Source organism: Impatiens glandulifera, chromosome 1, assembly GCF_907164915.1.
Source record: "Impatiens glandulifera chromosome 1, dImpGla2.1, whole genome shotgun sequence".
Taxonomy (NCBI): Eukaryota; Viridiplantae; Streptophyta; class Magnoliopsida; order Ericales; family Balsaminaceae; genus Impatiens; species Impatiens glandulifera.
In genome coordinates, this window is record NC_061862.1 from 48996479 (window position 1) to 49058219 (window position 61741).

Consider the following 61741-nt stretch of genomic DNA (forward strand, 5'->3'; position numbering starts at 1 on the left):
CTCCTAGGTTACTAATTACTGAAGTCACGTCAAATGCTCATCCGCTCTCGACTCTCACTTAGTTCCGGTAAAAATTGAGGTACGATAGATTAAGTTAAATAAAGATAAATGGAAAACTAATTAAAAAAGAAATAATTAATTAAGTGAAAATAAGAAAAGTGTTTTAATTGATTAAAATGAACTTAGGTGGAAAAAAATAAGTTTAATCAATACGACATAGTTTTAATGATGAATTTATAAGTGAATAAAACTAAGTTGTGCAAATGTTTAATGCGCATGTACAACTCAAAAAACGCGAGCAGACGCATTGCTTCAACAGCAATCTTAAGAAACGCGAGTAGACGTCTTGCTTCAGCAGTAGTCTGAAGAAGCGCGAGCAGACGCATTGCTTCAACAACCGTGTGAAGAAGTGCGTGTAGACGCCTTGCTTCAGCAAGAGTCTGAAGAAGCGTCTGCATAGCTCATCAGCATAGTGAACAACACTGTTCATTATCAGCAGTTTGCCAAGTCAACTTAATATGACAAATATTCAACTGCCACATACGCTTTTTTTCACTAGCCCGTGCTGTACGTTCTAGTACACCACGTTCCAATAAATATTCTACGCACTACCTTCCATTACACCACATTACAACGAATATTCTGCGCACTACCAATCCAGTACGCCACGATCTAATGAATATATTTTTATGTACGATCCCGTACATTTGGCGTTCATCTAACAGAAAGTTGACACGTATTTATTAGAAAGATTCAACTGTTGCTACGATTCAAGATAAAAAGGCATCTGAGTACAACGACGAACCTCTCCGATTCTCTGATCTTTTGAACGCTTACTCTCTCTCTAGCTCATCTTTCTCAAGTGTATTATTTAATTCACTAAGTTAAGCTAAGAGATAATTTATTGTATTACCTGAGTTTATTTTCAGTATTATAAGTTGAACAGAACGTTGTCTGTTTAACAGAGTGATAGTTAGTAGTATAGAACAGGCAACTGTTAAGTCATGGGTTCTGATTGGGTTTGTGTAATCGCTATACAAATCAAAGTTCTCTAGTGAAATATTTTAGAAACAGAAGAATGGGTGACGTAGGAGTTTTATCTTTGAACATCCATAAAACTCTTGTGTTATTTACTTTTTACATCTTTCCGTCTTACATCTGGCGCTTCAAATCTAGCAAGCATTTCCGCACTTGAAATCATTCGAGAGCTTGCGACGATTTGTGAAGAATAGAAATATATTTTTATCTTTAACAGGATTAAAATTGAATTAAAAGTGATTATTAGCACAACAATATTCAACCCCCTTCTATTGTTGTCATCGATCCTAACAAGTGGTATCAGAGCAATGTTTTCTATTCTTAAGCAATGTAGATATCTGAATCATGTCTCTTCTAAACAAAATCCTAATGTTCTCAAAAGAAGATTATGATGATTGGAAGATCAGAATGCAAACTCATTTGACCGCTCAAATGATGATATTTGGTATGTCATCATTGATGGTCCGATAAAGATTCTGAAGGTCAGCACAACCACAGCTTCAACTGATGGTTCTTCTAAGATGAAGGAGAAACCAACATTTGAGTGGTCTATTGAAAATAAGAGGAAGGTCAACCTCGACAATGTGGCCAAAGACATCGTCTACAAGACTATTGACAAGAACATGTTTTGAAAGATCAAGTCATTTTCCACTGTCAAAGAGATCTGGAAGAAGCCGACTCAGCTTTGTGAGGGAAACGACCAAACCAAAGAAAACAAGTTGATGGTTGTAACACAAAAGTTTGACAACATCAAGAAGCGTCCTTGAGAGACAATGACTAAATTCGATGAAAGATTCAACAATATTGTCATTGAACTCTCCACTCCGGGAAAGACATATAACAACATAGAGGTTGTCTTTAAATTCATGAGAGCTCTACCTAGAGAATGGGACATCAAAATGATGGCGAAGAGTGAATCCAAAGATCTCAACAAGCTTGAGCTACATGACATGTTCGCCGATATGAAAGCCTATGAGTTTGAAATAAACTCAAGGAATAAAGAATAGACATCCACATCCGTCTCAACAAGGCGCTGGTGACTGCTAAAGAGCCACCTACCGCGACCGTTGCAAAGTCTACCGAGTAGATTAGCAGCGATGCAATGTCACTCTTCGTCAAGAAGTTTGGCAAATTCATGAAGAAGACTCATTATAAATCTAACTCTAATAATAATAATTATAAGAATGAATCCAAGGCTAACTTGAAATGCTTTAACTGTGACAAACTAGGTCACTTCAAGGCGGATTGTAGAAAGCCCATGAGGGATGATAAGAAGCCTCATGATAAGAAGAATAAGAAGGATCAAAAAGCTCTCATGGCTGAGGAAAGCAAGATCAAGTGGGCTGATAGAGACTCAGATGACAGCTCAACAAACGAAAGTGAGGATGAAGGCATTTAATACTTCATGATAGACGACAATGAGGTATGTGACTTCTCTTCTGATGAGTTCACAAGAGATGACTTAACCACTGCACTCAATGACATGGTCATTGGTCATTGAGTGCAAGAAGCTATCAGATTCTTTTAATGAAATAAATTTGAAAAAAAAGTGACAGAACTTCTTCATTTCAAAACACTAAACAAGAAGTTTTGAAAATAATTGAGCTCTCATCTGAAAATGATAAGCTCAAGGAAACAATTCGAAATCTTTCTTCTGAAAATCAAAAGTTAAACTACGTGGTCAGTTCCTGGACAAAATTTGGAGATGACATCAGACAACTAATTAGTCAGCAAAGGCCCGCGAGATGCAAATCTGATTTAGGATTTGTTAATGGCAACCCAAATGAGTCCAACAAAAAGTTGAACCCAGTAAAAGGCGAGCTTAAATCCATAAGCGTTGTCACAGTAATTTTAACTGACATTGGAACTAATCACAACTGTGATAAATTGACTTTAAAAGATGAACTTAAGTATGTTAAGCCAACTAACCAAAAGTCAATATGGCTTAAGCCCATGAAACGGGTAGCCAACCGGTCTGGTAACAAAAACTTGACAGAAAGTTAAGAAGTTCTCTTCAAAACTCATTTCCTAAAGTCAAGGGATCAACAACAAGTAGGAAGACGTCTGTCAAATCTAAATCATTTGCTTTATTAACCACACAAACCGGGAGATCCATTAAAATAACCCAAATATGGATCCCAAGGGACTGATTAACCACGGACCCAAGTGAATATGGGTACCAAAGTTGTAAATATGTAAATGTGTAGGTAATTCAGGACAGCTGCTTAGAGGAGTCTATTTAGTATCTGGACAGCGGTTGCTCTAGACATATGACAAGCAACAGCCGCCTACTGAAAGATATAACCAAATGCACAGGACCTAAGATCACATTGGTGATAACAATAAAGGTAAAACCGTGGATAAGGGTAAAATTATCCATGATAACCTTCCTATTAATAATGTGCTGCTGATAGAAAATTTATGCTATAACTTGATTAGTATTAGTCAAATGTGTGATAACGGCTATAAAGTAGATTTTCAAAAATATGAATGTCTTTTAAAGGATCAGTACGGGAACACCCTGCTGATAGGAAGTAGGATAGAAAACTCATATAAGATGAACTGGAAAATAAGATGTCTGATCATGTTTACATGATAACTAAGAATGATCAAAATTGGTTATGGCATAAACGACTAAATCACCTTAATTTTAAAACCATTAACAACATATGTTCAAAAGATTTAGTAACTGGTTTACCTAAACTGAAGTTTCTAAAGATAAAGTCTGTCATGCTTGTCAGATGAGAAAATAAGTTAGATCAACTTTTAAAAATAAAGGGAATGTTCAATCCGACATGTGTTTGGAATTATTGCACATGGATCTGTTTCGTCCAATTCCAGTAACTAGTTTAGGGGGAATGAGATAAACCCTTGTCATAATTGATGATTATTCTAGATTTACTTGGGTAATATTTTTACTATCTAAGGATCAAACTGCTGAAAATTTGATTAAGATCCTTAGCAGACTTCAAAATGAAAAATCTTTAAGTATCATAAAGATTATAAGTGATAAAGGAACTAAATTTATAAATAGAAGTCTATCTTATTTCTTTGAGGAACCTGGTATTAGACACGAGTTGTCTAGTGCTGAACTCCACAACAAAATGGTGTTGCTGAAAAGAGGAACATAACACTGAATGAAGCAGCTAGATCAAAGCTATCTGATTCCGGTGTTTCATAAAAACTTTGGTCAAAAGTCATTAACACAACATGCTATACTCAAAACAGATCAATAATTAATAAACATTTCAATAAAACACCTTATGAAATATTTTATGGTAAAGTTCATAAAATCTCATACTTTAAGATATTTAGATGTAAGTGTTGCAAAACTCATTTGACTGTTATTGATGCTAAAGTAGATGATGACATAATGTTATGTTATTCTTTAGTTAGCAAATCTTATAGAGTCTTTAATAAACAAACTATAACTGTTGAAGAATCTACTCATATTGTTTTTGATGAATCTGTTGAAAGTAATTCTAACGAATTCATTGAAGTTTCTAACAGGTTGGAAGCTATTAATCTTCAATCTCATAGTGACGATGAAGTTCAAGTCAACAAAAACAGCTTGTCTGATCAGCCAACTGAACCGGTTGATGCTCAACCAGACAAACAAACTATAAGTCAGCAAGTTGCTGACAGTCCAGATGTTGCGGAGGCAGCTGACCGGACGACTGACCTTCTAGGACCAAACTTCAGATGGAACAGAAACTACCCACCTGAACTAATCATAGGTTACCCTAATGTACCTCTTAGACCTAGAAACCAATTAATGGATGAATTTGCAAACTCTGCTTTTATCTCTCAAATTGAGCCTAAGAAGATGAATGAAGTATTTCTTGATCCAGATTGGATCAATGCTATGCAAGAAGAGTTAAATCAATTTGAAAGAAACAAAGTGTGGAATCTAACTTCAAGACTAGATGATCAATCTGTTATTGTAACTAGATGGGTTTTTAGAAACAAGCTAAGTGAAGATGGCTTAGTTTTGAGAAACAAAGCCAGATTGGTAACTCAAGGATATACACAAAAGGAAGGAATTGACTTTGAGGAGTCATTTACCCTGTAGCTAGACTTATAGCTATTAGAATCTTCCTAGCTTATGAAACTTTTAAGAACTTTAAAGTTTATCAAATAGATGTTAAAAGATCTTTGTTTAACGGTCTATTAAATGAGGATGTTTATGTTGAACAGACCACTGGTTTTCAAAATTATTCTCTGCCTAATCATGCCTTCAAATTAGATTAAGCATTATATGGTCTTAAGCAAGCTCCTAGAGCTTGGTATGACACTTTTACTAAATTCCTTTTTGAGCATGATTTTATTATTGGTACAGTAGATAAAACACTTTTTAGATTTGTTAAAGATTCAAATATATTACTTGTTCAAATCTATGTGGATGATATCATATTTGAGTCAACTAACCTAAATTATGTAAGAAATTTTCTAAGCTGATGCAAGATAAGTTTGAGATGAATATGATAGGGGAGCTGAAGTTCTTCCTTGGTCTTCAAGTTCGTCAACTTGAAGATGACATCTTCATCAATGAAGCGAAGTATACTAGGGAATTGCTGAAGAAATTCGGCATGGAGAACTGTTCAGCTACCTCAACACCCATGAACTCATCTAGCAAGCTAGATAAGGATGAAGGTGGCTAGAATGTCGATATCACATCCTACTGAGGAATCATCGAATCTCTGTTATATCTAACAGTCAGCCGGCCATACATCTTGTTTGCTGTCGGAATTTGTGGAAGATTCCAGGCTAATCCTAAACAATCTCATTACATAGTTGTTAAACGAATTTTGAAATATTTGAAGGGAACTCAATCTATTAGACTGTGGTATCCGAAGGATTCTAGTTACAACTTAATTAGTTACTCTGATGCAGACTATGTAGGTTGCAAATTCGATCGGAAGAGCACCAATGGAACTTGCCAGTTCCTTGGTGATTGTCTGATCTCTTGGTTTATCAAGAAGAAGACTTCTATCGCCACGTCTACAAAATAAGCAAAATATCTTATCGTAGACAGTTGCTGTTCTCAACTGTTGTGGGTCTAACAACAGTTGAGAGACTTTGGCATCCAGGCAGACGAGTCTCCTATCTTCTGTGACAACACCAGCGCTATCGCGATCAAATATAATCTAGTGTTGCACTCTCGAACGAAGCATATCGACATTCTTCATCATTTTATCCGGGATAATGTTGCTTAAAAACATATTCAGCTAGAATATGTGCCAACGGTTCAACAAGTGACCGATATATTCACAAAGTCACTCCCCGAGACAAAGTTTTCTTATTTTAGAAATATTTTCGGTCTTCTATATTTAAATTAATTTAATTTAATATGCACAAATTTAAGAGGAATTTGTTGATAAGCTGATAAGTCAAACGTCTCAAATCGTGCTAAAAGAACAGTCGTCTGACGACACTGTACATTAGACGGGTTGTGCTTAAGCAACTTGTAATTTCAGCATAGTTAGACACTAAGTTGTTGTACAGACGGTTGTTGACATAGTTGTTGTTGTAAGTCAGCATACGCCTTTAAAATAGACGTATGACTAAGCTTAAATGCAAGATATGCGGAAAACATAGTCTGTCGGCTGTTTAAGTGCTCTTTAGACAACTCATCTTAAGCGAGTGGGACAACTGTTTTAATCTTATATATACGTTGTTGTTTTAATTCCTCCTTGAATAGTGAACGATCACATTTTTAAAATAAATATTTTCCCTCCATTTATTTTAAATTAGACTATTTAAAATAAGTATTTATATTATTTGATTTTATCTTATACATATCTTTAAAATCGAATAACATGAAGACACATGTATGTCATGATCAAAATGTGACATACACGTCTGACTGTTTATTACCACACACATTCTCTTTAATGATGTCTTTTCTTTTTAATTAATGACGTCTTTTTAATTATGTCTTTTAAGACATGTGCTAGTTAAAATCTATATAAAGGGTGCCTAGCACGCTTGAGACGTTTCATTATTTTTAAAACCATAAATCTTTACTTTCTCTCTAGAACTCTCTGTATTCTCTCTAAAATCCAGTGTTCTTCTTCATCGTTTAATCTCTAAATCTCTAAATTCTAAATACGATGCAGGTAGACTTTGAATCGGTTTATGCTTTGGGGCTTCCCGCTATGATAAAAATGTTCAAAACCCTTGAGGCTTCCGGTCTAAGGAAGTTTCTAGGCGGCTCGTTCACAATTCACGACTGAGAGGTTCGTGAGTTTTTTTTACTACTAGGATGGTTGGAGACACCGTTCAAGCGATGGTGAAGGGCTAAAAAGTCTCTATCTCCGAAGATCTTTTTGCTCAACTTTTTGGATTTCCAACGGAAGGACTTTCCACCTTCGACGAGATTTCGGTCGAGGATAGCTCATAAATTCAAACTGCCTTCTCAGATATCTCAGGTCCCGTTGAGACTCATGGGAAGAAGTTTCTAAAATCGGTGTTGTCTCCTTAACGATATCGTCTCTAAATCTCTCCAAGCGAGAGTATGGTCATTCGACGCCTACACCCAAGAGCAATTTGAAATCATGGTATCCATATCAAGGGGGCATCTACCAACTGACCATCCATTATTTTCTCTACCTTGACGCTGATGGTGACGATGCCAAAGAAGCAACATGTTGGCTTCATTGTGCAACTAAGTAGGGTTCTTGAGCACCTGCAGGTAAACTTGGGCAAGGGTGTCAATATCCATATCAGTAGGGTTATGACCTACAATACTATTGGAAACTACATTCTAAGAATTAAATTGATCAAGGAGGTTAAGTCCAACTCATCCGTTCAATGGTCGAGTGGCCAGTCGACCACTTTGTCCAAGCGCCCTTCCGCCTCTAGTCGTCCAACCCCAACAAAGAGGAGAAAGTTGAGGGTGCAAGAGTCGACTACGAGTTCCACCAGTCAGAAGCGTGCTTCTGTCGGAGAAACCACTGAGGTTGCCTCCGTTGCGAAGAAGGCCAGACTGGAGGAAACTCCTACTACAGATTTGCCTCCATTGGTTGTCTCTGCTTTGAATTGATCTGAAGAACTGACATCTATTGAACCTGTTGGCCAGATTGTTGTTATTTCTGTTATAGAGGCTTCTCCCAAGGTAACTTCTGAATTTGTTCTAGTTGTAGTGCCCACTCAAGTTCCCGCTGTGGAACCGATTGCTGAACCAACTGCTATGTTAGTTGGTGATATTGTTAAAGAAAGTCCTACAGGGGACATTGATGTCTCCCCTATAGCACCAGCATCTGTTGAGGTTGTTGGTCTTAGTGCAAAACAAACAGTTGCTCAGACAACAACTACACTTGCCAAGGAGCCGGATATTACCCCTATTGTTGAGCAAGCTGATGTGCTTTCTGTTGAGAATACTGAAGATGTGGGAACTACTGTTTTGAATGCTGGTCAGGATGATGAAATCCCAGTTATTCAGACAATTGTTGATCCTGCTGCAGTTCAACCTGATGCTGCAAATGCTAAGGCAGTAGACCCTACTTCAACCGTCTCTCCAACGACTATTTTAAGACAGGTTCAAGATACAAATAGAATCACATTTAGGGAACATGTCCCTGCTGTCAAGCCTGCCGAAGTTGCAGGAAAGGGAAAAGATCCCTCGGTCTTTGTCCCCGAGCCTCTTTTAGATGTTAAGCAATCTCTCGAACTCATCCTTGAGGAGGTTGAGTCTACGACTTTAAGGAGGATCGATCTCTTCGATAAATGGAGCAGCATAAGGCTCCACAAGAGATTCGATGAGGTTATCCAAGACGATCTGATTGAGCAGTGTGAGGCGTTGTTCAGTTTGGAGAAGATTGTTCTAGCTTGGACCTGCTCCAATGAAGTTCACGAAGCTCTCAAGAGAATAGAGCTTATAGTAGCAATCGCCAAAGGGCATGCTTTGTTCCAATCCTTCGCTAAAGGGAGAGAACGACCTAGGTAGATGGAAAAGTAAACAACCGTCTATAGTCAATCTTGGGTTCATATAGCACAACAGCCCTATCCTTCATTCATGGCACAACATCTTCTAAGATTTATGAACATCAACATGAGACGTCATTGGCTGAGCTGAAAAGCTCATATGTCGAAGAGCAACTAATGTTTATTGAAAAGTTGCAGCATCCTCCTGCAAAGAAGCAATCGTATATCCCTGTTGTTGAGCAGCAGTAGCTACCCTTGGTTGAAGAGCATGTGACTCTTCACACCACTGAGCAACAACTACCCTTGGTTGAAGAGAAGACGACTATTTATATTTCTGAGCAGTAGTAGCTCCCGTTGGGTGAACAGCAACTCTCGTCTGCTGCTAAGGATTCCTTCTCTACTCTTGAGCAGCGCATCTCCCCTACTTCTAAGCAGAAGTTTTCTATTTCGGAGAAGGAGCACTATGTAGACAATGAGTAGCATTCTTCCCCTTCTTCCAAGAAAGTATGCAGCTGCTGTGCAACCTTCTTCTTCTTCTCCGTCTGAGAAGCGGCTGCCTTAGGTCACTATAGAGATCTCTTCAGACAAGGAGTAACAGACGTCTGAAAAGAGGCGATCCTCCCTTAAATCCAAACTTTTCACCCCCAAATCATCCAAGAAATCCCTCCCTACTAAGTCCATCAATTTTGAAGAAGTGACGTGATTTCTAAAGGATCTGTGCGAAGAGATAGAAGGGGAAGACGACAAGTTTCGATCTATGATCAAAGTGCCTCGAGCCTCATCTTCCAAGAAAGATCTAGAGCCATCTGCGATTGAGGTAAGTTTTCGAGCCTCCCCTCTTCGCACTCTTTAAGCTGGTTCCCATATTGACTCTTTGGCTCCCACTTCCCCTGTGGAGTCCTCTCGGGGAACTGTCGATCTCCGCAACTTCATCATCGATGCTCTTGCGCCTATGCAGTAGAGTATTGCAACAATCTTTAAAGAGTTGGAGATTCTAAAGGAGGAGTCTACTTCAAACTCGAAGGCAACTACTGATGTATCCTTGGCGCAGGGAAATGCAATTAAGGATATATTGAGGACTTATATTGAAGTGTCGATCATCTAGGATGCTCTGATCAGGATGAAGTCTACTCTGCTCCAGAACACTTTCGATCTCTACAAAGAGACAACTATAACATTGGATTCCTTTGGCATTCAGCTTCTCGAAATATAGAAATCTCTCAAGACAAAAGAAGTTGAGCGCATTGAAGATGTTAGTGCAACAATCAAGCGCGTTGAAGATACTGGTGTTGTGGCAAAACGCTTTGAAGCTACTGAAGATGCAGATAATAATGTTATAAAGGGGGAGGTAGCAATCGAGGTGAAACATAAGATGCAGCCGGGGAAGTCGAACCAGGAGGAAGCCATACCGAGGAGGAGGTTTGGAAAGACTTCTATTCGGCGATAAGTTGAGCTAAACTTCAAATGAAGACAAAATGGGGGGATTTTTTTTTCTTAATTTGAACATCTTATATTTATATAAATATCTTATTTACCTTTTAATTTCTTGTTCTTAATTTAGTTTTAGCATCGTCAAAAAAGGAGAAATTGTTAGATTAAGTTAAATAAAGAAAAAAAGGGAAAATTAATTAAAAGAAAAATAATTAATTAAGTTGAAATAAGAAAATGTTTTAATTGATTAAAATGAACTTAGATGAATAAAAAATAAGTTTAATCAATACGACATAGTTTTAATGATGAATTCATAAGTGAATAAAACTAAGTTGTGCAAATGTTTAATGCGCATATATAACTCAGGAAGTGTGAGCAGGCGCCTTGTTTCTGCAGTAGTCTGAAGAGGCACGAGAAGACGCCTTGCTTTAGCAGCAGTCTGAACAAGCGTTGCTTATGCATCAGTCTGAAGAAACGCGAGCAGACACCTTGCTTCAGCAGCAGTCTAAAGAAGTGCGTCTAGACACCTTGCTTTAGCAGCAATCTGAAGAAGCGTTCGCTTATCTACATACCTCATCAGCATAGAGAACAACATCGTTCGTTATTAGTAGTCTACCAAGTCAGCTTAATACGGCAAATGTTCAACTGCCACATACACCTTTTTCCACTAGCCCACGTTGTACCTTTCAGTACACCATGTTCCAACGAATATTCCGCGCACTACCTTCCAGTACACCACGTTCCAACGAATATTCCGCACACTACCAATCCGATATGCCACGATCCAACGAATATATTCTTGTGTACGGTCCCGTATATTTGACGTTCGTCAAATGGAAAGCTGACACGTATCTATGAGAAAGATTCGACCATTGTTACGATTCAAGATAAAAAGGCACCCGAGTACAACGACAAACCTCTCTGATTCTTTAATCTTCTGCACGCTTACTCTCTCTAGCTCATCTTTCTTAAGTGTATTCGGTAATTCACTAAGTTAAGCTGAGAGATAATTTACTGTACTACCTGAGTGTATTTTTAGTATTGTATGTTGAACAGAACGTTGTCTATTCAACAGAGTGATAGCTAGGAATTCAGAACGGAAAACTGTTAATCTTGGGTTCTAACTGAGTTTGTGTTGTCGCTATACAAATCAAAACCTTCTAGTGAAATCCTTCTAGAAACAGAAGAAGGGGTGATGTAGGAATTTTATCTTCCAAAATCTATAAAATCTTGTGTTATTTACTTTTTGCATCTTTCCGTCTTGCATCTGTCGCTTCAAATCTAGCAAGCATTTTCGCACTTGAAATCGTTCAAGAGTTTGCAACGATTTGTGAAGAATAGAAACATATTTTCATCTAATAAGATTAAAATCGATTGAAAGTGATTATTAGTACAACAATATTCAACCCTCTTCTATTGTTATCACCGATTCTAACAAAAAAACTAAATATATAAGTTTATCTGAGAGAGGATTCGTTCGTGTAACTGGTGTTGTAAATGTGTGTGCATGAGAAAGATGAAGAGATGGGTTGTAAATTTACCCTTTATTATTATTATAAATAAAAATGATGATGTGGTAAAAAAATAATTATGTGGACTTTAATTTACAAATATTTAAAGCCATCTCACAAATATTTTAATGAAGGTTAGTCCGTTTGGATTAGTTCTATGCTACCCGAACATGTAATGCGTTTATCCATTAAGAAAACGGCACATGTACAAAGAGAAAAAAATCAATAAATGAGAGAGGTGATACTTCACTTTTGTATATAGGTGTCATTTCATGAGTGTGATACAAATAATGCTTGTATTGGTAGCATTGAATTAATCGTCCATTTGCGTGAAAGTCCCATTTGGCTAAAAATATACAAGAAGGATCCCCATACGACAAAGTTGAAAGTTTGAGCCCCATTTAGTAAAATGGTCTCAAGTTCGAGCCCTCATATGATAATTGGGCCAATTTTTATATATATATATTTTTTGTTGGTGAGTCTTTTAACTTATGTTTATATTGTTTTTAGACATAATTGACGGTTCCAATTGAACAATTTCGGGTACCGACAAATCAGTTCGGGTATTTATTTGCATTTTGGTTCAGGACTATTTCAGATCGAAATAGTTCAATTTCGGGTACGGTTGGTACCCGAGAACTGATAAATAAATTCGTTTGAGATCCTACTCCTACAAGTCATAGACGAGAGAGACATTAAAAAAATAAATTTCAGCCTAGAGATCGAGAGATGTTGTCAATGGTGATTAATGTTTGTAAGCTGATGAAGATTTTTTTTATTTGAAGAGAGAGATAGAAAAATCATATTTAGTATATGAGGAGTGATAGGAGAGAGAATAACGTATCACAACACCGGCTAAAAAGGATAAAGGGTGAGGAGATTGAAGAGAGAAAAAAATTGTTAATTTTTCAGCGAATAATTCCCTCCCTAATCATTTCTCTTAATGTATATTTATTTTTCTAAATATTATTCATAGTCCTATGTAATTAATAGTTCATTAGTAATAATTTTTTTTTATTACATTTTAAAACTAATATAGTTTTAATGTTATAGACATATAAAACTCTCCATATTTTTAATATTCTTATAACATTAATTTAAAAAATTAATAATAATATAAATGATTATTTAACCAATCATAATTAACTTAAACAGGTAAAAAAAAATACTTAATAATTCTATATTTTATGAGAAATGATAGAGATATAGAATTTGGGTGAGAGAATGATTTGACAAATTGATTGAAAATTTAATAAATTTTATGTTTCTTCTCTTTTTACTATTTATCTTTTTCTAGTCAATCACGTCATTTCCTCTGACAACTTCCCCTTATCACTCCTCTATATTTTATACAATAAAAGTTTTTGACCTTTTTTATTCGTTTGCCAAATCTTGTTCAATTCCATCCAAGTTCGATTTTCAACTGAGAAACAAAACAAGATCATTTTATTCTATTTTTGATAAAATAGTGAAGAATATGAAGTTAGCTCTTTCCATATACCATACTCATAGGTACAAGTGATTCAATCAATAGAGAACCTTACCCAAAAAAATATTTAAAAAAAGATATACTCGAATCGGTCGAGCAATCTTATAGGCAGGTTGGGAAAGGATAACTCTACGAGTAGGTTGTTTTGGTCAAAGTAGCCCTTGTCGGAAAAGTCTAAAAACTAATGTTTTGATTGGAAAATAGACTATTCAAGTACTCGTTCCAACCAACTAAAATGTTATAGAGACAACATCAAGAATCCCCATATTTCAATATTTTGGTTGGTTTTTTACAATTAATTCAGCATGTCTTGTCCGTCTAGCTCTGCCTCTAATAGGGTCGCATACACATAGTATTATGTTCAAGATCGGTTCTCTGAAATGTCACTAGCTAGAGAGAAGGATCAATGATAATCAAACTTACTAACGGGAATCCAGCTATATAATGGATTTAACTTAGATATTAAAAAAAGGAGCGAACCAATAATAGAGAAAGAATACTCCTTCCGGGACCCAGAGAGTTGCTTCATGCGGAGAAGGAGCTGTGAGGGAGCTTTCTCCTTGTTTATCTAGCCCTGCCTCCAACCTTGAGTTATCCTTGTGAATAGCTGAAACAAGTCCTATTGCCAAGCTATTGAGATCGATCATTTTAGTTCATGCTGGGCTTCAGGCATTGTTTGATATTCGCCAAGTCATAATATGGTTCTTATGAGGTTTAACAAAATACGTGCCAATTACAAAACCGTGTATAAATTCAATTAAAAAATATATATTTTAATAAACAGATCCATATAAAAAATCGGTTCTTCAGGTACAAGTATAAGTCGTTTAAGGGTAAAAAAAATTGGGCACTTAACTACCCGGTTTTTGGTGCGAGTTCGGGTCCTACTCGGGTCGGGTACGGTTCAACTTATCCAATACCCGAAAATTTGCGATGTTAAATTGTTGTTTCTCATATAGTTAATACCGTTGTTATAATGTATTTCGTGGAACTTTGAACAATCTTATTTTTATCGTTAGACCTAACAACTTTCATCTGTGTCGAATTGTATGTACTTTAAAAAACAAAATCAATTGGTTAAGACTAAGAGAATGCCAAAACATATTTTTTTTGGGGGGGGGGGGGGAACGGTTAAAACTATTTCATTAATATCCCAAAAGTGGGAGGGTCAGAAATCAAATCTAGATAAAACCTAGCTATGATTAAGGATGACAATCAAAAGACCCTAAAAAACTGATTAGTAGCATTCATACATTCAAAAAAACATAGATTATAAACAGAAAAGACTACATTCAAACCTAATCATCCCAGCCTGGGATTTTTGCATTCCATCTATCTTCATTGAGAGGTTTTCTTCTCCTTCCTCTTCCTCTTCCTCTAAAGATAAAAGGAGATTATATTGAAAAGGATGATGAGTATTGTTGTTTCTCATTTTGAATTCTCTCTTTGTACGAGTCCGTTCTGATTTGATAGAAAAAATTGTTTCTTAGAATTTCAGGGCTTTTACCTTTGTTATCTTTAACTTGAATTTATATATTCTTGTCTTCTTTATCTTTAACTTCAGCTTTAGACTCCACATCGGTTTTGGAATCTTCTTTATCGACTTTAGAATTCTCTGTTTGAGCTTTGAAATTCTGGGTGTTTCCATCTTGAGTTTCTCAACAACAACTTGAGATTCATCTTCCATTCTAAGCATAATTCTTTGTATTACAGATTTTTTTCCTCTTCACCTTAATTCCCTTTACTTTCTTTCTTTCGATGCTTTCCTTTTTCTCAGAATTCTTCTTGCTTTCTTCTACAAATGTTTGATTGAGTTTAGCCTTCCCAGTTTCCTTCCTTTTCTTTTTTGTTTTCTAACTTTTCTACTCTTCTTCTTTTAGCTTTATCACATTTATTGTACATAAAAGTGTTATAGAAAATACACCTTTTTGGTTTCTATTCATAAGAGATCTCCATGATATTGCGTTTTCCTTTTATGTCAACAACTGCCATTTTCATTGGCAGGATACTCTTAGGATGCACTTCAATGCTAATTCTAGAAAATGACAAGTGCTCTCCTCATTCAGTTATTGGGTCCATATATAATGTTTTCTCAATTGTACCTGCAAAGTGACTAATCGCTTCATCATTGTACATGTGGGCTATAATGTTCTAGAGCTTGAACCAAATCTAGACAGTTTCCTTTGGTCTGCTCTGTAGATTCATCTCTTCTGACCATTTTTCTAGCTTCATGCAATTTGATCCTATGTAAGTATGCTCATTCTCCAAGATTTCTTTCAGATTTGAGCCATTTTTGAACTGCAGGAAGTAGAGGTCATGTATGTTTACAGAAACTTTTTCAAGTCTCTTTTCTCCCCACTGTTTAATTAGAGCATCTTTAGTAGTTGAGAATGATACTCTATTTTTTTCAATGAAGTTTCCAACCACCATAAACTCCCAGTCTTCAATATATTTCTCCTCGACTTTAGAAGGCAGTTTAAATTCAAAAGGAGAGTTGAGTACCTCTACCTTTGTTTGGATATCCCCCAAATAGATTTTTCTTTGTAGGCATGATCTTCATATTTTTTTCTACTTTATTCTCCCATACCTTGTTGACTTTACATGTTGAATTACTCCTGATAGTGTAAGTCTTGGTTTTGGGAGCCTTTATCAACTCCTTCATTGCATTAACTAATCATTTAACTATGTCCTCATATTTTATTTTCTTCATTAAATTCCAGTTCTAGAGATAATGAATATTGAATTGGACTGTTATTTGTTGAACTTTCTCTTTACTAATTGTGATTTCTCCCTTCTTAGCATGCATTAGGAGTCTGGTAATCTGGTTTAAAGACCAAACAGGTTGACTCTTTCATTATAACTAATTTTCCAAATTCCTTCTTTCTTCCCCTATTTTCTTGCAACATTTTTTTTTGAATTTTTAACAGTAATTGGTTCCTTACCTTTGCTACATTCCTGTTTTTCCTGGATTATTTCTTCAGCAATCCTATCAATTTTCTTTTCAGCTACCTCCCTTAAACCTTCCATCACAAATTCTTTGACTTTCTTATACTTATTGCTTTTCTTTCTTTCCATTTTAATGAAAAACAGAACAAATTAACAAAACAACAAAGAATAGCAATTATAGAATATGGTACACAAGAAACTCTAGCTATATAAAACAGGGTAAACCAGAAACTCTAACCTTCCAACCAAGCTTTGTAGATGAATGACCGACCTAGCAATTAGAGTCGATACCATGTCGTTCGTGCCGATTGTGTCGATTTTGCCAATTGTGTCGATCGTGCGCACGTTTGACAAGCGACACTGAGCAACTAACAACGTTAACACAATAAGCGAACCACGACCTTGATACCGTGCAAATCGTGTTGATCGTGTCGTTTGTGCCAATCGTGTTGATCGTGTCGTTCGTGTCGATCGTGTTATTCGTGTATTCGTGATGAGAGAATTTGCTAATTACCAAAAAAATATTAATAACTATAATTGGTAACAAACAAACTTAATTTCAAAATTACTTAGTAATATTTTGTGCAATTTTATAATTAATGAAATTGTATAAATACAAATATGACCAAATTGATTCTAATATTTTTTTTTTGTATGAATTATACTGATCTGCGCACTTTATTATTTATGACATTGTTACAAAATTTTATTCTTGATATTCTTATTTGTACATATTAGTGACAATATGTAACTGTTGCTATACATAATTTTATACTTTCTTCATTTATTTTGACAAATTCATCAATAAATAAAACCAATTAAATTAATAATTTAGTAAATTTAGTTGAGTAAATATCAACTAAACTGAAGCCCTTAAGTATAACAAACTCTCTTTCAATTGAATGCAAAAAAAAATTAATAGTAAGATAGACAATAGTAATTATTAATGAGATCTCAAAGTTAAAATATTAAGATTATACAAGTTTAGCTAAAGGCTTCATTTTTGTTACTTTAGAATACATCTTTGTAAATTCTAATAAAAACATGTTTTCACCCTTAATATAAACATTAAATTAAATAAAAAAATAAAAATAAAAAACTCTGAGCAAAATCAAATCAAAGCTACAATTCCATTAATTCACCAACAAATTCAAATTTGTCTTTCAATAAACAAAAGAAAATGCACTTGAGAATAATAAAAATGCATGCAACCAACCGAGGATCAAAATATCTGAAATACATATGATGATTAATTAGAAAAAAGATTAAAACTAATTGTTTTTAAGAGTTTGAAATCAGGAGGAACCCTAGGCCTTGAGTTTCTTTGCGACAGCGGCAAAGTATTTACCCTGGTGAAAAGCCAAACCCAATTCCAGCTTCGTCGGCTGCCTAGAACCATCTCCGGCTAGGGTTCCGGCACCGTAAGGACTTCCACCCCTAACCTCCCCCATCTCAAACATCCCACGTCCATAAGTACACCCCACCGGCACAAATATCATCCCATGATGAGTCAATTGAGTAATCGCCGTCAATCTGATCATCATCATCAAATATTAATTATTCATTAATTGTCAAATCCAAATTACAAAAACAAAAATCATACGCAGTAGTCTCTTGACCGCCACCCTGCGAACCGGTGCTCAAGAAAATACCAGCCGGTTTTCCAGCTAGGGCTTGTGTTCTCCAAAGACCACCAGTCGAGTCAAAGAAAGACTTGAACTGGGCAGCCATCATGCCGAATCTGGTCGGGAAACCGAAGATATATCCGTCGGCGGCGGGGAGATCGGCGGCGGTGATGATCGGAATGTCTTTCTTTGTCGGTGCTCCCATCTTTCCTAATACCTCCTCCGGCAATGTTTCCGACACCTGCCATAATGTTGCTTCAACTCCTTCTACCGAATCTGCTCCTTTCTTTATCTCCTCTGCAAGTCGTGCCACGTGTCCGTACATTGAGTAGTAACTGCATTTTATATTAATAATAATAATATATATCAAATCTCATTTTCAAATAAATATATATATACTACAGATCAAGATTCTCTAATTTAGTTAATCAAATATTTTACTAAAAATTAATTAAATAAAACACCATATCACGTGACCTCATAAATGTTTGTTTGATATCTCAACCTCTCTTTCCATTGAAAAAATATTAATATATTTTATCATGCATCTGAATAATCCATTTTCCACCTAACCAAATAATCTCACATAAATCAAGGATAGGAAGCTAGCATATCCCTGGATTCATGACTTTCACGTTTAAATGAAAATGAAACTCGTGACATTTGATCCGTAAAACTCATAGTTCGGCATTCGAATTTAAAAAAAAATTGACTTACACAATATAGACTTTGGTGGCCATTGAAGGAGTCTGTATTTGATGAGGAACGCAACGTTTGAGAGAGAAGGTATAGTCTGTAAGTGTAAGGCCACCCCCATAAGTGAAGATATATATAGGGGGAAGCAAAGCAAAGAAGAGAACGTAATATGAAAGGTTTGGCATAATGTTTTAATTTGGTATTATTGCAAATTTCCATGTTACCCCACCATTAATTATATTGACGCGTTTAGTGTAATTTAATTTCTTAATTTTGTTTACTAGTGTAGACAATTTAATTAATTATAAGTAAGATACTCTAATAATAAATATAATTAAATATCATAGATCCGATCCAGCTGTTTTTCCTATAATTATTTATTTTTTCAATTTAAAGTAACAGTAGATTAGTTTTATTTGAATACACCCATATCTCTAACTAAGATCTGAATTTTTAAAAATATATATAATTATTAATTTATATAAAATATTTATTTTTCAAGTATTTTATTTAAATATTAATTTATTTGAGATTACATTCTTATATTCTTATATTATGTAATGTAATATATCTTAATTATATATAATAGTAAATTTAATAAGATATGTTTTTTAAACTTAACCTCATAAAAAATTATGTAAATAAGTTTATGAATAAAGAACATCAATAATCTAGAGGTTGGTTATGTGTTTTTTTTAAAAATAAGATAGAGAAAAATTGAAGGATGAGAGATAATGTCGAGGAAATAATGATTATTTTTGGTAAAAAGATTTAAAGGTTATAAATATATATAAATAAAATATAAAATAATAATTTAAATTAGAAGGTGTTTTTATATTTTAGTTAATAAAATTAGTAATTTAATTAGTGAAATATGATTAATTAAAAAATTAATTTAATTTTAATTTTTTATAAAACTTAAAGAGAACCGGCCATTATTGTGAAAAATTAAGTAATAAAATAAGAAATATACAAAATTAAAAATATATAAAAAGGCCATTTCAGGAGACTTGAGATCTACCATCATGAAATAATTAGGTGCCTAGTTATATTTGGGTTTTAAAATCATTTAAACAAAATTAAAATTTTAATTAATTACTTTTTAATAATTAAATCACTCATTCATTAATTAAAATATTAAAATATTTTTTATTTTATTTTATTTTATTTATATATATTAATATTTTAAATATTTTTATCAAAAATAATCATTATTTCCTTAAAATTATTAATAATTATTAATTTTTTCTCACTCTAAAATTTTAAAACAATCTCAATCCAAAAGAGGCCTAGATCAAGTGTCTAAAAAAAATTTGTTTCTTTGATGGTATTTATCCATAGTTCGATATGAGATTTCGTCTCAAATTTCTCATTGTAGAATATTTGTCGGAAAATGTTGTAGTTACTAAATTTTGTTTCTAGATTTATTAATAAAAAAAGTTGGATATAAAACTTGTATTTTTTGACAATCTTTTCAACATTTTTATCATCTATCGAAAAATTATTAATAAAAATAAAACTAGTAATAAAAATAAAACGTCGTTTTATGTGTAAAAACTGTAGATAAATATGACGATAAGATAAGACACCAAAATTATTTGTTTGCTCTTCAAAATAATTATAGAAAATTTTCTACTCTAAAAAATTATATTTTTCTTATTCAGTATATTATTCGAATTTCTGAATACTTCAAAGTGAGATATTTTTTGTATGACTCTTCATCTTCTTCAAATTAAATTTTTTTTTTTTAGAGGTTGATTATACTTCAATTCTATACACACCAAAATTACTCTATCTAAATTTTTTTTTTTATGGAATTGGGAGAACTCAAATAAATAATATCTTAAATCATGGAATGATATATGCAACCTAAACTTTTGGGAGGATCGGATATTAAAAAGGCTAAACATAATAATATTTGTGTTCTTATTAAACTTATAGATAAAATTATTCCACAACTAGATAATTATGAAATCAAAGTTCGTGATTTAGATCCTTCGATTAGACCTTCAGCATTAAAAGATAATGTTGTCTTGTTGGGTTTTGGGCTCATATTTAATTAGAGTTTATATATTGTAATTGGGCTTTAAGCCTTTATTGGGCTTAAAAGTAGTAGTTTAGTCTTTTGGCTTTTGATGTACTCCTATAAATAGAGACATTGTAACCTAGGGTTACTTGGACCATTATTCCATGGAATATCAATAGAATGGACGACTCCCCGAGGATGTAGGCATTGTTGGCCGAACCTCGTTATATCTTGTGTTCTTTATTATTCTTTACCACGTTATCTTTATATCTTCTTTTATTGCGTGTTTAGATTAGATCGTTTCTCAACAAGTGGTATCAGAGCATGTTTTGAGAATGTTTAACCTAATATATTTGTGAAGATATTACGGAAACCCTAACCACCATTGAAGAAGTTGTTGGATATTTGTGCTTTTGTCGAAGATGGCTATTGGAGAAACGACATTGGTTGTAGAATAATTAGCCGCTGTGAAGATTTGAGTCGAAATCTTCAATTGCTAAGGAGATGTCAACGGTCGTTCTGGGTGACGAGGTTTGAGAAGAAGAGAGAAGAAGACAATGGTCTTTTATTCTTCTCGAAGGCGCCAATGGGTGCAGGTGACGAAAAGTCGTCGTGTAAGCAACAACACCAGAATGAAGAAGATGAGGTATATTCTTTTGACTTATTTTAATTTGGGACATATGGTCTATTAAAATATACAAAAGGAAAAAAATATATATCTCAATATATATTCCATATATATCTCCATATATATTCCATATATATCTCTATATATATTCCATATAAATAGATATTATATTATGATATAATATAATATATAGAGAGGAGCCAAGAATCTTTGAAGTGTCAACAACTTAGACTTTTTCTTCAAATCTCGTTTGATTTCACAATAGGTTTAAGACCTATTTGATTCCAATTTTCACAAGTAAAAATAAAACTCTCGAAGCTTTGTATGCTTTGATCTTGGATTTGTATTAAGGCTTGTTTGACTTGAATTTCTCAAAGATGGAGATATGTGATTTATCTTCTAAGAGATTTGATATTCGTCAATATGGAGATTGAAAATTGGAGTTGAAAAAGAAGGTGGAGTACTTATTCGATGTTGCAGATTATAGAAGACAATTGATGCAACATGTAAAGGGTTTTCTGATTAAAGCGGGTGGCTTTAATGTTTGTTTGCAAGAGTGTGGTTTTGATATGTGTGTACAAAGGCCGGATTTGGATTTGCATCTAACCTTGTGAGTAGGTTTTGATTGACAATCCCGGTAAGTGCTGGTGCGAAGTTGTCAAGTGGGTGTTGATGCCTCAAGGGTTCTACCAAGAATGATAATTTCTAAGGTATGAGTTGAGGATGCACTAATCATATATATGGTTTGTTAGATTCTTTCTATGCAGGATTTTGCTGGAAGAATGTGGAGAACAAACGATACATCTTCATGCTTATTGAAAATTAGTTGGAGGTTTATTATAACCGATTGTTGTCTTGGCATACATGGGTGACATTATTTCACTATGGCAAGGGCTTTGACTTGAAGAAATTCTCGGCTGAAATAAGTTTGGAGAGATTTTTATTTGAAAACCGGTTATTGAAGAAGTCAAATTAAAAGAGGGGTAGAGAGAAAAACTAGTAGTAGATTTTCGCCTACAGCCGCGCAGGGTTCATCAAACTGACGATCAGAGATTCAAACGGAGTCCGATTGCGCTGAGATTTTTTTTTGAGAGGGTTGGTAACTCATTCCTCTACATTTTCAACGGTCGGATCAAGGTTTGGACGTCTCGAAGTTTGTTTTTCTGGGGCTTAAAGTGTCTGCCTAATTTTAATTTTTATTTGACTTATTTGGGATCAAAAAGTTTGTATCTTTTTGGTTATGACCTTATCTTATTGGAAGAGCTAATCAAGATGAAGACTGTGGTGAGATTATATGCTTTTACACTTGACAAAAACATGATCGAGTATGAAAAGTTATTATTTATATGGTGTTTACCGATGATAACATTGTCGACATGTTAACAGGGCAATCCTTTAGGCCAAATTGCAAGATTACTTTGAGTTGGCGGGTGATTAAGGATTGAAACAATTTCAGTTAACACATATTATCAATGAAAGACCAGGAAGAGGAAGACTAATGAAAGACACTTATAAGTTGAGGTGGAGACATCTTGAAAGCAACTCTCAAACGACCGAGAAGAAATCATTGCATTATCTTCTAATGTGAGAAGATAAATAAAAACCTTGAGTGAGATTCCTAGTCATGAAAAAGGGGCTAGATGGGAGACTCAGTTAATTCGAAGGTGATGATTTTGTTACTTCTTTTGTTCTATCTTATTTGTCTATACATTGTGGATCATATATTAGATGAATGGGATGATTGAGACCTTGAATAGGGATTCCTAGTCATGAAAAAGGGGCTAGATGAGAGGTTCGATCAATTCAAATGGAAGGATATTCGATTTCTTTCAGAGAAACTATAGATGATCATTTGAAGCATTGGTGAAGACAATTGAAGAGAGAGATATTGAATATTGAAATAATATTCTTGGATTGCTAGGCGTTTTTGGATTCAAGAAACTAGCAGATTGTAAGCTAATTTGGTCAAGGAGAAGTATGAGGTTCAAGTTGATTGAGTATGCAACGTTTAAGGCAAGATGAGTGACAAATACTCTGACAGATCTTGAGCTAAAGAAAAGAGATGTCGTGATAGCCTAATTTATTTGTTATGAAGTAGACGATAAATGTTCGTCTTGGGTCTTCTCGTTTTTGATCAATATCTTATTTTGAGGAGTAGACGATGACAATTCGTTTTGGATGTCCTCAGTTTCGATAGATATCTGATTCTGAAAAAGTAGACGATGAAAGTTCGTCTTGGGTCTATTCGGTATTTTGGTTTCAGTCGATTATTGGACTTTAAAAATAAGACACTCAGTTTGTGGCAAACAAAGGTAAAGATTATTTTGACATAATAAAGAATTGTTAATTCTAGTTTCCGCATATGTCAACGGATATGAACAAAGATTGGGAAGAGTTGTTGAATGTCTCTAGTCGCTGAAGTAGCGTAGTTGCCAAATTTACTTGTTATAAACTCTATGATTTTATCTTCTAAGGGCATTTAAACGGAAGTGGAGGTATAATGATTTATCTCGTGAATGGCTCAAATAGTGAAGATTGATGTGTGGCTCATAACTTTTTGATGGCGCGATATATCTAATGGTGGAGATTGTTATTCTTCTAAGGGCTCTTGAGTGGAATTGAGGTGAAGATTGATGGATACGGCTCGTGTGTTTCCTAAGGGACGTGAAATTCGTCAAGGTGGAGATTTGTAATTTATTCATCACATCTCAATAAGCGCGGTATTCGCCCAAGGTGGAGATTGTTGGGTTTTGGGCTCATATTTAATTAGAGTTTATATATTGTAATTGGGCTTTAAGCCTTTATTGGGCTTAGGAGTAGTAGTTTAGTCTTTTGGCTTTTGATGTACTCCTATAAATAGAGACATTGTAACCTAGGGTTACTTGGACCATTATTCCATGGAATATCAATAGAATGGACGACTCCCCGAGGATGTAGGCATTGTTGGCCGAACCTCGTTATATCTTGTGTTCTTTATTATTCTTTACCACGTTATCTTTATATCTTCTTTTATTGCGTGTTTAGATTAGATCGTTTCTCAACATGTCTTTCATGCTTCCTTATCTTTAAAACGAAAACCACTCACTCCAAAATGAAAATATATGATTTTCATTAAAAATAAGATTTTCTATGTACTTTTGTTATATAATAAGAAATGAATCAAAAATTACAATCTACTTATACATAGATATCTCTTTCCTAGATAACCACAATTTTCCCATCTTTATGGATGGAATCATCAGAAGTGTTTCCCCTTTTCAACAATTTCTATCAAAATAAATCATGAAATCTTAATTGCATTACCTCAAATTGATGATGCAATGTTTTTGGAGTGAATCAAATTCAGACTCATGAAATCAACATATCAATTCATCTCTACCAATTGTAGAAGCACACATTTGATTAAGGTATTGAGTTTAAAATTCTTGATCTATCACAAATTCTATCTAGAGCTTTCCAACTTACAACAAAATTATCTCACATGAACTTGTTGTCTTTGCGGTAGATTTGAAGAATGGGCATGAGGGCATCACATGCGTTCTTGCGCTATTCTTTTGCTAAGCTGTCTTATTTGACTCGCCATGATCCCTTACATTCTATGAAAACATCGACTTCTTGAGTTGCGCAAAAAACATATTCGGACACTCTGACTATAAAAATTCAGAATTGTAAATTTAATTTGCATATCTGACAAAAAAAAATCAGTAACAAAAAATTATTTTTAAGAAACGGATTTCCTCATAATGTTCAACTAGAAAACATCATTCACCACGAAAAAAGTTTAACTCAATCAAAGACATATTTGAAATCAAATCAAAGACATATTTGAAATCAATTACAAAGCTCAACTGAAACAATTGAAACATGCTTCATGTTTCCCAAGTGACCCTAGTGACGAAACCGTCGTCTGCAATTAAAATTGTGATTATTCACGCTGAAATAGAAACTCCTATGTAACTCATGTAAACAGAGCATAAACATTGACAATCAAGTTGAGGTTTCAATTTTAAAACAACAATCAATAAAAAAAACACCTATTCTCTTTATTTTGTATTAAGTTTATTAATTATGCAAAGCAACACTTATCTAACATGAGCTAGGCAACCTATATCCTTTAGTCATTCTCAGGGTTAGGCTTTACACAACTTCCAATGATACTTTGTTATTAATTAGTATGGAGGATTGGAATGATGTTTATCATTCTTATCTTATTCTACTTCGGAAATCTTTTTATTACTATTCCTGTCATTTTCGGTTTCAAATAGTCCCGCGAGACACCATAATACCATATTATAAAATTTTATGAATGAATTTTTTAATATTATAATATATTGAAAATTTATATTATTATAAATAAATAAATTTAAAACACTTATAAAATATGAATAGCAATTAATTATATTTATGATATTACATATTTAATTGTGTTTATTAGTATTCGGGGCAGAATCAAAATGAGATCGAGATGTGATACAAATAACGTCCCACCTCATCCCCAATCAAATTGGAAAAAACCCTCTACTAACGAAACAATTCAGACCGAAAACCACACAATGTATTATAATTGTCATCATACTCGTTATTGCGTCTTAAACGTTTTCTTTGTGATCGAAGCTATATTTTCTCCCCCAACTATATTTTAACTTCATAATGACTTTGCCTTTCTTAGCAAAAATAAAACTCTCTAATTCAATTTGAAAATTAACCAACTCTTAGTCATTGAATTTTTGTTAATTTCTTACATTTTAGCCATCCTGATTTGCAAAGGTATTATGGGGAGAGAAATAAGATTTGGAAACTTTTCTTAATTATTTTTTAACTTTTTTGTTTTTTATAAAATGATTTATTTGTTTTTATGATTTTTGTATCTTCAGTCTTTTTTTTTTTTTTTTTTGAAAAGTTCCTGTATTAAGACATTTTAATAGTGTTGAAAACTCGTTCAATTTAATTTTTTATTTCGACGTTAACAGTTAAAAAAAAATTACTAAATTAAATATTACACCTCTTTTGTTCTCTCTTCTCGTGCAGAGGTGATTATAACTTTATTTATTTTTTTATATGCGGAGGTGTAATATAGATGATATCTAGTCAACTCCTCGAAAAGAGAACAAAAAAAATGAACCTGGACAGGTACTAGAAGATAAATAAATTTGACAAAAACAATAAAAATAAAAATTAAATTTATGTATATATATTAAAAGATCAGCTATTAATTGCTTAAGTCATTATCTCGTGATCATGATATCACCTCTCCCTAGGAGAATCATTCTACTTTTTTTTTTCTTTCTAAAATGACAACATTTAGTCAAATAAAAAAATGTTAAAGATACAATAAAAATAAATCTCACATTACATTAAAAACAATATAACAAACTAATCCAAATCAAGAAAACAATAAAGTAAACGGACAACATACAAAATAAATAAATCATCAAAAACAAAACAAAAATAAGCGTAGATTAATTTCTAAATGAAAATTTATCACCTTGTCACACCATCAATTGAAAAATTCTTTTTAGATGGGTTTGCAATTTTGTGAATTATTGTTTATCCACAATTTTTATTTTGACTTGTTTTCTTCAATGTCACTTGTTTTATTAGCATATATATTTTGTCGATTTTTTTTTAAATATTTTTTATTGGAATTATTGAAAATGATAAATAGAACGAAAATTTTACAATAAAAATAAGATGTGAATTTCAGATTTTTTTTTTATTATTTATTTATAGATTATAATATGCGTTGTAACTAATATTTTTGTAATTAAGAGAATTAATTGAATAATAGGTTGAACATACAGCAGTTGCAATTAGTATTGGTTATTGTGCAATATATTTATCAATAAATTACATTACAAATAAATACTAAACATTATAAAAAAATAATTTAAGGAATGACTAAGTAGTCGTTTATATTTTATGACTGACTAATGTTAAAAAATTATTAGTGTGCAACTTTTTGGTACAAAATCTAGTCTAATTGAACTTCAAATGAATGAAGAGTGAAATGTTACGTTTCATTGTTATAACGTGAATTTGAGATAATAGAGTAAACAATATAAAATACGAATTTGAACGTTGTTTACCGAGATAAAATTTGACTACGTCCACCTAAAAAAATATTATTATTAAAAAGATTAGAACAAAAATATTAACATAATAAATTAAAATTATGACACGAGTTTATATAACACTCGATCCATTGAAATTCTATCAGATACATAACCTAACAAATAAAGAATTGGGCTGACCCATTAAAAAAAACTCAAATATTTAAGTATATATTCAACAAATCTCCACATTGACTTGAATTCTCTCAAATATCGCAAATAAATTAGTCTAGATGATTTTGATGCATTAATCAATGTCAGATGAATCAAATACATTAATCAATATCTGATGTCCAAGATGAATTAGTCAATGCCCAAATATTATATCTTCTCTCTCTTCTAGAGTTTTCTCTAGGGCATTTTAATCGTTTATGATGTTAAACAAGTCCAAATAATGTTGGAACTTTCTTTGAGAAACTGACTTGGTGAACATATCAACAAGATAATCTCCTTAGAAAATGATACGTCACATCAACACGCTTAGTCCTTTCTTGATAAACTTGATCATTGACTAAACATATATCACTTAGACTATCACAAAAGACAATTGTCTGATTCTGATGTAGGCCCATATCACTAATTAGTTCTTTCAGCCATATTCCCTTTTTAGTAACTTCTGTCAATGTAATATATTATGATTCTTATGTAGACAAAGTCACAGTAAATTACAAAGTCGCCTTCCAACTAACAACCGAACCCCAAGACCCCAAGAGAGAATACATAACTAGTCATAGATCTATTGCTACCAACATCTATAGTATAATCAAAAATTGAGTAACTAGTAACTAGACATTATGTATCACCTCCTTGTATGAGACTAATATCAAATAATCTCCATAGATACCTGAATATCTTCTTCACAACTTGCCAATGTCCCTTTCCTAGTTGTACCATAAATATGCTCACAACATTAACTGTTTGTGTTAGATCTTGTCTTATGTAGACCGTATCATATATCCAACTCCATACTGTGCTAGTATAAGGAACTCGAGTCATATACTATTTTCTTCGCTCTTGACTTTAGTTTACCTTCACTAGAATGATAGTAAACTGTGAAATAAAAAATTTCAAACATAAATAATTAGTAGACTTTTAGATTACACCTCGTAAGGTGTTTTGCAGTTAATTCTAGTGTGAGGTCCACGATTGATCAAATAACATGATGTAGTCATCGTCGTTATCCAAAAAATCTTATCAAGTTTTGCGTTAGAGAGCATGCACCTCACTCTCTATAGTAATGTCTTGATTCATTCTTTCATCTATACCATTCTAGTATTAAATATGCCTTATTGTGTGGTGCCGAGCAGTCCATGCATCCTTCTAAGACTGATCAAACTCAGACGAACAAAACTTCAGACCGTTGTCAGTTCGTAACCTCTTGATCTTTTTCCCAATTTCATTTTCCACCATTTTTTTCTACTCCTTGAAGTATTTGAAACCTTCTTCTTTATTTTTCATAATAAACAACCAATTCATCCTTGAAAAATCATCAATTATTGTTAAAAATATCTTTGACCTCCAAGAGATTCAACGCTAGCCGGACCTCAAAAATCCGAATTGATATAATCAAATGTGTCTTTTGTCCTATGAACATCTTTCAGAAACTTATTGCGATGTAATTTCTCAAAAATAAAATGCTCATAGAAGTCAAGACTCGTGATCTTGTGACTTCTAAGAAGATCATTCTTTGCTAGAATTTGTATCCCCTTTCACTCATATGACCAAGCCCCGTATGTCATATTTTAGTCATGTCATCTTTGTGAATCTCTAAAGATGCAATTAAAACAGAACTTAAAACCCTAAAACCCTAAAAGAAATACATATTGTCATTCTTGACACCTTTCTGAATAACATTAGAATCTTTATAGACATTCAAAACTCTATTTTCACCGATGAACCAAAGTTCCTTACAATATAGTATAGTTAGAATTATCAAATTCTTAGTAATAAGTAGAACATGTCTCACCTCATTCAGTGTACAAAATTTATCATCATGTGTCCTAATTGTGATTGAGCCAATTCTAACTGCCTTGCAAACAGAACTATTGGTCATATAAATACATACACCATCTACCTATTTATAAAACTAAACCACTCTTTTCGAGGACAAATATTATATGAACTCTAGAATAAAGAACTCATGCATCAAATTGATGAGTGTGTCCATTTACTACTACAGTTATATCATAATCAAATAATGTATTATCTTTTATAACAACTACAGAACCATATTCCTACATATTTTTTTCAAAGGATATTTGTTCTGCAATGTTATTTCTTTTTGTAATAATTACAAATATCATTTGGCTTATATCCTTTTGAAGTAAAAGACTTATCATGTTATTCTCTTTCCCTCACTCGTTACCTCTACTAGTAACAACCTTGAGACATGATTGTCTGCAATCGTACCAGCCACCTTATGGAGTAGATCCCTCAGATGAAGGGAATATCCGAAATCTTCCAAACTTACTATATCTTTCCCAACAATGATTATAAGGACAATCTGAAAATATTTTGAGACTTGAAAAATGTCTCTATAAATCTAGGTTTTTGTAAAGGGTTTGGGGAAGTCAAAGCACATGGTACTTTATACTTCGCGAATGAATTGTCTATTCAAGATTGGTGTAACAACTATGTGTCGTTTGAATATCCTTTTCTTGCGGATTTCTTTGAATCCTATAGGGATGTATTCTAGACCGTGTCGATCCATGTTACACCATGGTCATGGGAATGATGTCATGCCTTTGGTGTTTGGGCCTAATCCCATGCTAGGGAAATATTCCATTTGATGCATCGTTTTTATTTAGAAGAGACTAAACATACTAAAGTTAGGGTGTTTGGATGAGTCTTTACCTTATAAGAGGACTGGACATATCTCGAACCCACTTAGTTCAACCTCAAGGGTGTCGATGTGGGTAGACTCTATGACTGATGCGGTGTCAGTTACGCCGCTGATTATGATGACTTGGGCGTCGGCGATGACCTGAGCTTTTGATGTAGGGTATAGGCTAAAGCCTTGATTTGATGAAGTCATGGTCTTTCTAAGAACAAGTTATAGTAAGGCTACATGTTGATGAAACAAAAGTCAAATAAGAAAGAGATGTCAGCCACTCGGACGATGCACTTGAAGATACCCATTATGTCACGGCGAGAGCTGTCGAAACCTCAAACACACTGGTCGGATGGTATGATCTTGTCTCGAGATACACCTATATTTTCAAGAGTCCTCCAAGGACATATGTTGAGATTAGATCCATTGTCTATCAAGACCATTGGAACAGTCTTTCTCTCCATTTGCATAGAAATGTAGAGGGCTTTGTCATGATTTGTTTTGGCTGATGGAAGATCCTTATCTTCGAAGCCAATCATGGCGTGTTGATCCTTACTAGTTCTTCAGAGGTGGTGTTGGCAGAAATGTTAACCTTACTTAACTCATTGAGGACTGCTTTCTTGTGCTTGATAGAGTATATCAGGATTTCCTAAATGGAAATGTTAGCATTTGTCCCTTTTAGTTGATTGATGAGGCTGTCTCTTAGGTTAAGAGTTTTGGGCTCATCTTCTGGTTCCTATAGGAATCTGGGAGGTGGTTGACACATTGGCCGGTGTGGTTTTTATGAAACTAGGTTGGAAATCCGTTCCATCATGCGTCGTTGTGATATCAATTGGGGCGTAGATGTGGGAAGTCGTTTTTTACTTCCACTGTTAAGTAGTCTTACCGGAGCAGGCATTGGACTTCTCTTTAGGCCAGGGATCGATCACGTTTATCTCTAGTTAGTGTTATGGATCGGGTTTAGTAACACATTATAGTCAAGAGATGCTTCGTTAGTGGTGAGAATATTAATTTTGTGATCCGGTAGCGGATTCTTTGTTAGGTCCTAGGAGTCTCGGTCCTGGACTTAGGCCTCTCAATTCTAAGTCTTGGGAATCTCGGTCCAAGGTTTGGATTTCTCAGTCGTGAGTCATGGGAATCTCGATCCTAGGTCAGATCTTTCGCTCCTTGGTCAGATCTCTCGGTCATAGGTCCAAATTTTATCGGTTCTAGGTGAGAATCCTCGATCAAATTTCACGGTCCTAGCTCAAGAATACTGGTCCTAGGTCTCGGTCCTAACTCCAAAACACTAGTCCTAGGTCTCAATTCTAGCTTATTTTTCCCGGTCCTTGAGTCTTAGTCTGAACTAAGGATTCTCGGTTGGATCTCTCGGTCCTAAGCTAAGAGCCTTGGTTCTCAAGAACACAAGAATTAAATTTTTAAAATTCATTTTTTTAGCTCTGATTCTTTGATCCAAGAGCTTGGGTAGCTTCACAAAGCTCCCAAGAACATGTTGATCATCATTTCAAGGTGTGGATCGACCTGGATGATGATCATTTTGTTTAAAACAGTTTATGATCAAATATCAGATTTTTGATTAAAAATTGGATTTCTGATTTTAAGGTTGTTTTGAAGTGAATGAGCTATCCAATAATTTCCTTATATCACATATACTTTTTTTTGGGAAAAATATATCACATATACTTGATTGCTACTTAAACAAGAACACTAGCTATTTGTTTTTGACCAATTCAATAACTCAAAATTTTCATTTTATTTTGAAAATTTTGATTTTGATCAAATATGATCGAGATGGACCAAACATGATCCAAATAGTTGACCAACATCATTACAATCATGCCGAAAAGCTTTTGGGCTATGATTCGATCGAATTAACCCAAGAACAATAAACCTATGTTTTTGATTTTTGAAATTCAAATTTGTTTTTTTCATTTAGATAGATTGATCGGTTCTATCCTATCTAGATAGTTTATAAATCATCTAAGGATGAATTCTCAACCATAAAACTCCATAAACAACAAACATACAAGTTTATGCAATTTGATATATAAAAATTTCAAATTCAAACTATAAATATGAATTAGAGGTTGATTGGAACTTTACAATGGATTAGAGAATACTCCTTGTTCCTTATGGAAGCTTTGTAGATGTTAGGATCCATGTTTTAAGGCCTTAAATAGAAAATTCGAAAAAACTGAAGCTTTGAATCTTTAATGGCATATTTTGATTTTCTTCGATTTAAGGGTTGTGTGTTTGTTCATTAGCTTCAGAATGACTTGAGGGGGTATTATTTACTCATCCTAAATCGGTTGGGGAAGCCAAGTGGGATGAATTAGTCAAAAGTAATTAATAGATTTTGATTGTTCTTGGGTTGTAGTCGCCGGAATAGGCCGTGACAAGGTCTACGGTTGTAGGGAGAATGATCATTCTAGGCTTTGAATCAGCTCATTGGTGGACTAATGGCTAAGTTCCAAATAGTCAAAATCATCACGGGTTCTTCATGCTTATCTAGAGGGCGTTGCGATGAAGAAGGTGATCGGAGGTTCAAACAACATCGTTTTGATGGCGTCCTAGCATTTTGTCTTGACATCATTGGCGTCTAGGTGGTTTCAGCTAACGGGGTTGACGTCCTGTTAGTTGATTTGGTGCTCCTCAGCGCGCGTATCCTTCCACTACAACGTTCTACGCCGAGTGCTCTAGCGCGTTGGATGAAGACCGGGCGTTCATCCGATGGATGCAATTCCATGTGCTGCCATTTTATCTGTTTTCGACTACACCCGATTACAAATATTTGTTTTTATTTAAAACCTTAAGGCTTATTTGAAATTTATTTTTCTTTCATCTTTTTGGATTTAATTTTGATATTGCCAAATACATAAAATATGAAAATAAATATGAAAAATATTTTTCCAATTTATTTTATTTTTGTATATTTCTAAGATTTAAATGAATAATTCTTTGAGATGAAATGGATAAAATAATCCATCAAAATGATTTATTTTTGTCCTTTAATTTTTCTAAAATTATTTTGAGACATTATAGATATAACATTTATCCCAAATAATTTTATTTTTTATTTTGGCCATACTTCTTAATTAATTTGATTACTTAGCACAATAATTAATCGTAATTAATTGTTTTAACTAGGTTTTTGGTCATGAGGTTAATTATTTTAATCTTATTTATTTAAAAATAATTTAAAATAATTATTTTAATATTATAAATTGGGATATAGATTTTTAGTGCTTACATAAATAAATAATAAAAATAAAAATAACAAAATTAAAACACTTATTAGTTCATGTTAGACCATCTCCAACGAGTACGCATAATGGGTTTTGCGTGCTCTTTTTTCTCCAACCATACTGAAAAAAAACTCAAAATGGGTTTTTGTCCTCCAGCCAAACACGCATGTTGGACGGTACATCCTGCGTTTTGGCCATTTTAAAATAATAGCCCTTAAGTTATATATATATATATATATATATATATATATATATATTTAATAACTTTTAATTTTTTTACATTTAAATTAATACTTCAATTTATATTTTTTTTACCTTTAAGATTAAAAAAAGATAAAAAGTTAAATTATTTTTTAAATATATAACTAAATCTGAAATTTAATCTAATTTATTTTATATTTTATAATTTATTTTATATTTTTAACTTATATTTTATAACTTTAATTTTATAAATTATTTTATAATATTAAACATGTTTATTTTAATATAATATATTTGTTTATTTAAAAGTATTAGAATTATTTTATTGTTTATTAATTATTGATATATAATTAATTTTTATCTTAATTTTATTATATTAAAGAAAAAGATGGGGTTAAATATCTAAAGTTAAAATATATAAATAATATTAATAAGGTTAAAAAGTTAGTGTAAGAAAGAAATATTTTAAGAATATTATTTAGGTTTGAGAATGAATTTTTAGTTAGAAAATGAATTATTAATTGATGATTAATGTGATGTTTACTACATTTTAGGTTTAAGAATGAGTTTATGGGTTAGAAATGGTTTTACATTAATTAGTTGTACAAAGATTTTTATATTTATGTTGCACCAGTTCACACACAAAATAATTAACAAATAAAAAAAAACTAAATTGTCAACACTTAATTTTAAAATATTACATAATAGGTTTAAGTTACAAAATCATTTGATACATTTTTGTAACTGCTAGGGTCCACAAATTAAGCCTCGGTCCTAGAATAAATTTCAGCAACCTTTCTCGGCACCCGTTCTCGGTCCTATTGTGCACATGGGCCAGTTTTCTATTTTGTTGTTTTAATATTTTGTTTTGTTTTCTTTTTCTATTTTACAAACCGAATTCTGTTATTTTCTAGTAGTTGTTGTAACCGAATATTCTGGGCAAGACATCACATATATAAGACTGATCTTTTTCTTCCCTAAGGACCTATGAATGAAATAATAAAGATATGAACTTCACCCCCATTTGTCTATTATTATTTATTATGGACTGTTTGGTATAGATCAATAATATTTCTCTTCGCACCCTTGGTTCTTCTATCCCTCATCCCAAATTCTCTATCAAAAACCTTCCGCTGCCCTTTAATTATAGAATTTCCACTCGGTCCTAGAGATCAAGAACTTATTCTTGAGATTAAGAACCCATAAACACACCTTACGAAACAAGTCATAACACATTATTTCACTCAAAATAAATAACAAGAGCAAGAACAATAAAATTGTCTAAATGTTATTATTTTTAATATTGAATTAATTAGTCATTGCACAAAGATTGATTAAAATGGATATATATATATTGAAACTATTCTCAAGTGTTCATTCAATTTCTTCTCCAATTGCAAATTGTTTATGTACTTTCTAACCTACTATCATAAAATATTCATCCTAGTGTAAACCTAATCAAATACCTAAAATCAAACGTGATCTCGTCAACAACTTAAATAAAACACGAAAAACAAATCACTTATACCAAAATCTAATCATATTGCATTTGAATGTAATTTTTAGAAGCTCAACTATTAAACTATAAATATGAACAAACTAAGACATTAAAAAAAAAAAGGATATTTTGAACAAAACACCACTTAACACCTACAATTTTCCTTGAAAGGGCCTGTCTGATAATGGGTCATTCAGCTGAGCTTGATACCAGATAGATAGATATATCTAATTTGGGGTTCAAGCCTTCAAAGTATAAATTGGGTATTTGTAAAGGGCCCTTCATCAAGCCAACACATTTGAACTTATGCTGGTTGTATTTGTCTCTGACTGCTACTAAGGAGCCTCCTCTTTTACCCAACTGTAAGTCTTGTATAATAAGAATACAATCCTTTAAATCAGCAGGTTTGTATCCCGAAAACCGTTCAAGGTTTGCATTCCATGGATGTTTATCAGGGTGGAACATAAACCTGGAAAGGAACACAACAGAAGAAGCAATCATGGATGGCAAGAACTTGACACAGCCATAGTCCAGCAAACTCAACTCTGCCAAGTAGCATCCCAATAACTCAAACTCCAAATCAGGATATTTGCGATCCTGTTCAGAAATCCTGGAGAATCTTCTCAAGAAGGTATTAATGGTTGGACTGCTGACTTCGAATTTAAGAGATTTAAGTATGTCGGCTTCCATCTTCACCAGCTCTTCCTTTTTGTAAGTGTTATCTGTGATGTAGCAGAAGTCATCAAGTGTTGGAGGATTAATCTCTTGAAACTTTGATGCAATCGACATTGAAGAAACGCCAAGCAACTGCAGCCTCTGCTTATTGAGAGGATTAAGAGACAAGAATCTGTCAATGTAAGTGATTGAGAGAAAAAGTGTATCGGATTGAAGCTTGTATTCTTCTGCAACCTCCACCAACCAATCCACCAAAACCCCTCTCATGTTTGCAGTCACATCTTTCTGCACCTTGTCGATATAGTCTTGCAGCGGCCTTCTCTTTGCCTCTTTCTCCATGTTATGAAGATAATCGTAGATTTCAGTTACATAACCATCGCACATCTCAGAATCATCAAACTTGGAGGCTGCTGCTTCAATTTCACGTACAGCCGTATGCGTACTAATTAAATTGGAAATCCCATCGAGAGGGGATCTCTTCTTGGCGGGGGAATGCTGCAGATGAGAGTCCTGTCCGACAATTGCATCGGCTGTCCTCTTCTTCCCGAAGCGAGTAACACTCACTGAGTTTACTTTGACAGTCATACCTAATTTCTCTCGCACCCCCACGTCCTATATGATTGATTCTTCCTAGAAGAAGAAAGAGATAGACCAGGAGTAGTGAAGACGACGAAGGAGATGATATGGCCTTTGATTTGGGAGGGTGATGAATAAGAAGGCATGTTGCCAGAGAAGCAGCCATGTCTGCAAATTTCAAATGTTTTCGAAGTGGCGCTCTCTAAAAGTGAAAACCAAAATTAGAACTTCAAATCCCCAAATATTTGAAAGGGAATGAAAATTAGAATCCCAAATCTCCAAATGTTTCAAAAGGAATAAAAATTTTAATTTTTAATTTTTTATTATTTTTTTAAAAATAGAATAACTTTAATTAGTCCTTTTTTAAGATTTTTAGAGAGAATTTTGATCTTTTACAAAAATTATTAGACTAGATTTTATTTATTTATTTATTTTTTAATTTTTAATAATTAGTTAAAATAAAATTTTTCTTCAAAAAGAGAATTCTGTCTCCATTCCTCAAACTTTAACAAAAAAATCAAAATCAAAATATTCTCCTTTTTTTCATTTGATCTGTATAAAGGTCTATATAAAGTGTCACAGCCCAATCTTCTTGGCCCAGGAAGAGGAGGCTTAAGGAGAATGTCACGGCCCAATCCTCTTGGCCCAAGAAGAGGAGGAGGCTTGAGCCCTTTTAAGCCCAACCCAAGGAAGATTCTAGATTGGAAGGAAGCTGGAAGGAAGGTCCTTGATTAGCGCACATAATGGAGAGTTAAAAGGAATTCCTTGATTAGTGGATCACTAATTGATATATAAAAGGAATGTCCTTAATTAGGAATGTCCTTGATTGATAATTATAAGGAATCCCTAAATTAGTGCACAATCAATGTAACAGCTAGAATTAGTCATATAAATACCTGTGAGGTATTACATTGTAAATCACCAAGTATTCGAGTAATATACTACTATTTTTTTGTAAGAGTTACTCTCTCTCTAGAATTCTTGTGTCAATTCTATTAAACGCCGAGTGTTGCGTCGAGAAAGGCTGACTAGTTACTCGTTCTTGCGAAGATCGTAACTAGTGCCGCACGGATCGTCAGTGAAAAGACTGAGCCCGTGACAATTGGTATCAGAGCTGAAATGACGAGGAGATCGGAAGAAACTTCAAAGGTCGTGGACGAAGTAGAGAATCTTCCCCACGGGACCGGAGAAGATGGTAGGAACTCTCGCAAAGTTCAGGCGGGAGGAACCAAAGCTACCAAAGAAAGAGAAAGATCAAGAGACGTTATCGTTGACATCATCGCCAGGTTGGAGAAGGTAGAACTCACCGTGGCGTACGGACAAGATAATGACGGGGACCTAGATGAACGCATTGCCGAGCTTGAGAAGGAGAGAGACGAGCTCCGAGGAGGAATGCAAGGTGCCCTGAACGAAGGCTTGTCCAAATGTCAAGAGAAAGCTCAGATCGTGGAGAAGACCCTCCTTGGTGAAATCAGGACCTTGACAGAGAAACTCGAGGTAATGACTTCTAAGTTACAAGATACCGAAGAGGATGTGGCGTTACTCAAGAAGGCGGTTGCGCAAGAGTGCGGACGCGCACCTGTAGGAGTCCCTAATCCGATAAGGATAGACATTCCAAGGCCTAAAGCGTATTTAGGCGAGAGGAATACGAAGGAGATCGACAACTTCTTATGGAGTCTGGACCAGTACTTCAAAGCACTCGGCCTAGTAGAAGAGGCGAGGAAGATTGATACTGCCACGACATACCTGGAAGACACCGCAATGCTGTGGTGGAGGCGAATGAGTAGCGACATTGAAAAAGGTACGTGTTCTATCAATACCTGGGGTGAATTCAAGGAGGAACTCAAGAGACAGTTCTATCCTAAAAACGCTATTCGAGAAGCAAGGGCCAAGTTGCGGCGACTCTCACAAAGAGGGAGTATCAAGGAGTTTATCGCTACTCTCCTTGAGATCCCTAACTACTCAGACGACGAAGCCTTGTTTGCCTTCACTGATGGTCTACAAATGTGGGCGAAGTTGGAATTGGAACGACGTAGTGTCCAAGATCTAAGCTCCGCAATTGCCGTGGCCGAATCTCTTGTCGAGATGAGAAGGCAAGAGAAACCAAAGTCGACCTATGAGAGGAATGACAATGGGGAAAATGGTGGAGACCATATCTATAACAATGAAGACCCAGTTAAGTTTACCAAATCCAATGGTAAAGGAGATCGCGACGAGAAACATGGAGAAAAACCCTGGATAAAGTGTTTCTTTTGCGAAGGGCCGCACAAAGCAAGAGAGTGCCCTGTGAAGAATAAACTATCAGCATTGATGGAGGAACAAGAACGCCTTCACGATGAAGCTCGCTTGGGGTCGTTAAACCTAATCAGTGCCGTTACAGCAAAATTTGATAAGTCAAAGTCCGCGAAGAAAGGACGACTATTTGTGGAAACTAGAGTAAGAAACCACATGGTTAAAGCTTTGTTGGATACGGGAGCCAACAACAATTTTCTAGAGGTAAAGGAGGCGGGAAGACTGGGGATTAAGTACACTAAAGAGAAATGGTGGCTTAAAGCAGTCAACTCGGCACCAAGTGCGACTTATGGAGTTGCTCGTAATGTGAAGATCAATTTGGGGGAGTGGACCGGCCTTCTGGATTTCTCCATTATCGACATGGATGACTACAAAATGGTTCTCGGCATAGAATTCCTTGACAAGGTAAATGCCATCCTACTCCCTTCTGCCAATATGATGTACATTCTAGAGCAGGGTAATACTCGCACAATACCTTTAACAAGAGAGGGCAAGAGAGAAACTAGGCACCTATCTGCCATGCAACTCTCAAAAGGTGCGGAGGACACCTACTCATCATCTTTTGTCGCTGGGAAAGAAGATGAAAAAATTGCGTCTAAAGAGAAGATACATCCAGAAGTTACAATTGTACTAGAGAAAGGTCACGATGTAATGCCCGCTGGAGTATCAGAGAAACTCCACCATAAGAGAGAGGTGGATATCAGAGAAGAGTTAGTCAAATGTACTAAACCATCGGCGACGGTTCTTTATCGCATTAAACCTTCTAAATTGGAGGAATTGAAGAGGCAACCAGAGGAGTTTCCATTCACGAAAGGGAAGTGCGAAATAGCCAAGACCGCCAAAAGAATGAAGAAATGGGAGGAAAAGAAGAGAAGACACTTGGAGTTCGGAGGAAACCGAGTGATAGTAAAACTTCTCCTCCATCAAGAGAGACAATTTTCCAAAATTCATAAGGGGCTTGTGAGGCAATACGAAGGCCCTTTCTTAGAGAAGAAACGGGTTAGAAAGCCAGCACGTCGCTCAAAACTTTTATCTCATGTGGAGATATCATCAGGGCCTACAAGGAGGAAGCGACGAGGACGTCGCCAGATTGAGTGGGGGAGAATGTCACAGCCCAATCTTCTTGGCCCAGGAAGAGGAGGCTTAAGGAGAATGTCACGGCCCAATCCTCTTGGCCCAAGAAGAGGAGGAGGCTTGAGCCCTTTTAAGCCCAACCCAAGGAAGATTCTAGATTGGAAGGAAGCTGGAAGGAAGGTCCTTGATTAGCGCACATAATGGAGAGTTAAAAGGAATTCCTTGATTAGTGGATCACTAATTGATATATAAAAGGAATGTCCTTAATTAGGAATGTCCTTGATTGATAATTATAAGGAATCCCTAAATTAGTGCACAATCAATGTAACAGCTAGAATTAGTCCTATAAATACCTGTGAGGTATTACATTGTAAATCACCAAGTATTCGAGTAATATACTACTATTTTTTTTGTAAGAGTTACTCTCTCTCTAGAATTCTTGTGTCAATTCTATTAAACGCCGAGTGTTGCGTCGAGAAAGGCTGACTAGTTACTCGTTCTTGCGAAGATCGTAACTAGTGCCGCACGGATCGTCAGTGAAAAGACTGAGCCCGTGACAAAAGGTTTGGGAGAGAAATAAATTATGATTCTGAGTGTTGATGAAATTTTTATTATTTAATTATGTATGCTATCTCAAATTTATACTATTTTCATTCGTTTTGTTTTTGTTGCTCTTTTCCTTTTCTTCTCCATTCTTTTATATAATAAAATAAAAATAAATTCTTATTTTACTCTTTTTCAAAATATATATATATATATATATATATATATATATATATATATATATATATATATATATATATATATATATATATATATATATATTAAAAGATTCAATAGTTCGGATAGATAAAAAAAAATGAGAAGGTCCTTTAATCCTATCCAAAAAGAATTAGGAATACACTTTTGTTTGAAAGAGTTTTTCAATAAATATTTTTCTTTTATTATATTTTATCAAAAAAATTGATTGTTCTAATAATGTATCAAAAATATTTGGATTGGTTTTGAGGAATTCCATGGATACAAGTTATGCTTTGAAATAAAAGACATAAATACTTCAGTCATGCCGATAAATATGTTCGAATTTTCGTATCCGAGTTTAATGAATCGAATAGCCAACAGACAAACTCAAGTCAAGCTCATCTTTGATATCAAAGTCCTAAAATGATTTTTGATTTATTTTAATAGACATATTTGACTTAAGAGTTGTCACCTATTTTTTTTCCTCGAAAACTAGGAAATAAAATATTTTTGAGATTCGGTTTTGGGCTCGGTGCATTTACATGTTGGAAATGACTACGATGTTGTGTCCTGCATTTCCGTTAAAGACAGTCTCTACTTTGAATATTTGATATTTTTAGAAAATGTGATTCTTACACTATTTTGTTTTTCTCATGCTTAGTTTGCACTCTATTTTTCTCTACATTTTTAATTTATTTTTATATTTTTAGAAAACTAAGGATTTTCTTATCCCAGGCATGGGACTAAGTTCGTCATAAAAACTTAAAATAATTCTAGAAATATCATTTAGTTCATCAAATATTGAGGTTTAATTTTATAAGTATGTAGAAAATTTTCTTGAATATTTTATATAATTTAGGCAATTTTTTTTTTGGAAAAACGGTTAATATCATTTTATTAAAATTCTTAAAAGTGGGAGGATCAAAAACCATAAGTAGACAGACCCTAGATATGATTAAAGGATGACAAATGCACTAAGACTCGGGTTTACACAATTAGAAACAACCCCAGCAGAACTTGTTAGGAGGGCAGAGTCTGGAATAAACCTGCTACACCTAACCTAGAAAAATGCAGGTTCGATGTTGATACTGTGTCTTTGGCAGTGATTACATTGGATCATCCACACAAATTCAAACTCCCGCAAGAAATAAAAGAGAAGTGTGTCAAAGCTTGGGATTTTGTAATTGTAGTTCACTTTATAGGTAATACTAAAGTGTCATTCAATGCTGTTAGAAGTTCCCTTACGGAATTATGGAAAAAGGTTGGTCTTGAAAGAGTTATTGTCAATGATCATGGATTCTACTTCCTCCCCTTTCGCAATGGTAGTGAGATTTGGGGAATTATTAAAAGTGAGTATACTTTCATTATGAATCAAAGGTTCAAATTATACAAATGGAGTGAAGAACTCAATACAAGTCACAAACTGCCTGAGCTTGAGAAAATCTAGGTTAACCTTAAGAATATTCCTCCACATATATGTAGTCCAGTTGGGCTTGCATACATTGCAAGTATGATTGGAAAACCCCAAATGTTTGACTCAACTATTGAAGGTTCCTTTCATCATTATAGGAGGGGAAGAAAACTTCTCAATGAAAACGGATGGTATGGGAAAATGCTAGGCTGGGATAGTTAAGTTTTAATGTAGTCTTTTCTGTTTGTAATCTCTATTTTTTTAAAAATATATGAATGTTACTGATCAGATTTTTAGGGTCTTTTAATTGTCATCCTTAATCATAACTAGAGTTTGTCTAGCTTTGATTTCTAACCCTCCCAATTTTTAGACTTTAATGAAATGGTTCTAACTGTTTCCTTAAAAAAAACTATTAAAGGTTATGAAAGGGCGTCTGTTATTAGGGTCAGTGTTGAGATACACCTTGGAAGTTATATTCCATTGAAGCTTGAGCTAAATGATAGGCTAGGAAATTGTTTTGAAATCAGGGTACAATATGTATGGATGCCGAATAAATGTGTTAGGTGTAGCACGTTCACCCATTCTATTAAGAATTGTCTAGTTAACAATGGTCGAGCATCTAATCCAGTCAGTCTGTCCAGCTCTATAAATCCTACTAGAGAAGTGGCGTCAGCTAAGGGCGTTGCATCGAATGATAATGAGAATTTGGTTCAGCTAATTAGACAGGGTCCTAAAAATCAAACTCAAGTTGACGGAAGAGCCGAGATTCAGATGGGAAGTGAAACTCAAGAAATTCATAATGCTAATAGTAAGAACGAGGTTCAAGATTTAAAAAGTCGGAGGCAGAATCTTACTATTAATCATGAAAGGATCAAGGGGAAAAGGCTGTGGAAGTATAGAAGGGTTAAGGTTCAAAAGAAGATTGAAAAATAGGTTTGGAATCGGCAAAAGATCAAGAGTTAGGCCAGAATGCTTTATTTAGGTTCCAAGACAGGAAGAGATTAGTGAGGCTCAGGTTCAAGAAGATAAAAATCTGGGTCAGAATGTTGAGAATCTTAATCAGGTTCAGGTGGAAAGTAAAATCAGAGTGAACAAAAGGAAAGTGAGAAAGTTGAAGTGGATTTGGGTTCAGAAAAATGTTAGGTTGCAAGATCATGGCCGAGGTCATAATGCAGAATAGGGTATGGGTCAAGAAAAGAAGCAGATTGCGAATTTGTTTGATTAGTGTCAGATTTAGGGTATATTAGGTCGGGTTGAGGATCGGAGGGCTGAATGTTGAGTCTTGGGTTATGAGCAAACACTTGACGCAGAGGTGCTTAATTAGGATTAGATTCGTAATGGGCTGAATCAGGTTGTTAATCAGAAAGCAGAAAGTTTGAGTCTGGGTTAGAATGGTGGAAATGTAAAGGAAATACAGAGAATTTTGAAGCAGGTTATGATCAGAGACATAATGGTAATGTTGAGGAGGCTAGGATCCTGGGTCAAAGACAGGAACTTCAACATGATAATCAAGACCAAGGTAATGTGGATGTTGAAAAGTTAAAAAGCGACCAAGGAACCCATGGCACCGTGGATGCTGAGAGGTTGAATAGTGACCAAGGAATGATAAATCATTTGGACGCTAACAATCTTGAAAGTGACCGAGAAGCTCAGGTCCCTATAAATGCTGCGAAGTTAGGAAGTAGCCATGAAACTAAGGTCCTAAAGAAAGTAGAAACTTTGAGTGCAATCGGTAGAGTGGAATTTCTAAGGATGCTAGTAATACTGAAGAAGACCGAAGAGATTTGGACCGACATGGTGCTAGAAAGCTCGATCCAAATTGTGAAAATGCAAGCATTCAGGACCAAAGATTTTTTGATTAGGACCGAGGTTTTCGAATCAGTCAGGGTGTAGGGAAAATGGGTCTTGACCGACATTTTTTCCATGGAGCTGGGAAATTAAACTTTGACCGAGAGTTTTTGGTTCTCAATAATGAAGAAAAATTGAATTGCGACCTAAATTTTTGACAGGGTACTAAAAAAATGAACCCCGACTAAGGATTATTGGGTCCTAAAAATGCAGATCATAAACGAGACCAAAAATTCATGGTTCCTAGAATTTCCCCAACACTGAACTATTACCGTGAAGATCTAAATTTCAGAAATTATTCAGATTTCAATTATAACTAGGAGAATTTAGGACCTGAAAAAGCACCTAACTCAAGACACGACTGAGAAATTCAAAGAACCGAGGAAGTTCAAAAAATGGATCGCAATCATAATATTCAAGATTCTCAAGATGTTTCTCATATGAATTGCAACCTGAATCTAAATATTTCTAATCAGGTTGTTTGTGATCCAAAAGAGAAGGCTATATGTGAACTAGGAGCCATTGACACCCGGGGTGAGTCGCCTCTAGGTCCTAATCCACGGTCTAGAACTCATGATTGGTCTGGGACTGGTACACTTAGGCAGAATATTTTTGTTAACACAGAAAAGGATAATCAAAGATGTAGGGTTAGGCTGCAACAAGTTCTGGACAATAGTGCTAATGTTGGGAAGAGGATTAGTGAGCAATTTACAACAGATCCCGGGTTAGTAGGGTCTAGGTCAGTTGGGTCTAGGTCGGCAGATTATGGGTTGGAAACCTCCAAAGTAGTTATGTTTGGGTCGACCGTTTCTAGGTCAATAAGGTCTTGTAGTGTGAGTTTTGGGTTGACTGGGAATTGTAATACACCGGTTAAAAGAAGACAAGTTCTTGATGGAAGAAAAATGAAGGTTGAAGACAAATTGTTAGAATTTCTATAGATGTCTATGATAATATTGATGTGGGTATGTTGGACAGAAGAACATGTGATTCAAATGAGACCGGCCCAATTCTAATGACAGCTTTGACCAAGACACACAGTCTTTGTCATTTGGAAAAATGGAGAACCTTGAGCATAAATGCAACAATAAGGGAGGAGCTAGTAGTGACATGATCCCTCTTACCTCTAATAGGACAAACAATCCATTGCCATTGAAGACAGCCAAGATAGTGATGCTTATGATTATTCTGATATTGAAGATAAAATTGACTATGAAATTGAAATGACTAAGCATCAAACTAGCTATGATGAAATCGAAGAGTAGGAGTCCAACCCGTATATCCATTCATGAATATAATGACATGGAATATATGCGGGCTCAATGACCTCATCAAAAGCAAGGAAATCAGAAGGGTCATTGATGATCAGAATTTAACCATTATTGGAAATTTTGAGACTAAGGTGAAGAGTCAAAATGTGGACGGAATTAAAGGCCTTTGTATGGACAACAACTGAGATTTGGTGCACAATTCAAACACGAGGACATGCAGGATTTGGGCAGCTTGGGATACGAAAGTGATTGATGTTAAGTTGTTACATTCTGATCAGGTCATAATGGTTGAAATTAAGAGCAAAATTGATGACAATCTTTTTTGTTTGGCAATCGTCTATGACAATAACTCGGGGTCAGACAAAAAGGTTGTTAACTAAAAGAGACAAGGCTAGAAGTTAGATTGTGAGGATAACTGTTGATAGATGTGAACAAATTATTGTGGGTATGTTGAACAAAAAAACATGTGATTCAAATGAGACAGACCCTATCTTCAATGATAGTATAGACCAAGACACACAGTCTTTGTCTACTAGCAAAATGTAGAACCTTGACAATGAAAAGGGAGAAGTTGGCAGTGACCCAAGCTTCTTATGATGCAAACCAATCTGTGGCCATAGAAGACAACCAAGATAGTGATGTTTATGATTATTCTAATGTTGAAGATAACATTGGCTGTGAATTTGAAATGATTGAGCAGCATGCTAGACATGATGAAACCGAAGAGTAGTAGTCCAACCCGTGTATCCATTATACGAGGGCTCAATGGACCCATCAAAAGAAAGGAAATCATAAGGGTCATTGATGATCAAAATTTGACCATTATTGGAATTCTTGAGACTAAGGTGAAGAGTCGAAATGTGGACGGAATTAAAGACCTTTGTATGGATAGCAATTGGGATTTGGTGCACAATTCAAACACGAGACATGTAGGATTTGGGTAGCTTGGGATACGAAAATGATTGATGTTAAGTTGTTATATTTTGATGATCAAGTCATAATGGTTGAAGTTAAGAGCAAAATTGATGATAATCTTTTTTATTTGGAAATCGTCTATGGCAGTAATTCGGAATCGGACAGAAGGTTGTTATGGCATTGTTTAAATGCTCAGATTGAGGACAAAGACCCATGTGCATTGTTAGGTGACTTCAACGTCACGAGGACTGAAAATGAAAGGAATCCAAAATCTGATTTTATACAAGACATGATCGACTTTAATGAGTGTATTAGAGACATTAGTTGCGTTGAACCTACCAATTCTGGAAATTTCTTTATAAGGTCCTCGATGAGAGGTGGTGAGCAAGTAAGGAAGAGAAGAATCAATATGGGTCTTATTAATGCGGAGTGGATAACTAGATATCAAATAAGCCACATTCATGTCATAAATTCGGGGATTTTCCGACCATTGTCCTATCAAGCCCTTTTGGGAAAAAGAGAAGAAAATGAGACGACCGTTCAAGTTCTTCAATTTTTGGATGGAGAATGACAACTTCAAAAGTATTTTAAATGAGGTAGAGAATAACAAGTTGATAGCACCAACATGTTTTGGGTTTCAGAAAAATTGAAATTCCTAAAAAATCAACTTGTCAAGTTTGATAGAAAAAAATTCAGCAACATCTTTAAAAGGGTGATTGCTGTGAAGGATGATTTAGAGTAGGTTCAAGGGCGTTTACATGGAAATGATGTTGACATTCAACTATGGGAGGAGGAGAAAACTTCCATAACCTTGTTTAGAAAACTTAGTTCAATGGAGGAGAGCTTTACAAGGCAAAAGTCGAGGAAAAACTGGATTTCGCTTGGTGATAAGAACACTGCTTTTTCTATTGGAAGTGCTCATCTAGGAACCTTTGAAACAACGTCCATATACTTAGGAAGGACAATGGAGAATTTGCACAAGGGCATGATTAGATTCAGGAGTTGGCTGTCTAATTCTATCGGAGTCTTATGGGTACAAAAACCGGGCAGCAACATAGTCATCTTAACACACTCTACCAGATTGTTGACAAGAAGATATCGTCTGATGATATTCAGGATCTAATTGAGGTGGTTACATGGAAGATGTTAGGAAGGATTTGTTCAAAATTATTAGAAATAAAAGTCCCGGTCCGGACGGTTTCAATGCGGAATTCTTCAAAGAGAAACTAGTCTATTGTTAGACACGACGTTACTGAGGGGGTGCTAGAGTTTTTTTAGGAATATGAGGATGCTTAAACAATGGAACGTCACTATCCTTAACCTTATCCCTAAAAACTATGTGCCCGAAAAAATCCAAGATTTTAGACTCAATTCTTGTTGCAATGTTGTGTATAAGATTATTTCAAAATTTCTTGCTAAACATTTTCAAAAAGTGATTTCTAAAATTGTGAGTTTAGGCCAATAAACTTTCATCCCCGATAGATCTATATCACATAACATACTCCAAATACAGAATATTCTTAAGGGTTATGGTAGAAAAAATATATCTTCGAGGGTTGCATTTAAGATTAATATCTGTAAGGCTTTTGACTTTGTCAAATGGGGGACTATCCACAATTTTTTTGTTGTTTCTGGTTTCTTTGGCATTTATATTAATTGGATTATGCAGTTTATCACTACCTCTCATTTTGTAGTTTGCGTTAATGGCGTCCATAGCGATTACTTTAAGGGTGAAAATAGAGTGAGGCAGGAAGACCCTCTCTCTTCGTCCACTGGTAAAAAAATGACCTTTACCGACAGATATTACCGAAGGTTTTATAAAACTCTCCTAATTGATCCCGAGAGAAAATAATCTTTCGTTATTAAAAATAGATTCCGAGAGGGGTGTAAAACTTTCGGGTTTACTAATTAGTACCAAAAGTTCTACAATGAACTTTCGGTTTTGACATTCCTAAAAAATAAAAAAAATTCTAAGTGTTAGGAGTTGGTTAATTGCGAAGGTTATTCAAAAAAACTTTCGGTTTTACCTTTCCTAAAATTTTTAAATACGAAGGTTTTCCAATAAACTGTCGGTTTTGACTAATCCCAAAAAAATGAAAAAATATTCTAAGTTGGAGAATGATTAATTGCGAAGGTTATTTAAAAAACTTTTGGTTTTATCTTTTCCTGAAATTGTTGGTGAGTATCTTAAAACAAAAAAGAAGAAAAAATGTGAAATTATTATTTAAAGAATGGAATTTTAAAATAAAATAAATAATAATTTTAAACTTATCGGCATTTTTTTTATAGTCTATCAATTGCAAATTTTATTTAAAATATATTAATATTAAAAGGCTATAATTTAAATAATCGAAAATGCCAATAAAGAAGGTCAAAAGTGTCTATGTAAATTTTACTTTATAATTATTTGTAATAATTTTTAAAAACATTATAAAAAAAATATATATATTTATATATATATATATATATATATATATATATATATATATAATATTTTTATGTTAAAATTAATACTATGTTAAATATCTTCTTTACAAGTCTAAACTAAAATATTGTTTTGAATTATTTAAATTTTCATTCCCCTTGAAACATTTTGGAATTTGGGGTTCTAATTTTGTTTTCATTTGAGAGAGAGCGCCACAGAGAAAACATTTGAAATTTACAGACATGGCGGCTTTTCTGGCAACATGCCTTCTTATTCATCACCCTCCCAAATCACAGGCCATATCATCTCCTTCGCCGTCTTCACTTCTCCTGGTCTATCTTCTTCTTCTTCTTGGAAGAATCAATCATATAGGACGTGGGGGTGCGAGAGAAATTAGGTATGACTGTCAAAATAAACTCAGTGAGTGTTACTCGCTTCGGGAAGAAGAGGACAGCCGACGCAATGGTCGGACAGGATTATCATCTGCAGCAGTCCCCCGCCAAGAAGAGATCCCCTCTCGATGGGATTTCCAATTTAATTAGTACTCATACGGCTGTACGTGAAATTGAAGCAGCAGCCTCCAAGTTTAATGATTCTGAGATGTGCGATGGTTATGTAACTGAAATCTACGATTATCTTCATAACATGGAGAAAGAGGCAAAGAGAAGGCCGCTGCAAGACTATATCGACAAGGTGCAGAAAGATGTGACTGCAAACATGAGAGGGGTTTTGGTGGATTGGTTGGTGGAGGTTGCAGAAGAATACAAGCTTCAATCCGATACACTTTTTCTCTCAATCACTTACATTGACAGATTCTTGTCTCTTAATCCTCTCAATAAGCAGAGGCTGCAGTTGCTAGGCGTTTCTTCAATGTCGATTGCATCAAAGTTTCAAGAGATTAATCCTCCAACACTTGATGACTTCTGCTACATCACGGATAACACTTACAAAAAGGAAGAGCTGGTGAAGATGGAAGCCGACATATTTAAATCTCTTAAATTCGAAGTCAGCAGTCCAACCATTAATACCTTCTTGAGAAGATTCTCCAGGATTTCTGAACAGGATCGCAAATATCCTGATTTGGAGTTTGAGTTATTGGGATGCTACTTGGCAGAGTTGAGTTTGCTGGACTATGGTTGTGTCAAGTTCTTGCCATCCATGATTGCTTCTTCTGTTGTGTTCCTTTCCAGGTTTATGTTCCACCCTGATAAACATCCATGGAATGCAAACCTTGAAAGGTTTTCAGGATACAAACCTGCCGATTTACAGGAATGTGTTCTTCTTATACAAGACTTGCAGTTGGGTAAAAGAGGAGCCTCCTTGGAAGCAGTCAGAGACAAATACAACCAGCATAAGTTTAAATATGTTGGCTTGATGAAGGGCCCTCTTCAAATACCCAATTTATACTTTGAAGGTTGAAGAATGTTTGGTTCTTGTCTTCCCCAAATTGAATCCTATCTAATCCGTATCAAGCTGACCTAAATGACCCACGATCAGACAAGCCCTTTCAAGGAAAACTTTAGGTGTTAAATTGGTGTTTTGTTCATAATGTCCAAAATGTTTTGGCTAATTTCTTAGTTTGTACCTATTTCTAGTTTAATAGTTTAGTTTCTAAAAAATTCTATTTAAATGCAATGATATTAGATTTTTGTATGAGTGATTGCTCTTCATTTTCTTACTTAGTTAATGACGAGATCACGTTTGATTAGGCATTTGATTACGTTTAAACTAGGATAAATATGTTAACGATGGTATGTTAGAAAGTGCAGAAATAGTTTGTGATTGAAGAAGAAATTAATCGACATTTCGTGATTTTGTTGAACACTTGGGCTAGAATGATATTGGAACCGAAAATACCGACCCATTATTGTTATTGAATGATACAATGGTGTTTATTTGACAATCAAAAAATTATATGTTTTGAATATTATATTGTTTGATTATTTCGTATAATTCAATGAATTGTCGGAAGTCGTGAGAATTTTTTCTTAGAAGCACCAAACTAGTTCAAAGAATTTGAAAGGTGCTGACAGGTAAATTAGATTGGAATATTTTACCATTGTTGAGATTGATGATTATTATTGTAATAGGTGTTGATTCATTCCCTCAAAAATATGGACATAGGTATTTCGATTCGTAAGATATCAAAATGCGATATTATAGAGAACAATGTGTGAAACTTTCAATTTCTAAGTCATCGTTGCTCGAGAGAAAAATATATGCACTATGATAGAATTGATAATGGTGCTAGTCGTGGAAAAGGGAATTGATAATCACATATAAATTCTTAAGTAATCTCACATCTCTCAATGCCAAACGTCAACTAGAAGCTAGTACATCCCAATATCACGAGTGTCATTTAGAATATTGTAGTAGTTCGTATAAGTGAGACATTATACTCACAGTTGATCTAGTGACCGAAAAATGTTCTTGTAGACTTTGAAATATATATAATATTCTGTTCACCATATTGGAAGTTTTAGTATACTATTTTGAAATTTTAGGTAATATTGATATGGGGTGTACAGGTATGGCTGCATATGGCCAAATTAAAATATTAAATCAGGCCAAACAACAATGGGTCAATCTTCATAGAAACAATCTTCACAGGATCAAGTCACACAAGGTCAATCTTTCACAAGGTTAATATTCACAAATTCAATCAGCACAAATTCAATCGTTAACACAAATTCAAGCTTGACATGTCTAATCATACAGACCTGTAACAACTCTGATTCCTAATTTAATTAGACCGAGTGCAAGATGTTTTAAAACGTACATACATAAGTGGAAAAACAGAAACCTTTGCGGAAGAGTTATAAATATATAAGTGGCATTACAAAACTCGTTCTTTAAAAACAGACACGGTCCTTTACATCAAAAACAATTAAAAGATGGTCCAATATTACAAAAATAGTGGTCTTTTAAGTGCTAGACTCTAAAAGTGCTTTAAACTTCATTTTGTTCCTCCTCCCACACACACACCTCCCCTACACCCTGCCCACTCTCCAAGCCTCCCTTCATTAAGGCAACATAAAGTTATGGCTATGTACCTACACCACACAAGCATAGTGAGTCTAAAGACCCAACAAACATTTATAAAGAGTATAGCAAAGGCATTTAAAAACTTATTGTATTGATATGCTGGTTTATAAAATAATATTCTCATAGTGATAAAATAGAAACATTTCGAGCACATATTTGACCCTTGACCTTGAGAGTTGATCTTCAAGGTGAGGTATCCATTTTGAGCACATATTTGGAGGGCACTCTTCGGAGTCTATCCCTAAAGTCCACAAACTGGTTAGACACATTCTGGGTGGGTAGATTTTCTGATAGCTCATGTTCAGAAATCAGTCCCATAATAAGCATCCATAACTTTGAATTCGGACTACCAGTGCTCATGTTGGCTATCCTTCCTCCCATAACCATAATATACATCCATATTCACTATGTTTTCCATAAAAATATATCATACCTTGAAAAACAGTTTATTGTTTGGGAAAACAGATCATAGCTTTGGAAAATAGATTATCATTTGGAAAATAGAATATATTTTGGGGAAACAGATCATAGATTGGAAAACATAATATACTTTGTGAAACAGATCATAGAATATATATGAACTATATAAACTGGTGTGGGTTTCTAAAGATGGGTTGAGAAAAAGAGCTTGCCTTAGATGATCTTGCTTCTATGTTATGATTTTGCTTCTAAAGTGTGCTATGACCTTGCTCCTAAAGTGTGCCTTTGGTTTTCTTAGTAGAGAGAAGGAGGAAAAAGATAAAATGAATGAAGGGGTGCAATATATATATTACTTAATAAGGCTGGTCACTAGCCAGTCATAAGCATGGGATGGCCAAGTAAATGATGAAAGGGGCTGGTCATCAGTTTGTCATATGCATGAATTTAAGAAAAAAGGGCTAGTCACCTACTTGTCATTGGCATAGGTTAATCAAAAAGGGCTGGTCACCTGCTTGTCATCAGCTGGGTTTAATAATAAAATAATAAAAGGCCTGGTCACCTGCTTGTCATTAGCATTGGTTAATCAAAAAGGGTTGGTCACCTGCTTGTCATCAACTGGGCTTAATAATAAAATAATAAAAGGGTTGGTCACCTGCTTGACATTGGCATGGATTAACAAAAAGAGTTGGTCACCTGCATGTCATATGTTTGTTGAATAAGTATGGGTTGGAAGCATGAGGTGGCATAAGCATGAGGTGGCATAAGTATGGGTTGGAAGCATGAGATGACATAAGCATGAGGTGACATAAGTATGAGTTAGAAGCATGAGGTGGAATAATCATGAGGTGGCATAAGTATGAGTTGGAAAATATAATCAGTCGGACCCCCACAGTCGGACTCCCTCGGTCGAACCTTCTCGGTCGGACCCCCTCGGTTAGACTCCCTCGGTCGGACCCCGTCGATTAGACCCCCTCGGTCGGACCTCCTCGGTTAGACCCTTCGGTCGTGACATAGATTTTCCCTTGGCCCCGACACAGATTTGACTTGGGCCATTTGTTTTGGTCAGGACCGAAGTTACTCGGTCTAAAATGAAATTTTGGGTGTGACACAAGATCTATCTAGTCTATTTCATAGACTATATGGTGGACAAATTGTAGTTGGTTCATGTAGAGGTAATGGTAATAAAGAAGGTCGATAAGTCGTAGTTAATGCAATTAAGTTACAATATGATATTATGCCACCGAACCTGTTGTTGAATAGTGCACCAACATTGTTAATGAGAAAATTACAAGATATGATTAATGAAAAAAAATATTGTTTGATAAAAAAATTTGTAGCTTTTAGCTATGATTAAGGATGTTAAATTATTAGTGGTAAAAAATATTTGAATGTGGATGATTTGTTTTTTTAGGTTAGTGGTAGTAATTTTTTGGGTGTAAGGATGATATTTTGTTGGTGGTAATAAACTTTTGGTTGTAATAATTTAATAATTCAGTTTTATTTATTTTACCCAAGTCAAACCTAAAAATAGTTAAAAATTATTTAATTATGATTTTAAACATAAATTATGTTTAATTTATTATTTAAAACAATTAAATAAATATCTCAAAATACCTAAAAATAAAAATAATAAACAAAATTTTATTATGTTTCTAAAAATATATTTTGTGTAATTTTTGGTGAAGAAAAACGAAAAAAAGATTTAAAATTCGATTAAAATAATCTTTTTATTAAAAATATAAACAGATAATCTGGTGTAGCCGAAATTATGTTTATTTTTTGCAGCCAGAATATCAGCCATACGATCAGCGCTAGATGAATGAGGACGCCACGCATTCGGATGTAACAAAGCACGCGCGCTCCCGGGGCCACATCTGATCAACTAACGGGACTTTAGGCCCGTTAGACGAAACACCCAAATGCGGACGGATCTCCAAAGGACCGCCAACGAAGAGTTTTGGACTAATTAAAACAACGTCATTTTGATTGTCTTCTTTGTGAATTTTAGCAGGCCGCGATGAACTTTGGCGATCTTCCAAAAGGATTATCTCCTACGTTAGTCGACCTTATCCTTCCGTTTTTGCTCCCACGTGCTCACCTTATCATCATCATCAATAGCCCACACCTAGAATCGCCACCTTACCCTAAAACTAGACTGTCGAAGATAAGGATAAAATTAGGGATAAAACTTCAAATAGAAAAATTGGAGTTGAATTCCTCCATCTCAACCGACCTAAACCTAGTATAAAAAGTCCTTAGGTGTTCCTCTAACAAATGATAAAACATAAATCATATATTATAATTCAATCGAAGAATCAAATTCCGGCCAAGAACATATTTTTGTAAAATCTCCTCTAGTGATCATAGCTTCGATCCAGTCTTTGGAAAAGTTTCCAACAACTCATTGGAGTGTTCTCCAGCTGTTGGTATGCTTTCGTTCATTGAATTTCAATTTGTTATTGAAAATTATATTTTTCTATGTTTGATTAGTTTGACCTGTTCTAAGGTTCAATTGCATGATTTTTTTGTTTAGAATCAGTCCCTAAATGTTATATTAACTTTCTGTTGAAAGAGTTTTGATCAAATGAACCTTAAACGAAAAAAAGATAATTGGATTGAAATTCTAGATTGTTTGAAATTCATGTTTTTAAGCTTTAATCCTGAATTTTTGATTTAATTAGTTACTAACATGTTTGTAAACATATTAGGATGATTTTTAAATTATTGTAACATCATCCCGATCATGTTTGATCAAACTGAAATTAAAAAAAGTTGAATTTTGATTTCAAAAGTTGTTATTAGTGATGCTATGATGTTCTTGTGTTCAACTATGTTCATCATTTCAAATTTAATGGAATAATAATTAGGCCATGAGATGTCCTAGTTCAAAATATCCCAAAATTTGACCTAAAAACGGTTTTTAGAAATTGATCTTTGTTGAGATCATTTGATCGTGATTAGGGCTAGAGCTTTTGATCCCTTCCATCATATGAGTTGATTGCAACTTACAGACCGTGATTCCATGATCTAAACCAAAAGTTATAAGACCTAAAATTCTTGATCAAATCAAGAACACTTAGTCTCAACAAGACCGAGGATGAAGACCGAGAATCTTAGCCAGGACCGAGACTATGGACCGATGTTCTTGAGTCCAGACAGAGAGCAAGGACCGCTGTTCTTGATTCTGGACCGAGAACAAGGATCGATGTTCTTGAGTCTGGACCTAGAGCAAGGACCGCTGTTTTTGAGTCTAGACCGAGAACAATGATTAATGTTCTTGAGAAAGAACCAAAGAATCCGACCAAGGTTTCTTACCTCAGAAAGAGAAGTCTGACTTGAGACCGAGTCTCCCAGGTCCACGACCGAGAAACCTACACCTAAGAGACCGAGCCTCCCAAACCTAGGACCGAATAACCCGAGTTCAAGACCGAGACTCTTGAACCCCAAGACCGAGTCATCTGGTCCCTCAACCGAATAGTCCGAGTTCGAGACCGAGCTTCCAAAACCTAGTACCGAGTTCTCCAGATCTATGGACCCATACTCTTGAGCCCTAATCTAGACCACCCTAGTCTAGACCGAGGCACTCGAGCCTAGATCAGTTAAAACCAGACCCATACCCTAGGACTCCAGTCCAAAGGCATGTTTGGTTCCACTTTTCAAAATCCAAAATTATTTTTATAATTTTAGAACCTCAATTCATTTTAAAATAATCCTGAAAGGTTAAAAATGATATTTAAATATTTTTGGGATATTTCCTAAACAAATATTTTGACTAAGGCCCCGTTTGAAATTTATTTTTAAATTTTAACACTTTTATGATATTTTCAGGGTTTTAACTCAGTTTTATACCAATGCAATCACATATATGCCCTTTTAAATAATTTTGTACAATTATTTATGTGATCTAAACATATCTTTATTTAGGACTCCGGACTACTAATTAAATAAATAAATTTTATAATAGCCAGACTTTGTTTATTTTAAAATAAAATCGTCATTTTATTTTACTGGCGTGGAGGACATAGCGAGAAAACTCTTTCTCGAGCGTAACCAAAATCTTAATCTTTTACAAAAACTCTAGTGTAAAATACATTTATACATGTATCATTTTACTGATTTTTTTAAAATAATTTGGCGACTCTGTTTTCAAATAAATAATATTTTAAATTAATTATATTTGATTAATTTAAACCAAGTTTTAACCAAATTACTATTTGGTCCCTAGATTATTAAAATTTGAATAAAATTAATTATTTTTACCTAATTAGTTTCAAAATCTCCCAGTCATTCTTAAAATCTTTTAAAATAATGTTTTCTTTTAAGCGATGCTTATCACGCAAACTAAGGTTAAAATACATTGAACCTCGAGCACCACCCCATGATATTTCCCATATTACCACGTGTTGTCCAAACACGTGTTAAGCTGTGGGGGAGTAATTCCTAAGGGTTACAGCTTTCTTGGCGACTCTGCTGGGGAATGAATAGTTCTTTTAAAAATAAATAAAACTCTAGTTATATAAATTTTTATTTATAAAATTTAAAGAGCATTCATAATAGTCTACCTTACAAGGTCTATCACCCCAAAAGGTAGCTAAGTTATATCCTAATAATTGCTAGAAACCCCAAAACGGGTATATCACCCGGGATTATGTGAGGAAGTACCAGATCGAAACTCTATACTTCTATGAATTAGGTGAACACCGATAATACCAATCTATGACCGAGAGATGTTGCGAGAGGAAAAACTAAGAACCCAGAATGGATCCTCCCTTACGACTTTGATACATTCGTCAGGTAGTGACCTTAGTGACGATGGGGAGAGATTTCAACAAAAACCTCTAATAAACCATAACACACAAAACCTGGTTACTTTATCCAGCCGTTGTTTGATGTGCCTGAACAACAAAGCCTCGACAAAGTCAAACATCTACGTTCTTATTTATTATACATGCATACATCTATAATAGATATAATAAGCATCTCTAAGAATATTTACTTTTATCAAAATTAAACGACATGTTTGTCAAGTAGATTATACAATCATAGAATGTCTCTTCTTGAGAACGATGATCTGTTCTGCTAGACTCACAATTTCCATGGAGCGGAATGGTACTATCGAGTCTACCGTCTTAGTACTACTCTCAAATACACCTACTTCTGGATCCATCATAAATTCATGATGGAAATGCAACAAAAATGGACCCGATGCGTATGGCCTTCATGTTAGGAGATTGCCAGATCTGTCCGACCATCAAAGAATTCAAGGCCATCATGATGATCGATAACAAGAACATCATAAGACTTAATCTGTACACAGAGTCCATCTCTCTTAGGCGTCTATTCCATGAGGAATTCGGCTATACGAAGACCACAACAGTTAAAATCATGGCAAGAACGTACCTAGACCTTCCACGTTGGGTAAACCAAGCCACTCAAACTAGAGAAATCCCATTAAACTTGAGTACCTCCCTACTCACCATGACAATCATGTTTACTCACTATTTCCTCGCCCCAACAGACAATTGTTCATTATCCTCTAGAGTACTGGTAGTGGCTTATCACCTTAGGGCAGGAAATACGAATCCCACGAGAATCATCCTAGTTGAGACATTGCTAGGTTTAAGCGAATCCTATTTCATGTGCTATCTCAACAAGATAGGGGATCCAATCATCCTTTATATTGGCTATTGGAAAAGATAGAACGTATACCTCCTCCACTTCGTAGCAATGTGACGAGTGTTTTCCTCCAATATCGACACATTAGGGGTGTTAAGCCGGAAATGTCCGACGACGACAACGACTCCATATGTGAGCTTTTACCTTGGTATGATATTAAGAAAATGTTCTACCATATAGATGATCAACCCATGATCATGCTTATGGGTCTGAAATGGATCATTTTTTACTACACCAACGAGCTTTTTAAGCAATTCGGGTGAGATTGCATGCCTCCTTATCGTGACTGCGTGGTCGCCATATATAGGCCCATCGAACCAACGACTTTGTAAACTACCTTGAATTGTGGAACGACGTAGTCAAGATGAGCATCCCAAAAGACAAGAAGAACTATATCGACAAGAGCATCGATGAGTTCTGACACCAGCAAGAGAAATAAGAATGTGAAGGTTTTATAACCTCTACCTACTGCGGCCGAACCCGCTCCCCCTAAAGAAGGGCTCTAGTTTTACCCATTTTTGTATAAATGAAAAAATTTAGAAATCCTAGTATAGCAAACCTAGAACACCGATATTTTTAAATATGAAAAATCGGTAGTTCTTTTAAAAAAAAAGCAAGTATTTAAAACTTTATGAGATGTTTACTCTAAGTCATGTTATTTGCATATGCATTTGCTCTAGTTTTTACAATTATAATACTCCACTCTTCTTCTATCACAATGATCAACGATGTCCATGCTGACGGATATCGAGTTGATTCCCTAGATCGATAACTTACACACTAACAAATGGGATTATCAAAATTATGGCTTCATCCCCATCATAAGATTCATAAACTTCAAAGTGAATACAACTTTAATGATGGAGATGCAACAACAGTGGAACCCTGAAAAACGTGCATACTTCCTCGGTGAAAGCTATAAGTGCCCAACCATAGAGGAATTTCGAGTTATCTCTTTCTCTTCGCTAGTCGCAGTCCACTACCACAAGCCGATAAGATCTCACGATCCAAAACTGGACGTTTTGTGCTCCAAAAAATGGCCAAAAGAACTCTAAAAATTGATAAAGATAAGGTTTTTCCAACTGAGTTTGCTAAAATAAAAGCCACTCTTCAACAAATAACAGATAAGTTAGCCATATTAACTAATTTAATGATCAAGTTTGTTGTCAGGACTACCACACCAAACGATTCCATCTATCATCTCACCAATAAGGATTAATCTTCAAACTCGTCGAAACGTGGAAGAAACCTCACTCTATGAGCAATCTCTTTAAAAAAGAGGTGATAAGATGGTGAGTATCTTAAAACAAAAGAAGAAGAAAAGAGTGAAATTTTTCATGATTTATATCAATTTCAAATCAAATAATTATTTAAAGAATAGAATTTTAAAATAAAATAAATAATAATTTTAAACTTATCTACATGATTTTTATAGTCTATCAATTGCAAATTTTATTTAGAATATATTAATATTAAAAGGCTATAATTTAAATAATCGAAAATGCCCAATAAAGAAGGTCAAAAGTGTCTATGTAAATTTTACTTTATAATTATTTGTAATAATTTTTAAAAACATTATAAAGATATATATATATATATATATATATAATATTTTTATGTTAAAATTAATACAAATTATTTATTATATTATGTTAAATATCTTCTTTACAAGTCTAAACTAAAATATTGTTTTGAATTATTTAAATTTTCATTCCCCTTGAAACATTTTGGAATTTGGGGTTCTAATTTTGGTTTTCATTTGAGAGAGAGCGCCACAGAGAAAACATTTGAAATTTACAGACATGGCGGCTTTTCTGGCAACATGCCTTCTTATTCATCACCCTCCCAAATCACAGGCCATATCATCTCCTTCGCCGTCTTCACTTCTCCTGGTCTATCTTCTTCTTCTTCTTGGAAGAATCAATCATATAGGACGTGGGGGTGCGAGAGAAATTAGGTATGACTGTCAAAATAAACTCAGTGAGTGTTACTCGCTTCGGGAAGAAGAGGACAGCCGACGCAATGGTCGGACAGGATTATCATCTGCAGCAGTCCCCCGCCAAGAAGAGATCCCCTCTCGATGGGATTTCCAATTTAATTAGTACTCATACGGCTGTACGTGAAATTGAAGCAGCAGCCTCCAAGTTTGATGATTCTGAGATGTGCGATGGTTATGTAACTGAAATCTACGATTATCTTCATAACATGGAGAAAGAGGCAAAGAGAAGGCCGCTGCAAGACTATATCGACAAGGTGCAGAAAGATGTGACTGCAAACATGAGAGGGGTTTTGGTGGATTGGTTGGTGGAGGTTGCAGAAGAATACAAGCTTCAATCCGATACACTTTTTCTCTCAATCACTTACATTGACAGATTCTTGTCTCTTAATCCTCTCAATAAGCAGAGGCTGCAGTTGCTAGGCGTTTCTTCAATGTCGATTGCATCAAAGTTTCAAGAGATTAATCCTCCAACACTTGATGACTTCTGCTACATCACAGATAACACTTACAAAAAGGAAGAGATGGTGAAGATGGAAGCCGACATACTTAAATCTCTTAAATTCGAAGTCAGCAGTCCAACCATTAATACCTTCTTGAGAAGATTCTCCAGGATTTCTGAACAGGATCGCAAATATCCTGATTTGGAGTTTGAGTTATTGGGATGCTACCTGGCAGAGTTGAGTTTGCTGGACTATGGCTGTGTCAAGTTCTTGCCATCCATGATTGCTTCTTCTATTGTGTTCCTTTCCAGGTTTATGTTCCACCCTGATAAACATCCATGGAATGCAAACCTTGAAAGGTTTTCAGGATACAAACCTGCCGATTTACAGGAATGTGTTCTTCTTATACAAGACTTGCAATTGGGTAAAAGAGGAGGTTCTTTGGTAGCAGTCAGAGACAAATACAACCAGCATAAGTTTAAATGTGTTGGCTTGATGAAGGGCCCTCTTCAAATACCCAATTTATACTTTAAAGGTTGAAGAATGTTTGTTCTTGTCTTCCCCAAATCTATTTAATTCGTATAAAGCTGACCTGAATGACACACGATCAGACAAGCCCTTTCAAGGAAAACTTTAGGTGTTAAATTGGTGTTTTGTTCAAAATATCTAATGTTTTGGCTAATGTCTTAGTTTGTACCTATTTATAGTTTAATAGTTTAGTTTCTAAAAAATTCCATTTAAATGAAATGATATTAGATTTTTGTATAAGTAATTGCTCTTCATTTTCTTATTTAAGTTAATGATGAGATCACGTTTGATTAGGCATTTAATTACGTTTAAACTAGGATAAATATGTTAACGATGGTAGGTTAGAAAGTGCAGAAACAGTTTGCGATTGAAGAAGAACTTAATCGACATTTCGTGATTTTGTTGAACACTTGGGCTAGAATGATATTGGAACCAAAAATACCGACTCGTTATTGTTATTGAATGACACAAAGTGTTTATTTGACAATCACTACAAATTATATGTTTTGATTATTATATTCTCATTATTATATTGTTTGATTATTTCATTTAATTCAATGAATTGTCGGAAGTTGTGAGAATATTTTGATAGTATCGGCTTTATCGATAGAGACGGGGTCTGGCTAAGGATGAAGGTTTATGAAAAACAGTTTGAAAGAAATCATGTTAGGGATTTAATTCGCTTTCTATTTTACGCAAACTTGTGTAAACACTTGAAACGGATTCAAGGCGGAATTGTTTACTTGGGTTTGAAGCACAAGATGAAATATGAAAAGATAACAGAAAAGAAAAACACAACAGTTTGTTTATGGATGTTCAAAAAAACTCTCCTACGTCACCCATTCTTCCAACCACCGGAAGGATTCATTATAATAAGATTAGAATCAAATATAGTTTACACACACTTAGCTCACTATTGAATAGAACACTTTCTGTTCAATTACAAGATGAAGAATATCACTCAGCTAAAGGTGCTTTGATTCTATATCTCTCTCTCGATTCACACACAGTACAATCAGAAAGAAGCTTCACAGTTTGAATTCAGTAAGCAAGACTATTGAGTAGTTTCTCTCTCTGCAAAATCAGATTGCTTGTACGTCTAATTCCGAATATCAATTAGACTACCCGTCTAATTACAAATATATTAGACTACACGTCTAACTCCGATGAGTTAGACTGTGCGTCTAATTATATTAGACTTACGTCTA

At 34.6% G+C, this 61741-nt stretch overlaps 5 protein-coding genes across 5 annotated transcripts; 3 read left to right on the forward strand and 2 right to left on the reverse strand.

The window, feature by feature from the left end:
* Window positions 1-2140: 2140 nt before the first annotated feature.
* Window positions 2141-2437, forward strand: LOC124927244 (putative uncharacterized protein DDB_G0271526). Its single transcript, XM_047467634.1, has one exon. It carries the CDS (start codon window positions 2141-2143, stop codon window positions 2435-2437), a length of 297 nt encoding a protein of 98 aa, XP_047323590.1.
* A 15202-nt stretch (window positions 2438-17639) lies between these two features.
* On the reverse strand, window positions 17640-18298 carry LOC124921532 (probable NAD(P)H dehydrogenase (quinone) FQR1-like 1). Its single transcript, XM_047462202.1, has 2 exons — window positions 17945-18298; window positions 17640-17874 (listed from the first exon to the last, which is right to left on the reverse strand). The coding sequence occupies exons 1-2, from the start codon at window positions 18289-18291 to the stop codon at window positions 17649-17651; spliced, it is 573 nt and encodes a 190-aa protein (XP_047318158.1). The 5' UTR covers window positions 18292-18298; the 3' UTR covers window positions 17640-17648.
* A 17091-nt stretch (window positions 18299-35389) lies between these two features.
* On the reverse strand, window positions 35390-36498 carry LOC124927254 (putative cyclin-A3-1). The gene has a single exon (XM_047467645.1). It carries the CDS (start codon window positions 36458-36460, stop codon window positions 35390-35392), a length of 1071 nt encoding a protein of 356 aa, XP_047323601.1. The 5' UTR covers window positions 36461-36498.
* A 12277-nt stretch (window positions 36499-48775) lies between these two features.
* Window positions 48776-50000, forward strand: LOC124922015 (putative cyclin-A3-1). Its single transcript, XM_047462735.1, has one exon. The coding sequence runs from the start codon at window positions 48825-48827 to the stop codon at window positions 49842-49844; it is 1020 nt and encodes a 339-aa protein (XP_047318691.1). The 5' UTR covers window positions 48776-48824; the 3' UTR covers window positions 49845-50000.
* Window positions 50001-59403: 9403 nt separating this feature from the next.
* Window positions 59404-60731, forward strand: LOC124922035 (cyclin-A3-2-like). Its single transcript, XM_047462758.1, has one exon. The coding sequence runs from the start codon at window positions 59526-59528 to the stop codon at window positions 60543-60545; it is 1020 nt and encodes a 339-aa protein (XP_047318714.1). The 5' UTR covers window positions 59404-59525; the 3' UTR covers window positions 60546-60731.
* Window positions 60732-61741: the final 1010 nt, after the last annotated feature.

Bases quoted from the DNA above. Each gene is read 5' to 3' on its own strand.
- LOC124922035 (XM_047462758.1), top strand. From the start codon at position 59,526: ATGACTGTCAAAATAAACTCAGTGAGTGTTACTCGCTTCGGGAAGAAG.
- LOC124927244 (XM_047467634.1), top strand. From the start codon at position 2,141: ATGTCACTCTTCGTCAAGAAGTTTGGCAAATTCATGAAGAAGACTCAT.
- LOC124921532 (XM_047462202.1), bottom strand. From the start codon at position 18,291: ATGTACGGACACGTGGCACGACTTGCAGAGGAGATAAAGAAAGGAGCA. The intron at 17,875-17,944 runs GTATGATTTTTG...GATGATGATCAG, and splicing joins GGCGGTCAAGAGACTACTGC to ATTGACGGCGATTACTCAAT.
- LOC124927254 (XM_047467645.1), bottom strand. From the start codon at position 36,460: ATGACTGTCAAAGTAAACTCAGTGAGTGTTACTCGCTTCGGGAAGAAG.
- LOC124922015 (XM_047462735.1), top strand. From the start codon at position 48,825: ATGACTGTCAAAATAAACTCAGTGAGTGTTACTCGCTTCGGGAAGAAG.